At 42.0% G+C, this 67274-nt stretch overlaps 1 protein-coding gene across 1 annotated transcript; it reads right to left on the minus strand.

Annotated features, from left to right (window-relative positions):
* Positions 1–24162: 24162 nt before the first annotated feature.
* Positions 24163–60480, minus strand: LOC128979323 (chondroitin sulfate proteoglycan 4-like). Its single transcript, XM_054397539.1, has 10 exons — positions 60378–60480; positions 54375–54538; positions 50217–53783; positions 48932–49402; positions 47922–48098; positions 44186–44384; positions 35077–35208; positions 29350–29522; positions 26647–26830; positions 24163–26216 (listed from the first exon to the last, which is right to left on the minus strand). The coding sequence occupies exons 1-10, from the start codon at positions 60478–60480 to the stop codon at positions 24163–24165; spliced, it is 7224 nt and encodes a 2407-aa protein (XP_054253514.1).
* Between the last annotated feature and the right edge of the window lie 6794 nt (positions 60481–67274).

A 67274-nucleotide genomic window follows, 5' to 3' on the forward strand; every position in this document is an offset into this window, starting at 1 on the left:
TTGGAGCTAAGCTTAGTATTCAAGCTCAGTGGAAAAATTACAGCAATGCACATTTTCTGCCAATTTTAATATGAGCTTAGCAGCTTAACGTGGCATTTTCTACAGACTCTATATTTTTAGGGTGGAGGGATTGTTTTGTAGAGCAAGTCAGGCAAGTGGATTAGCTAAGCAGGGCTTCTCTGTCAGCAAAATAATTTTCTTTTACAGGGACTCTCCAGAGGACAACGCACTTAAATTCATGGGTTTGTGAATTGTTGTCTCTGTTGCTTTGCCATGGTCAGGACTACCTGCCTTGAGGATTACATGTATAGATTTAGACATATACATGGTGATCCAATAAATAAGATCCAAAAAAGACACAGATGATTGAAAATATAGAAGAACTATACAGGCTGGGACTGGAAATAGGCAAATCAGAAGAGATATTATAGTGATAAGGTTACGAATATCAGGAAGAGATTTAGGATTAGACTGTTTTCTTATATCTGATCAAAGTTCTTTTATGTAATTGAGTCACTCACGGTAGTAAATTACATATGGGGGAAAAATTTGCATGTGATTAAGAAACAAACAAAATCGTGGCAGAGAAAGCCACCATTTGTCACTGAATAAAAAAAAACACCTCTGTGACTGTAAAAATTCACAGATTCACAAAATTCCAGAATGATGGATATTAAGAGCATATGAACAAATATTTTATCTGCATCCTCTCCTCATTTATATTTTGAGTAGCTATCCAATATACCCACTGTGATGAGACCCCACCTGGAGTACTGTGTCCAGTTCTGGAGCCTCTATTACAAGAGGGATATGGACATGCTGGAACGTGTCCAGAGAAGGGCCACCAGGATGATCAGAGGGCTGGAGCACCTCTCCTGTGAGGAGAGACTGAAAGAGTTGGGGCTGTTCAGTCTGGAGAAGAGAAAGTTCTAAGGTGACCTTATTGTGGCCTTCCAGTATCTGAAGGGGACCTACAAGAAAGCTGCTGAGGGACTTTTTAGGCTATCAGGTAGTGACAGGACTAGGGGGAATGAAATAAAGCTGGAAGTGGGGAGATTGAGGCTGGATGTGAGAAAGAAGTTCTTCCCCATGAGAGTGGTGAGAGCCTGGAATGGGTTGTCCAGGGAGGTGGTTGAGGCCCCATCCCTGGAGGTGTTTAAGGCCAGGCTGGATGAGGCTCTGGCCAGCCTGATGTAGTGTGAGGTGTCCCTGCCCATGGCAGGGGGGTTGGAACTCGATGATCCTTGTGGTCCCTTCCAACCCTGACTGATTCTATGATTCTATGGTTGGCCACTGAAGGATGCAGAATAATGGGGTACTTGGACCCTTGCACCGGTATGGTGTTTGCTGCATACCTACCTTCTTAAACTGCTGCTGGAATTACCCTGCTCTTCATAGGTATGCATATCATTCATCCAGTGTGGAACAGGGCATCTTAACAAAGTGGTGCTGACGTGGCAGAATTAGCAGTATTTTTTTACGCCATCAGTTGGAACTACAAACTCACATGTGTTAAAACTGTCACCCAAGTGAGAATCTTCTAAAACATGCCATGTCTCTGCCATGTTTCACATCTTTCTAGAGATGAGTCTGTCTACTCAGAGGAATCAAGAAAGGCCTTGTGAATCTTGGAAGCAATGTGACTTCAGGGCAATATTTACATTCAAATGGTGCACTTTGCTCTGTCACTTTGTGTAATGGGTGAAAATCAGTATGTCACTTTGTCTTATTAAAGGCTAAGTGTAGAAAATGGACTAACTGGATTATTGGGCTCTAATGAAAATGGCTGCAGAAAAGCATAGATGCATAAAGATGCATGCAAAGATTTGAGACCACCCAAATGACAACTGAAAATACTTTTCTTTCTTCTGACATTCAGATCACGATCTGACTTTTTAATGTAGTGATAAAGCATATTCTTTACAGTATAGTTTTGGAAAGATAATTACTATTGGTTGGTTGTTTTCTAGAACGCCAAGGAAAACATACAACTTCTCCCAGTATCATTCAGTGTATGAATATTTCAGCCTTTCTGAATCAGCAGCTTAGCTTTACTGGTAACAGGTATGACACAGTAAGCACTCTACTCCTCATTTTAAGTAATTCAGACATTGTACCCTTGAGATGAAACAACAAAACTGATTTTAAAGCATTTTGCAGTGCTGTTTCCTGGTTTAAATTTATGATCTGTGGGATATTCCTATGAGATTCAACAACAGAAAAGCAAGTGAGGTGTCAGCAGGCTTGAATTTCATGAACTGAAGGTTCACAAGCTGCACTAGAAAAGACTTGGGGGGATCTGCAAATCAAAAAAATCAAGTAGAACCAGTTTTTGCCATTCCAGATACAACTTCTTTAATACTTCATTCTCCACCAAAGCAGCCCCAGTTGTATAAATGAGGCCAAGGAAGTGATTTATCAATTGTTTCAATACTACTGTAACTGAGGAGAAGCAGGAAAGGGTGTGCTGTATTTTGTTAAACATTACTCAGTATAGGCAACGGCACACGGAAATTGATGCCACCCCTACATTTTAGCTGTTAATGCATAAACCAGTACAAATGTTCATGACAGAATGTCTGGTGAGGAACTTTTGTGGTCTCTCACTTCTTTCTTTCGGTTTAGAACTTGGGATTTTTTTTGTTCACACTACCTCAAAATATAATAAAGAGAGAAAAGAAGAAAAATAAATCTGGGCAGCCAATATACTATAAAAGATCTTTTTTTCACACCTTGCAGGTACACAGGACCAAATTCTAGGTCATGTTAAATGTGAAGGCAGTTGAATTTAATGCAACTTTAAAAAAAATTACAGATTATCTTTATGCAGACAAATTTCTCATATCAAATAATTCCTCTAGCTCCATTAAATAATTTTTAAATTGATGAAACTTCTATGCTAGGATGCTCAGATATCTCTTCTAAGATCCTGATCAATCTAAAATTATGTGATCACTTGCAGTAATATTTTTCAATGTTTAAAACAAAATTCTGTCCCTACTTAAGGACAGCTTAGGCCAGTACGGAATCACAAACTGCACATATGTATATCAGGTTCTTTCCCCTAAAGGGAAAGAATCTGAATTCCCCAGGAAGTGAAGAACTGTCTTACGTTCTTAATTTTCAAATGTGGATCCTCCTCTGTATCACCAGAACTTCTCTATCATACTACAGATATACTTGCCATTCAGTTCAGTTGCCTGAAGCTAAAGGATCACCCTTTCTCTGTTTATTCAAGGGGTCACCCTATCCTCTCCTACTTGGGTAAAATCATAGTGGAAAAAAAAATTAATACTCTGTCTGACAGGATAAGGGGCTTGCTGAGTTTAGCACAGACAGCCACAGCAGCACTCGTGATATGTAGCAACTGATAGGATCAGACTCTCCTTTTTTTTTTTTAATGTCAGAAGACCAACCAACTCTGAGAATTACAACATTTCATTAAAAAATTTACCAGAGCTAAGCCATTAGACTAGTAAACAGTTCCTGTTTGCTGGCAAAGGATTCTTTTCAAACTTACTCAGCATTCTGTGTCAGATGATGAATGCCTATTGCTCATAATCTTAAATTCCTGTTTATTTGCAGCAAGTCAGCTGTTTTCTTCTTTTTGCTATGAAATCAGTTTCACAGGACTCAGTTTCCCTAGACATCATACTTCTCACAAAAAACAGGACGTAAGTCTCTTCTTTCTTCGTCAGTGCTGAGATCATGAAAACTGCTCTGATCACACATTTCTCTCCTGTTTCCTTCACACAGAATGTCTTTTAAAGCACATCTGACTACTAATGGCTTTCTTCAGAAATATAAAAAGTGTAAAAGCCATTCTTTTCTTGTCTTGCAGAAGACTTCAATGTGAAGGAAACTGGGAAGCCAAATGGTACTTGGGAACACAAATGTTTTTGAAAGGTCGAGTAGCAAAACTCATTAAAGTAAACTTCAGCTTTTTTTTTTCTCTGTATTTTTCTGGTATGAACAGTTTTTTTTTTTCTTTTTTCTTTTTTTTTTTTTTTAACAATGAACAGACTCCTGGCTTGTTGTTATACAAGGAAATCTCCCTGGGGCTTTGCAGACCCGCAGAAGATGGGGCTGTTATTCACGAGGATATAACAATACCAGGCCACTGGAATACACAGACACAAGCCACAAGGCACTGCTCTTCCTGTGTTGCAATCTCCTCCAGTAGAGTCTTCCAGTGCACAGGGAAAAATACCTCTTTTGAAAGAGGTTTAAGATTCTGAAGCTTATGTACTTACTTAAGCGTAGGTTTCAGGAACACAAATATTGCCAAAAAAGTTATGTGAAGTGGTCCTGTTTAATGCTGTACCAGCTGGGTACTGAGGGTGAGCATTTCACTGAAGTATGAGGCGTACAGCTTGTGCTGGGTGGAGCAGTGTTAAAAGTATTAAATAGTGCTGTGGGATGTGCCTGGGCACTGGCACTCAATACTGTTAGATCATTAGAATCATTCTCAGAAAGGTTTTGGTTTGAGACCTCCCAGATTTCCTAGACATGGTGATTTCCAGTTGTGATCATTATGTCTGGGAAGGCAAATGGGGTTAATAGGCTGTCAGCTCTTCTAAGAGGATTGGACTCTGCTAGAAGAAGATCTCTGTTATGCTCAATTTACTGTCATAGATGCACATGCCTGGCTGATCTTTTACCTCAATGACTAATGTATCACAGAATCACAGAATCAGCCAGGTTGGAAGAAACCTCCACAATCATCAAGTTCAACTGATCACCCAACCCTCACTAATCAACTAGACCATGGCACTAAGTGCCTCATCCACTCTTTTCTTAAACACCTTCAGGAACGCTGACCTCAGCACCTCCCTGGGCAGCCCATTCCAATGGGCAGTCACTCTTTCTGTGAAGAACTTCATTCTAAGATTAGGCCTAAACTTCCCCCTGCTCAGCTTGAGACTGTGTCCTCTTGTTCTCTTGCTGGTTGCCTGGGAGAAGAGACCAATCCCCACCTGGCTACAATCACCCTTCAAGTGGTTGTAGACAGCAATGAGGTCTCCCCTGAGCCTCCTTTTGTCCAGGCTAAACAACCCCAGCTCCCTCAGGCTCCCCTCACAGGCCTTGTGCTCCAGACCTCTCACCAGCCTCATTGCCCTTCTCTGGACACGCTCAAGTATCTCAATGTCCTTCTGAAACTGAGGGGCCCAAATCTGGACACAGTACTCAAGGAGTGGCCTAACCAGTGCTGAGTACAGGGACAGAATGACTTCCCTGCTCCTGCTGGCTACACTATTCCTGATCCAGGCCAGGATGCCATTGGCCTTCTTGGCCACCTGGGCACACTGCTGGCTCATGTTCAGCCAGCTGTCAATGAGTACCCCCAGGTCCCTTTCTGCCTGGCTGCTCTCCAGCCACTCTGTCCCCAGCCTGTAGTGCTGCATGGGGTTCTTGTGGCCAAAGTGTAGAACCCTGCACTTAGACTTGTTAAATCCCATGCTGTTGGACTCTGCCCATCTGTCCAGCCTGTCAAGGTCCCTCTGCAGAGCCCTCCTATCCTCCTACAGATCAACACCTGCTCCCAGCTTGGTGTCATCTGCAAACTTACTGATGATGGACTCAATCCCCTCATTCAGATCGTCAGCAAAGGTATTGAATAGGATGTGGCCCAACACTGATCCCTGGGGCACACCACTAGTGACTTGCTGCCAGCTGGCAGTGGCACCATTCACCACCACTCTCCGGGCTCAGCCCTCCAGCCAGTTCCTAACCCAGCACAGAGTGCTCCTGTCCAAGCCGTGGGCTGCCACCTTGGCCAGGAGTTTGCTGTGGGGGATGGTGTCAAAGGCCTTGCTGAAGTCCAGGTAGACTACATCCACAGCCTTCCCCACATCCACCAGGCTGTAGAAGGAGATCAGGTTGGTCAGGCAGGACCTGCCCCTCCTAAATCCATGTTGGCTAAGACTGACCCCTTGGCCATCCTGTAGGTGCTGTGTGATTGCACTCAAGATGACCTGTTCCACAGTCTTATCTGGCACTGAGGTCAGGCTGACAGGTCTGTAATTCTCTGGCTCCTCCTTCCAGCCCTCTTGTGGATGGGCATTACACTGGCCAGCTTCCATCATCTGGGACCTCACCAGTGATTCAGGACTGTTGAAAAATCATGGGGCATGGCTTGGCTAGCTCATCTGCCAGTTCTCTCATTACCCCAGGATGGATCCTATTTGGTTCCATAGACTTGTGGGGATCCAAGTGGCTCAGCAGGTCTCTTGCTGCTTCCTCCTGGATTACAGGGAGACTATACTGCTCCCTGACTTCATCTACCAGCTCAGGAGGTCAGTTATCCTGAAAACAACCTGTCTTACTATTGAAAATTGAGGCAAAGAAGGTGATAAGTACCTCTGCCTTTTCCTCATCTTTATTTACTATATTCCCCTCCATGTCCAATAAAGAGTGGAGGTTGTCCTTGCCCCTCCTTTTGCCATTTATATATTTATAAAAACATTTCTTATTGTCCTTCAAGAAGTGGTCAGTAATCGTGATCTTCATATTTTTGATGTAACTGTGATCTTCAGATTTTATGATTACAACAGCCGGTATCTACAAATGATACTATGGTCCCCAAATCTCCTTTGGAGGATGCACAAAACAGCAGGTTAGAACTCGTCACTGTAATGTCTTCCTGTCTGCAAGTCCCCTGTCTTAACACTGGGTTAAATTCAACTTTTCCACGTTTCTTCTGAGGTTAGCAAAAAGGTGTGAGGCCTCGTTTCTCCACTAGCACTTCACAGTGGAACATCAAATCTGATAACTGCACAGACAAGATTTGAGAGTCCCAGCACACAGCTTTCTGGACAGCTAAAACAGGAAAATGGAACTTGCTTTTGGAAAAAAAATGAAAGCACTGACAAGTTCTTGTGTTTTTGGAAAGAAAATTAAACCTCATTTTTCCAGGATGGGAAAAAAGAACAAATACCATCAACAGCAACTCAATTCAGAAGAGTCAGCAGGAGTTATTTCACGAGCAGGTTGCTTATATGGAATGAACCACTCCTACAAATATTGGTAGACAGTTGCTTTGGGGGTTTTTGTCTGTTTTAAATTTTGCTCTTCAAATGCAGTTGTAGCAAACACTCTTTTAACAACCTGTCTTTTGTGAGAATACAGCAAAGGGGTGCAACTCTCAGAAAATGTGAAAAACATGTAGACATTTTTAGTAATTGCATCATTTGCCTTATCAACAAAAATCCTATAGGAATATATAACTTTTAAAATAACAGAGAAGGACTACCTTATTCTTTGTGCACTTTGAGAGTGTTTTGTTGTTTTAGCACTAGGGCAATGATCTTTTCCTGATGTTTTCCACTCCTGGTTTTTTCTCCTGTGTTTCCCTGCCATTCTTTAGCCCTATGTCAGACCACAGAAAAAAAAAAATTAAACTGGAAAGGAGAGGTATCCATGGAACAAAAGGGAAAACAAAATAGAAAACAAACACTATGGTAGTGGAGAATGGAGACGATCTAAAACAGCAGATTCAGCTGTAATTTAATGCAGTGTGTAGCCTTATCTTTCCAGACTGCCCAACAAGGCACCACATTGCCCAACCTGTCACTTTTCAATGAAAGAGAAACCCACAACTGTTGCAATCAGGAAACGCTGACATAACAAAGTTACTAAGAAAACCTGTATGTTAGTCATTCTGCATGTTAGATACTCTGCAGGCAAGGCCACACAAGCTTTATTCACATTAATACCACTGCTTTTTTATCTTGACAGGGACTGTGACCATCAGGCAAAATATTGGGGTTTTCAGCCTGTGCACAAAATGAAAGAGCATTTTCCACAAACATGTTGAAAAGAGACATGTTTAGCCTGGGCATGGTCAAATCCTGTGAACACAGAATGGGTTTATTTTGCAACAAAGAAGGTAATTCAGAGACTTGCCAGGACAGCTTCAGACACATGTGGGCATCTTCCTCCTCCAGCTGCTATCATTACTAATGCTCATAGTATGAGCATACTAATGCTCATACTAATGCTAACATTTCTAATGCTCATGAAGAGACATTAATGCTATATTCAAGAATTCTCTCTTAACATTGAAAAATCTGACCAACTAACTCTCTGTAAGACTACCTTAAGACTACATCATACTTTGAAAAAGTCATTACTGGAAGTATCTGTAGCTGAGTGTATGAAAGATTGAGCCAGTTACATTCAATATAAAGGAAGTTACTACTAAAGGTGGGGCTCTGTGGAAGGAACCAAGGAAGTGAAAATCAGAATTAGCTGTATAATTTGAGCAGTACGAACAAAGCAAAGAGAGATGGAAAAAGGCACAAGCAGCTGTGGCCCTCATACAGTTGTGATATGAATGGGTTCTTCCCCCTGTGGTGGTAAAGGAGGGAGCGGGTGCCACTGTGGGCCATGGGAGCATCTTTCTACTGGAAGCTGTGTCAGTTTGCATGACAGGCTGTGAGAATCTGAGCTGCAAAGGAAGTAGAGCTGAGCCTGTACACCTACCTTTGCACCAGACTGCTAAATCCCTTGCAGGTTCCTTTGCTTTCAGACCGGTTCCTATTCTCATTCCCGCATTCCCTGTTAGCAGAAATTCCATGATCTCCCACTTTCCCAAAGCTAGAATAGACTGAATTGCATTGCTTTACTCAAAATAAAGAATTTTAAAAATCCTTTTAAAAACATGAATATACAAATCATTTCAGTGAGGATGAAGATTATTGCTCAGCCAAGAATTTGGGGCAAACAGAAGACAAGACGAAGCTATTTAACTAGCCATTGTTTTTTGATACCTTCGCAGGCCCTGAAGATGTGTGCAAAAGGTCCCCCCTATAGAACACTTCACTTAAAGACATTGACTAAGAAAGTGCCAGTTAGTATTAGAACCTAAGATTTCTAAAATCTTAGCTACCTATTATTATCTGTTTCCTCCTTCTCAGAGCAAGTGATCACAGAGGAACCACGGACTTAACACTTTTTGCAAATGATGGTAAAATTGTGGAAGTATTTGGGTTTATACTGAACTGATACATGAGGAGTGTATGGGCAAGTTTTGAGTTTCTTCCTTTGATGCTCCTGCATGCTGACAAGCTGGAATCCTTGAATTCTCTGCTCTCTTCATGGATACTAGAATACAAAATATCCCTTTTGTTTAAAAAGTTATTAGCACATCAACTTCAACTGAAGTAAGCATGAATGAAACAGAAACATATTTTTCTGTGAAAGCAGAAGGTAGGTTTCATGGCAGAGAGATCTCAGGCAGAACAAGTATGTCACTCATTATTCACTGTGAAGCTGAGAGGGGAAAGGCAGACGCCTTTGAAACTTGAAAGCTAAAGGTCACATTTAAAACATTTTCAAGTTATTAGTGAAATAAAAGTTCTTACACCTTTTATAACACCCCAAATATATAAATACTCTGCTTTGAATACTTACATCAAAATACACAGTTCTTGTCACTGTCAGTGTAATCCAAGTATTCCAGGGTGTTGAAAAACACACCGCTTGAAGCCATTTATCTAATTGAACTGCAAGCAGGATTCTGTTGGGATGGTATTACCATCTAATGACTCTAAAAAGCATAGAACTACTGAATTAACAAATCTAATTTAAATCCCACTCAGAGAAAAAGTAGAAAACCCACTACAAACATGTTCTTGCTTGAAATAATTTTTGTTGTTAATTTGTGATTTTAAAGCTAAAAGAATTTTCTAAAACCTTATTTCATTTATTTTGCTAACATGTCATGATTATTAAGATACATATTTTTATTCTGGGAAAGGCTCAACTTTATTACTTCTTAGGCTGCAATGTAACAGTATTCTTCCCCTGTTATTTCCCCTATTGCAATAATTTGTATTACTTCCACCCTAACCATTCAACTAGCATAATTCAAAACAGCAGTGTTGAAAGATAAGTGATCTTTTTTAAAGAGAAGCAGATTGGTATTATTTGTGTTTTATCTCATTGAATTTGACAACTTGCATTAATTTCCAGACTAAGAATCTCAGGATGGGCATACAGCACCCATTACTTGGGGCTTAGTATTAGAAATACAGCAATACTGAAAACTTGGTATTAAAGAGTCTCATAAAACATTTAAAAAAAACAAACCACCACAAATCAAACCAAACAAAAAAAAACCCAAAACCCAAAACACACATTAAAAAAAAACCAAACCCAAAAAACAAACAGCCACCCCATAAAGGGCAGAAAACAAACAAACAAAACCCTGCAAAACCAATAATTTTTTTTTTAAAAGGGAACTAGGAAAAAGAAGGAAAAAAAAGAAAAAAACACCAACCAGAAACCCTCCACATTTTAATGGTCTAAACAATGGAATTAAGTCTACTTCTTTTGGAAAGGTCATGTAGACCGCATATCTCACAAGGATTCTGTCCTCTTTAGCAATTACTCTGGTAATTTCCAATGACATGGACACCTCTTCTCTGGATACACCTTTCAGACTACCATCCTAATTTCATTGAGGGCACTAAACTGCAGACAGATGGTTGCTTATTATAAGAGCCTTAGGAATTTGAAACCAAAGTGAGAAATGACAAGTTCTTCTCTCCATTTTCCAAGTGTAAGTGGCATGCATACTGTAAAAAACCAAGACAGTACAGCTACAATATTTTCCTCCAGTCATAAACATTTTCTTTCCTTACTCTTTAAGGTAAGATAAGAAGTTTATTCACAACAAATAACAGTGCATTTTTTATTTGAAAAGGACTAATTTATTCTGTTTAGAAATGGAGAAGCACCTAAAGTGCCCCCATACTGGGCAATAAGAGAACTGCTGTGCTCTCAGAGCATGACAATGTGAGGACTGCTCTTGCTGGGCTTTGCACAGGTACCCAGCTGCAGTCAGGTGGTTACTTAATTCTTCCAATTAAAGTGTTCCTTAACAAAAGCCTAAGGATGTATAAAGCTCCTACTCTGATCTTTCCTTCCAACACTTTAATTCCTATCCCAAACCAAAGCCTCACTAGACTTTTAGAAAAACATCTATGTTAACACTGAAGCCAGCATTTAAAATCTCAGGCATTCCCAGCTGACTTCAAAATGCCTAGCAGAATAATTGCAGAATAGTCTGATTTAAAAACATGAAAAGCATGCTACAGTGCTTTTGTTATTCTAGGAGAACTTCAGGCATCAGCCTGTCTCTCAGAGCAAGGTGTTAGACAAGAGCCTAGTGATCATCCCACCACCTCAGAAGATCATGTGTTCAGGCAAGCAGTACTCACGACCCCTGGAGCAGGAGACTGGAGAATGTCAGGAGTAATTATAGGCCAGTAAGGAGAGAAGTACATATAGGCCATGTGCTGTACCCAGAAGAATGTGCTCAGAGAGCACAATAAGTCAGCCTGTTATTTTTCCCTTTCCCAAGGAGGTAAGATGAGTAGAATTCTTTTGCCTGGCTTATAGTGTTCTTTTTATTATCACCTCATTCTTTCACTGGGACATTTCTGCTTGACAAGGCAGTTCATAAATTGTCAGATTTAATTTAAGTGTATTTAAGCCTATTGATGCCTCTGGGTTACAATAAAAAGTTAAGACATATTTGCAGGCTTAATTTGAAGACTTACAAATAAACAAAAGCATGATAAAGCATGGTTTTGCAATGGCTAAGCTGTGCACTCCAAAATGTTTCCTACTTTAAAATGGGTTTGACTTCCTCAAATATTATTCCTCACCAAATCACTCTGGTTTAGATTCCTTTCCTACCTTATCTGCTCTTCTAAACATGGACATCAGCAGTGAAAAAAAATCTCCTTTTTGCTCCCATCACTGCATCGCTAAGATAATACTTCTTCCTTAAGCCACTAAGACCCAAGGATTATCCTCTTTCATCTAAAGCACTGGACTGCACATCAGGCTGAACTAGTTTTCTACTCTCATCTGTAGTAATCTGTAGTTCCTGTTCAGTGGCACTCCTCAGGGGAGTGAACTCCCCTTTGATTTACAGTCTAGGTATATGTGAATTCGGTTGGAGGTTTCTCAGAGTCCCATTACAATAGAAGCACAGCAAAGGAAAAAGGGAGTCAAAAGAAAAATAAATCAAGAAAAAGCCCAGTCACTAAGAGAACCACGAGGAAGAGGAGAAGAGAAACTGGGGGGGTGGGAATGTGGGGAGGGGGGATGTAATAGCATTTATCTTTGACAATCAGAGAACAAGTTATAAAACATAATTCCTCATTCTTCAGTTACCTATAAAACACCGTTTCACCAGATTGCTTACATACAACCCTTTCTAAGCATTTCAGCCTTGCGGTATATGCAGCACTGAGAGCTTTTTTGGACTCCAAAATCTTGTTCTTTCTTTCTAGCCTGATTTTCCAAGGCACAACCCCTGTGCATCTGTGCCATCTGCCTGTCTGCCTCCTGACTCCAGTTCCAGTGCAATGGCTGACTTGAGCCAGCCTCAAAAGTGGTGAGAAGCTCTCAAAAATGCTAACTTTCTACAAGCTCATTGAAAATTGGCAGCCAAAAAGAGGAAAGAAGCTGTATTTAGTATCTTGTGATGAATGAAAGACAGACTCAACTCATCATCTTCTCTATTTGGTGGCCATCTGGCCAGAGTGTAGGCACATCTTGTCTCGTTTGTCAGGACACATGTAGGTCTTAATCAGCCACAGGGTACACTAAAGCTTTCTGTGTAAGATACGTGGGAAGGAGTTGAAGGTGAACCTGACAAATAGTGGGACTAGAACATAAAAATGACACATTCAGAAGAAGCTAGACTTCTTTAATCTTGCTGCTCCTCATCTTCCATTCCTTTTAAAGAAATTACCACCTTGTTAATGAAGACAAGGAAAGGAAAAGCACAGTAACTTTTGGGCTCAGTGCTAGATGATCATTGGTTTTAGTTAGATATTTTACAACAATATGGGGTATTGTGGCATCTGTCCCAATGAATAGTCATCCTCTTACACCATCTTACCATATGTAAAAGATGACTGTGCACACTGCATGAAATATTTGAGCTGAAAAATTTTATATCAGCTTCCTATTTAATATCATTCTCATTTGGTGAGGGGCCTTTCTTTGTGCCTAGCAATACTGTCCCTAATCTATTTGCAGCTTAACCATATGCAACTGTTTGTATCGCCTTCTGATGAATACAGAACCAGTTTTTGAAATACCCTGACCTGAGAAACCTGATGGCAAATCATGAAGGATTTTGAAGATGAACACTGCACCCTTTTATTATTATTTCTACAATCTTAAAAGCAGCATTTAATGAAATGCAAGTTCTGCAGCAAGTTGGGCAGCGTTCTGTGAAGGCTGTCTCCTGCAGTTTTAGAAACAAGCCATAATACCTTCTCGTAAAGAGCATGGGCTCTAAGAGTGTGATTTTGTATTGTTGGAGAAAGAAGTTCTGCCATGGTAGATTCACATCTGCTGCCACCTGGGCTCTTTTATCAAATGTTAGAACCAGAAGAAGCTGGAAAAGCAACAGGGAAACGACTTGTCAAGAAAAAGTGGACATTGATGAGCAAACTTGTAAAAAAAGCCCTTTTGCAGATGGATTAGGAAAATGTGTCTGTTGGGTAACTGCTGTGTGACAACAAAATGCCAGAAAATGGGCTTTGCCTTAGAGTTGTCATTAAGGACATGGTATGATTTCTGTGGGACAGTTCATCTGAGAACTGAAAACAAAAAAAAAAAAAAAGCATTGTAATGCAACCTGTCATCTCAGGGAAGTTCCCTATAGAATAAAAACTAGGCAATGCCTTTGTCCTGAAGGATTGGAATGCTTAGACACCTTCACACCATGAGTTAGTAGCTTTGTATAAAAAAATTAAAAATAAAAATTGCAAGATAGTAGGTTGGACATATAAATGCATCCACACAGCACAAAAAGTATTCCTGGTATTTAGTGAAATGTGCCTGGAGCTGGCTGAGCATCCAGAAGTTCTGGAACACAAACAGGAGGTTGGTTCCCAGTCACAAGGACGATCTCTACTCAGCTCAGTCTCCCAGCACTCCTCTGTCAGTGGCTCAGGAAACAGCTAAACCAGCACAGATGTTTTCCCCAGAAAGCTGTTAATAGACTGCACTGGGTTGAAGAGACCTCCAGAGGTCATCTAGTTCAACCCCTTCAGCAGTAAAACAAGGATATTCTCAACTCGATCAGGTTGATAGAGCACCATTGAGCCTGACCTTGAATGTCTCCAGGAATGAGGCCTCCACCACCACCCTGGGCAACCACTTCCAGTGTTCCAATACCCTCATAGTAAAGAACTTCTTCCTAGTGTCCAATCTAAATCTGCCTTTCTCTAGTTTTAAAGCCATCATCCCTTGTCCTAAGTGCCTTTCAGGTACTGGAAGGCCACTACGAGGTCTTCCTAGAGCCTTCTCTTCTTCAGGCTGAGTAGTCCTAACTCTCCTGGCCTGTCTTCACAGGAGAAGTGCTCCAGCACCTCCTCATCTTCATCTTCATGGGCCTCCTCTGGATCAGCTCCATCAGATCCATGTGCTTCTTGTGTTAAGGGTCCCAGAGCCGGACACAGTAGTCCAGGTCAGGTCTCACCAGAGCAGCACTGTAGAGTGGTAGAATCACCACTCTTGATCTGCTGGCTGCACTTCTTTTGAAGCAGCCCCTCTGGGCTGCAAGTGCATGTTGTTGGCACGTAAGTTGCCTCACATCCAGATTTTCATCCACCAGTATTCCCAAATCCTTCTCTGCAGGGCTGCTCTCTATTGCATCATCCCCCAGCCTGTACTGATAAAGAGGATTGCCCTGACCCAGGTGCAGGACCTTGCACTTGGCCTTGTTGAACCTCAAGAGGTTCACATGGGCCCACTTCTCCAGCTTGTTCAGGTCCCTCTGGATTACATCCTGTCTGCCTGGCATATCAAAAGCATCATTCAGCTTGGTGTCATCCACAGACTTGCTGATGGTGTACTTCATCACACTGTCTACATCACTGACAGAGATATTACACAGCCCTGGATCCAGTACGGACCCCTGGATGACACCAAGTTAGGTGGGAGTGCTGACCTGTTGGAGGGTAGGAGGGACCTGGACAGGCTAGTTCAAAGGGCTGAGGCTTCAACAAGATCAAGTGCCAAGTCCTGCATTTGTGTCGCAACAACCCCATGCAACACTATAGGCTTGGTGTTGAGTGGCTGGAAAGCTACTCAGCCGAAAGGGACCTGGGGGTGCTGATAGACAGCTGGCTGAACATGGGACAGCAATGTGCCTGAGTGGTCACAAAGGCTCAATAGCATCCTGGCCTGCATCAGGAACAGTGTGACCAGCAGGACGAGAATGGTGATTGTCCCCCTGTACCTGGCACTGGTGAGGCCACATCTTGAGTGCTGTGTTCAGTTCTTGGTGCTGCAGTGCTGTAGCAAGTCCAGAGAAGGGCAATGAAGCTGCTGAAGGTTCTTGAGAACAATTCTTATGAGGATTAGCTGAGGGTGCTGGGCTTGTTTAGTCTGAAGAAAAGGAGGCAGAGGGGAGACCTTTATCACTCTCTACAACTATTCTTTCCACAAAGTTTCAGTGAAAGCCACTATTTTGTAGCTTTGCAGCAGCATGATAGCTTCCAGCCTGTTTGTTGCCCATGCCGTGTGGGTTCATGTAGAGGCACTTCAGCCAGGCTGTTGGCAGTGTCACCTTCTTAGACAAACACCCCTTAATTCCCTTAAGGATATTCACTGATATTTCCCTGTTGGCTCCTACTTCCTCAGGGCCCCGGCTCATCTCTGTAAGACTTTCACTGGGATGCAGTGTCCCCTGTGTGCCTCAGAAAAATGGGTTGAAGGCCCTTACTAGCACCCTATCCTTCTGACCCTAGTGTGTCATCCCACATCTTGTCACAGACAAGCCCGATACTATTATCCCACTCTCCACATCCAGTTTAAAGCCCTGTCAGTCATCCCCACAATCTCTTGAGCAAGACCTGTGAGAAAGGTATCACCCATTTGATACCAGCAATCTAGTATCACGTAGGCCATCCCACTGTCAAAAAAACCCCAGAAATGGTGATGGTAACACCGACCATGGAGCCATGTATTAACTGCTTGGATCCATCTGTTCCTTGGATCCATCAGTGCCATTGCCTGCAGCTGGAAGAAGAGAGTCAAAAATAACCTGTGCCCCAGATTCTTTTACCAACTCTCCGAAAGCCCTGAAGTCTCTTTTGATTGCTCTTGGACTACAAGTGGCAGCTTCTTCTACACCTGGATGGAAGATCAGTAATGGTTAATAGTCTGAGAACCACACCAAGCTAGGAAGCTCCCCAATGATGTCCTTAGTTTGGGCTCCAGGGAGACAGAATACCTCTCTGTAGAGAAGGATCTACCAGCATATTGGGCCTTCTGTTCCAGAAATTAGCATATCAAGAAAGACCTAATGAACCTAAGTCCTACAACCAGAAGCAACATAATTCAGGGAAGGAAAATGGTCAGCTTATCTCACTGAGAGTACTGCAGCATTCCTAGCAGCACACGGGATCTGGGATGGACAATATAGATTGACTAGGAGATGCTATGAACTAGGCAGTTGTTTTTCCCCTCTAGCTGCTTACTTTGTACTACATGTGATCTAACTTTAGTCCTTGAGCTGCTCTTCAACTGTATTTTTTGCAGGCTTGTGTAAATGAGATCAGTCCTCATGCCATTTTGATTTCTTTCAAGGACTGAGCTCCCATCCTTCTTCATCTGCATTAGCTACCTCAGGGCTCAAAACTGGGGCTACTGTTGCCTTACTTTTAAACACCTGCAGAGAACTAGATCTACCATTAATCATTAATGGTGATTACAATCACACAAAACCTTAGGCGAGTTAACTCTGGTTTTTTCTGCACTTTGACCAAGACATGAGAAATATTGCAGCTCTATTTTTAAGGCAATATTCACGCCAACAGGCTGTAACACCTGAGTTACACCCTAGGCAACTCAGCTCAGCCACTGTGTGATGGTTATATGAGGAAGGATTTTAGTGATGTGATCTGATGAATCCCCACAACTGGACTTCTTAAAAGCAGATGTGTTTGCAAGTCAGCATTCAAAATGTTCATGCCATAGGGAAGCTGTCTATGAGATCTCCTGCCCACTGCAGAGGGAAGCAGTAACTAAAGCAATCTAAGTTCCCATGTCTTCTTCTGCCAACTCTCCCCTCTAATAGGAAGAGAACTTGCTATCTTCAGTCTTGCTCTTCCCTTTGTCAGTGAGCTGAACTCCCCAGAAACTGTGGTGGTGGATCAAAGCCTGCTTTCCAGAGCCACAGCCCAGGTCTTCATCTGTGCCTTTCAAAGAAGCCCATGAGTTTGCTTCTAAAGACTTTCTGTTGTTTGCAGAAATTCCACCTAACTGGAGAACTTGTCTCTGTCCCATTCTCCCACTTTCCCCTGCTTTTCTAACCAACCTCTTCCTCAGCAGCCCCTGCCAGCAAAGTTGCTTTGCGAGTCTCACATCAACTTCCTACGTGCCTCCCCGTCACAGACTCAATTTCAGTTTCATGTATGCAAATATCTACTTGTATATGAAACATGAATTTTGGGTTCCTCCAATTACCTTTCATTCTCTTGAGAATTTAATCATCAGTGTGCTTTTATACACCATACACAGAATTTACTACAGCAGATTAAGTGTTGCAGTGTATTAACTGAAGCGAATTTCTGTGATCAGTCACACACCATAAAATGCACCAGTTTATTCCGATCTATTGCCAATTTTTCTTGCAGGAAGTTCTGACACTTGGTACCATCCCCTACCAATGCTCAGTCTGCTCAGTCTTCATTTTCCCCCAATACATTCAGGAGATCTGATGCTCCTCTCACTGTGACAGCATGCAAAGTTTTACTGCTAAAACCTCAGTCTGTGAACAACTTCATGTCTACGTAGCGGTTACCAGCACGTGAAAAGTATTACCACAAAAAAATAACCAAGAAGTAAGACTGGAAATTGGGAAACAATCATGTAAAGGGAGACTTTCACCATGCAGTCTGTCTACAAACAGATGTGAAACTATGGATTTCACCGTTGCGATGAAAGAACATTTTGTTCTGAGACTGCATTCAGGATATGCAAGCTCTGGCGGGAATTATTTAGCTTGAAAAAAGTAAAGATTAAATTAACAGAATTTCCATTGAATATGCCAGGACAATTTTAAACCCATTTAAAAATATTCACAGAATGCACTTTGACATAACATCACAAGGACTGGCTTGAAAGAAGTACTGCAAGTAGGATGGGGGCCTGTAGCTTAGGATATGTAAATTGATTCACCACTCAATGAGGCCTTGCAGGCAAGAACAGGCTACTGCAGCAAAAGCTGTAGCTAGGCCTTACTAATATTACTAATTGAGCCAGCAGTGTGCCCAGGTGGCCAAGAGAGCCAATGGCATCCTGGCCTGCATCAGGCATAGTGTGGCCAGCAGGAGCAGGGAGGTCGTTGTACCCCTGTACACAGCACTGGTTAGGCCACACCTTGAGTACTGTGTCCAGTTCTGGGCCCCTCAGTTTAGGAAAGATGTTGAATTGCTGGAGCATGTCCAGAGAAGGGCAACGAGGCTGGTGAGAGGCCTCGAGCACAAGCCCTATGAGGAGAAGCTGAGGGAGCTGGGGTTGTTTAGCCTGGAGAAGAGAAGGCTCAGGGGAGACCTCATTGCTGTCTACAACTACCTGAAGGGAGGTTGTAGCCAGGTGGGGGTTGGTCTCTTCTCCCAGGCAACCAGCACCAGAACAAGAGGACACAGTCTCAAGCTGCACCAGGGGAGGTTTAGGCTGGAGGTGAGGAGAAAGTTCTTCACAGAGAGAGTGGTTGGCCATTGGAATTGGCTGCCCAGGGAGGTGGTGGAGTCACCATCCCTGGAGGTGTTCAAGAGGGGATTGGACGTGGCACTTGGTGCCATGGTTTAGATAGGCATGAGGTGTAGGGTGACAGGTTGGACTCGATGATCCTTGAGGTCTCTTCCAACCTTCTTGATTCTTGATTCTTGATTTTAATAAAAGGAAAAGCAGAAAAGGTTTATGACCATTTCTGCCCTCATTTCTCCACAAATCAACCTCTTCTGAATTGTAGGAAGGCTGGGGGAGCGGGACACAGCTCTGCTGTCACAGATCTCTGCACTCAGCACACCAAGTCCTAGAGCAAGGGAAGGTGCACCCCTGGGGCAGCAGTATTTCTGATGTCTCAAGAAAAGAGGTCCTTACCTCAAGTTACAGGAACAACTATAAACTGGCTAAGCTGTGACTAACCACAAATGAGAATATTTGGTGTGATGCGGGACTGAGTGCAATTTTGATGAATAATGAAAGGTAACCTGATGAACTACAGAGATCAAAGAAAAGACTTTTTAAATGACAAAACAGCATTAATTTATTAACATTTAAGAATATTGTATTTTAAAATCTTGTAGTATGTGCAATTAAATAACAGAAAAACTTACTGAAATAAACCCAGTGTAGTCCTGTTTGAGCAAGTTCAAATCAGTGCATTTATTTTTGATGTCAAGATTCATGCAAATGCTGAACACGGTCAGGTAGATGCAGTATGTTAGAGGCCCAGAACCAAACACAGCACAACAGCCCCTCAGCTCATGTGCAATTTAAAACACAAGCATCAAAAAACTTGGAAGAATGCTATTACTTGCAACGGGATCCTGTTGTGTTTCTGCATTGATGGTAGTACTTTACAAGTCTTTAAAGAAAGCACAAAACCATGTGTGGAATATAAAGAAAAGAGTTTACTGATTTTATATATGTTTTCAAGGACTTTCACGCTGCAGTTTAGAACTCCATTTGTTACGAAAGGGAATCTTTCATAAACCCTATCTTCACTAAATAAAACACTCAGCTTCAAGATCAAGTGAAAGAACCAAAAAATTCAGACCAGGCCCTGGTCTTAAAACTATGTAAATTCCTTGGATAGCAAAAATAATCTGTAAGTACAAAATGTTTTTCTTACAGATTTTCTAGATTGATTATTATTTAAGAAACCCAAGACGAAATTCATGCCAGTGATTTACTGACATCTCAAAGCTGGAGTTCTAGCTAGGTTACCCAGGGAGGTGGTAGAGTCCCTGGAGATGTTCAAGAAACTTGTGGAGATGGCACTTCAGGTTGCGGCTTTATCATCATGGTGGTGCTAGGTCAATGATTGAACTCAATGATCTCAGATGTCTTTTCCAATCAAATAATTCTATGATTCTCAGCCAGTGACTTCAGCTCATTCAGAGCTGACTCCTCTCACCTGTATCCAGATGAACTGTGCTCTGCCACAGACTACTCTGTATTGCCCATAAGCACACATTAGAGTAATGTGATTTTTTTTTTTTTAAACTGGGGATTCAAGGTAGGATTTTAAAGCAAAATCCGTATGTAGCTATCAGTCACACTATTACCTCTGGCATGTTGCATGAAATCACATAATCTCTATCACAATACACTTACATTCATTTGAAGTTCTCATCAAAACATTCCATAATATAGCAGGCATTTTAGTACAGTTGCCTCACAGTAGCACTAAGGTAGAAAACAAAATGCTGGTACACTGAAAATTAGACATTTAGTCTGGGTTTGGGTTTTGGATGGGTTTTTTTTATAAAAAGACACACACACACAAAAATCAAACCAAGAAAAAAAAAAGTTTAAAAATTGAGCCCAGTGCTCAAAATACATTTCCTAATGCCTCATCTACTTTAAATGAATATGAGCTGTCAGTAAAAAGCATTTAGAAACAGAGAAAAACAGTTCAGCCCATTATGCTGAAGCCAAAAAAGCCAGCATAAATTCTACCACCTTTTCTCTGTTTTCCATGTATGATTTGTTCCTCAGACCATGCAAATGCTGAATCTCAAGAATGCCCACTTAGTTGTGGAGTTCTGACTGCACTGTGGGGTTTTTTTTACTCAGTTCCTGTTATGGTTAGGTCTCTTCTTTTACCACAGCCAGCACTAGAGCAGCCCTATCTTCCATCTCCACTGGACACTGAGCACTGCAGCTTTAGGCACACCTGCCTTCACAACACATCTAAGCAAATTTTCATTAAGCACACATTTCACTTCTGTATTTCTGCTCAGCCTGTCACAGGTGCACAGCACGGATTTTGTCACCAGACCTACAGCAGCTTTCTACACTGCAATATTTTAATCACAAACTGGAGGCTTATTGCTTGGGCTCCAAGTATGTATTGCAGTATGATGCCTCTTCTGGTGTTGACAGGAAAGTCTCAGTGAAACAGGTGTCTTTAAGAGTCAGGAAAGTGTTGGGATTGTAAGCCTTTATTCCTCCTGGAAGTGAAGCACTGGAAGAGGTGTAAAGGGATAAAGTTCCTGTTACTAGCTAGAAGGCATCAGATGTACCCTGTAGCTAACAGCTGAGATCTGGAGGAAACTGCTGTCTGCTTGGTATTAGCAAAAATGTCTCAGGAAATGGCGAGACATACAGCTGCCCATCCACAAAGGACACCGTGGTATCCCTGCAATGGCTGGCAGCACCAACTCTCTGGCCAAGAGTTTCTAAAAGCAGTCCCAAAGTTTTTTTTTTGTAAAGCAGATAAGGTTTACAATGCAGTCTGCAGCAGCTCACCTGAGATGCCTGAAGACCACAGCCATTTGCACTAACCACACTGCTTGAATTCATGGCAGCATCAGGAAAAAATGGTAGTGACAGAGAAATAAAAACTGGGTTCAAATACATTTTGAGCACATAAAGGGTTAATTACCTTTAGTCTCTAGTGCTCCAGTAACTTGACTAGCTAGAATGTGGCTTACCTCTTTCCAATGACATGGATAATTGTCTTGAAGTGGGCTCCGAAAAACACATTGCTTCAAAATGCACCACAATCACAACTGATCATGGCAGAGGCAGTAAAGATCACAGTCACAGAATCAATAAGGTTGGAAAAGACCTCAAGGATCATCAAAGTCCAACCTGTCACCCAGTACCTCATGACTACTAAACCACGTCACCAAGTGCCATGTCCAATCCCTGCTTGAACACCTCCAGGGATGGTGACTCCACCACCTCCCTGGGCAGCACATTCCAACGTCTAACTCTCTCCATGAAGAACTTTCTCCTCACCTCAAGCCTAAACTTGCCCTGGAGCAGCTTGAGACTGTGACCTCTTGTTCGGCTGCTGGCTGCCTGGGAGAAGAGACCAACCCCCTCCTGGCTACAACCTCCCTTCAGGATGGAGAGGTGAAGTTCCTCCCCTGCCTCCAGCTTCATGGGCTGCAAGGAGATGAAGAGCATCCAGCACCCATGAGATGACATCCCAAGGGCTCATGGCATGAAACACCTCAGTGCTCCAAGTGTGACTCCACCAGGGCTTTCACGTGCCAGCCCCACACCACTGCTGCCCCAGCCCCCCTTAGGCTTCTGCAGATGCACCAAATCCTCACCCAAAGCAGCACTCTGGCAGGCCAAGGCCATCTGCCCTGACTCCAGAGGCACTCCCTGCTCCTCCCACCACAGGGGACAGCACTGCAGCCTCATCCTGGCAGGGCTGAGCGTTGGCACAGAATCACACAGTGTTAGGGGTTGGAAGGGACCTTGAAAGATCATCCAGTCCAAGCCCTCTGCCAGGAGTGCCAGGACCTCCCTTCAATGAGGTCACCCCTGAGCCTCCTCTTCTCCAGGCTAAAGATGAAAAAGATTGCTCCCAATGCTCATGTGTTTAGTTCATGGAACGCAGCAGCAAGCAGAGATGCAGTCTGGCTCTCCTCATGAACAAGAATTTCCATTAATTGAAATATATAAACAACAGAAACACAGCTAATCAACAACAACAGAAAATTATCCAAAACAAAGTTCTGTGAAATGAACAGCACCAAGGATATTGAGGCACATAGGTCCGCTCTACAAAAGAGAAAACTTCAGCACCTAAGCTCAAACAGTGTCAAGTGAGTGCTGAACTGCATCCTGATACTGCTTTATAGAGAAGCTAACAGGAAGCTGTAACTATTCAAAAGTACAAAAATAGATGAGAAGTTCAGCAGTTAAGTAAAAAACTAGTTATGATTAGTTAGCATTATTAGACTAGTTAGCACCATTCTCTTGAAGTCAGTTCACTGTTTAAGTCAACAAGAATTTTGCTGCTGACCTCAGTGGAAGACGAACTTTTCCCAGAGACTGTGTATCATTATTGATCTTGAATTTCAAAAAATATTCCCTTTGCCATGATATTATTGCACATTTTACCACTAGTACAAAATTAGAGTAGATAGCACCTGCCATAGTAAGGCACATGTTCAGTGTTCTGGGAGGTGAGGGGCAAATTGTGAAACTTCAGAAGAGGATACATACTTCCTTGCAGGATTGCTTCTGTCAGTAGCTCCACAACACATGATAGTACATACACAGCAGAGAATTTGATTCTATTTGAATGCCAGACTCCAAAACGAGTTATTTGCTTCACAGAAGGTGATTATTAGCCCTTTGTCAGGAGCAGGAAATTTCGATAGGCACTTCCAGACATAACCTAAGCCTAAAGATAATTCAGCAGACAGACAAACTGGCAGCTGCAGAATTTTTGCCATGTGGATTAAAGGTCCTGCATGCAGTCTACAGACACTGAATGCTAGAGTTCAGTACCAAATGAGGAAAAATAACAACAACATTCTTGCAGTGAGAATATTTTACCAGAATCCTTATATACTCTCACTGCTGTGCTACTGTTGTCAAGGTGAAGTCTAGATTTCTTGTTCAGTGACCCAGATGAACACCTGTCAAAATAATCACAGCTTTGTTTCTTTACTACTGGTTTCTGAACAGCCTTCAGGTCAAGGTAACACTGTTTAGACTAGTACCTTGGCAATTACAGGAAAGTTCTTTAAAGACAACTGGTGGTTCAGGACCTTTACAGCAAACTTAGTTCTTCTGAAAAAGTAATTTTATTAAAAATATATAATCCATGACAGAACATTCTAATTTACCTCTGTCATGGGAAATAAAAAATACGGCATACACGGGGTGCACTCAAAATTTATGGGGCCATATTCTGCACTAAATTAGATGGGAATTTTGCTGAAGTGCTAATTGTAACTCTTATTTTATGGCCACTGTAATCAGTAAGATTTATATTATTTCACATTGTTTCAGGTATTTGGATTTCACCTAACAAACAGTGTATCATTTGACCTATAATACATTAAGTCTGATAAAGAACAATGTATACTCTCTTTTCCATAATACATCAACTAGCATGACCAAAACTGGCCATAACTATACCCAATACTGATTGCGCTTCAAAGTTGGGTTTGTTTTTCGACAGTATTGGATTATTTCAGGATCAAGGTTTAACCAGCTGTTCTGCAGAGACTGTTCCACAGATGGAGAAACAACTGCAGGAAGCAGTTGCTCATGTCCTGCTACCACATATGTTGAGGCTGTATTTCCCTCAAGCCCCTTCAGGAGAGGAGTCACTGTAACACTGGGTACAGTCAAGCGCCGTTCCAGACATGGATTTGGACTGCTAAGGACTGCATCTCTTTGACTTTTGACAAACGGTTTTGTCTTCTCTTTCCTGCAACACATCAGCAAAACACATACAGAAATGACAACAACAGTGAGTAGCACAGATACCAAGACCAGGGGAATAATGATATACCAAGGGCTGTCCCTTTTTCCTGACTTCTCTCTGGGACTCCTAGCATTAACCTGGGTTGTGGTCTTAGTCCCCAGGGAGCCACTTGTTCCCATTGCTAGACTTCGCAAAGGACCTTCCTCTTGTAGATTTCCCCAGTGATTCTGCCCTCGCCACATGGTTGGTTCAGTCTTCTGTTGTGCTGCTATAGGCTCTTCATTTTGAGAGGAGGTTGGTGCCTCGTTCTTTGAGGTAGCGCAGACGTTTGAATTGGTTGTGCTGGTTATGGAAGGCACTTCGGTTGTAAAACCCTGCGCAGGTGGAGGACTGTACGGCACAATGGAATACTGAAAGGAGCCGACTGCAGGCTGCACAGCATCTGCCCTGAGTACAAAGGTGAATGAGTCATTTAACAGATCAATGCCTGTCATATTTGTATCTATGTCCAGAAGCACAACACCACTATCAATGTCAGCTTGGGTGAATGTCTGAATATCTTCAAACACTGCATCGTTCATGAACATTTTCTTCATAATTCTTCCATGAGATGGAGGCACTATAACTTCAAATTTAGGATTACTATTTGTCAAATTGGCTAGTTCAGAAGCATCCAGGTCACTGCTTCTGAATTTATAAACTGCTTGATTTGAAATCTGCATGTCAGGTGCAACTTGCACTAAAGGCTTCACTGTGATGTTCAGCACCTGTCCTGTTAGATTGCCTTCTCCAGTGAAAAGCATAAACTCCAGTACCTCTTCAGACGCAGTGAGATTTGTCAGGTGGTAAGACAATCTTCTTGAGTACAAATCTGCCTGCTCAAATTTAGTAACCTTCTGATTTCCAATCATCAGGTGCCCATATTTGAGTGGCTGGGTTATTTCATATGTGATATTAGTGCTTTTTCCATTTGTGACAGCTGAAAGCTGCATGTTAGTAATAGTGACAGATGTCTGGCCCTGTGGAAGTGTAACACTGGTAAGGTTGACCAGAACAAGAGTGATGGGTACGACTTCAACACTGAATAGTCTGTATAAAGGGCGATGTTTACCATCAGTCACACTGAAATAAAACACTCCAGAAGATGAACTTCCATCCTGTACAAACCAAACTTTACCACTGTCAACATCAGCTTGTGTGAAATCCTTTATAGAGACACTGATATTGCTTTTCATTGCTAAATAACCATTATTGGGATTGCTAATAATGGTGTATTTGAGCTCAGCTGGAGTGTTATCTAGATCTTCAACTTTCAGATTCTCTGACTGCAGCACTGACACATCTCCTTGCAGGACTTTCAAGTGCAGCCTTTTAGTCTTCAATTCTGGAGCTTGATCATTTACTGGAACAACAGTTATATTAAAAACTTCCTCTAAAACTTCACTATGGGGCTTTGTTGCAGACTTGCTCTTTAGGTTTAACCACACAGCAAAAGTGAAATTGTCATTAAGCGATTCAGAATTATCATGCAGGTACACAATTCCAAATTTGTTCAGTACATACTGCGAGAAGTTAGGCTTTTCTTTGGTAACATTTCTTTCTCCAACAATAATCATGCCATGTTGGGGTAAAGATACAACTTGATACCAGACTTCATACATGGAACGCTGTATCTCAGGTAGCTTACCCAATAGATTTGAAGCATCCAAATTTGTTTTGTTGATGAATACTCTACCTCCCTCCTGAACTACAGCACCTAGCAGAAAGGAAAATACAATCTTAGTAATTGACTATTTTCTAGTCGCAATATTCTATATTGCCCTTATTTTAAAAATAACAGTCACATAGAAGAGACAAGATTTTCTACTGATGCACAAATTAAGATTAAAGAAATGTTGCTATCTCAAAGCTCTCAAGGGCATTTTCACCTGCCATGGTGAAATAGAGCATGGGCAAATAGAGAATACCCACTACAGCAGTGAGAAGGATCAAACATAGGTAGTTAATCTCATTCCTAAAATGCCATGATGCAGTTTTCCAAGCCACTATGTACACTACACTCTGTGACAAAAGTATTCTGGTCTTCAGACAGTGCAAAGAAAGCAGCCTTTGTTTTTTGATATTCGTTCAATGGAACCCTAACAGATTCCAAACAACCTGGAGCCCAAACAGCTCAGACTGTTTACCTGTATTTGCAAGAAGATGACTGTTCTGATCATGCCTGGTAATTTCATACGAAATGACAATGCGGAACACCTGGAGGTCCAGAGCTGACGGTGGAGAGGAGACAGTAAAGGTAAAGAAATCTTCTGCACTCCAGACATCTGTCTCGGATTCTAAGTGTTCATAAATGACGACACCTTCATCTACCTGTTTCAAGTACAGAAAAGCCATAGGTATAAGGAGAGAATAATTTTAAATCCTGAATCATAAGAAGAGAAAAAAAAATCTTAAGAACATTGTTTAAGACATGCCTTTGTACCTTATCTATGCACAGTGTATATAGAATCACAGAACCATAGAACTATTTAGATCAGAAAAGACCTGTAAGATTGTCAAGTCCAACTGCTAACTCAGCACTGTCAAGTAACCCAAATCACTTCCCTGAGTACCCTATTCCAATGCTTCACAACCTTTTTGGTGAATAAATTTCTCATAATGCCCAGTCACAGAATCACGGAATTAACCAAGTTGGAAAAGACCTTTGAGATCGTCAAGTCCAACCTATCACCCAACACCATCTAATCAACTAAACCATGGCACTAAGTGCCTCATCCAGTCTTATTTTAAACACTTCCCGGGACAGTGACTCCACCACCTCCCTGGGCAGCCCATTCCAATGGCCAATCACTCTTTCTGTGAAGAATTTTTCTTCCTAACATCCAGCCTAAACCTCCCCTGGCGCATCTTGAGACTGTGTCCTCTCGTTCTGCCACTGATTGCCTTTGAGGTATTTGCAGAGAGTGTAAGAGGGCAGGAAGGTCTCCCCTGAGCCTCCCCTTCTCCAGACTAACTCAGTTGCCTCAGACATTCCTCATAAGGCTTGTGCTCTTGACCCTTCACCATCCTTTGCAGCCCTTCTTCAGACCCAGTCCAGCACTCTAGTATCTTCCTTGTAATGAGAGGCCCAAAACTGAACACAGTACTCAAAGTGCAGTGTCATTAGTGCAAAGTACAAGGGGATGGTCACTTCCCTAATCCTACTAGTCACACTATTTCTAATACAAGCCAGGATGTTACTGACGTTCTTGACCACCTAAACACAGTCCTGCGTCATATTCAGAGGGCTGTTGATCAATACCCACAGATCCTTTCATGCCAGGCAGCTTTCCAGCCACTCTTCTCCAAACCTTTAGCATACCATGAGGTTGCTGTGACCCAAGCACATGACCTGACACCTGATCTTGTCATATTTTATACAACTTGCCTTATCCCATCAACCTAGCTTGTATGTAACTTGTACTGAGATTACCTAGCATTTCTCTTTTTCTTAAGATAGAGTCTGTGTTGCCAGACAAAATTAGTTGAAGGCAGGTAAAACATTACTAAGCATGAATGCTTACTAAAGGCCTTATGTGAAGAACAGCACAATACTGATGAATGGGAGCTCAGCTGGACTGTACCTTTAGTGAACTGGAGTACTGTATGTCTAGGGTCCTTTCTTTGTAAGGACAGCAGTGGGGCTGGACTCACTGTCCTAATAAAGCGTATGAAAAACTGGAAGCTTGAAAAGGGCTTTGAAGCAGGTATTCATTCCATAGTGAATAGCAAAAGATTCTTGTAAGAGACTACAGAAATCAGAAGGAGGTGCAATGATCATTGAAATATACTCGCATTTAAAACTGAAGAACTTAATGAAAATTACTAAATTCCAGAAAAACAGGGATTCCTTCTCCTTTATCTGCCTTCACTGATCCTGGAAACCATCATACTCAATGTCATTGAACAGCTGATCTCCCTCATAATCTAAGACAAAACTATTGCAACAAGACCAATAACATAATGGGATTAGAATGCATTTTTAAGAGAAAACATTCTTTGTTCATCCTGATTTATAAAGTTCAATTGGAGGTTCACTCCTCCACAGTCCTTGGTGAGGTTGTTTCAAAATTTTATGATAACTAATAAAAATGTCAACCTTTCTTCAAGGTTTTATTGGTCAAGTTTCAACATCTGGTCAGTAGATTGTGTCTTTCCATTATATGTATGAAATCAAACAGCCACTTTCAAAATCTGTAAACACAGATGAAGACCAAATCATCTCTTCAAACTTCCTCCAGTAAAGTCAGAAGATTGAACTCTATATACCCCACTTAGATTTTCTGAGAATAGTTAACTGCACACAGAACACACAGTTATATTCAGATTCTGCACACAGACATAAGTAATTTATTTTCAGTTGCAAAACATTTTCCATCAAGTTACATAAGTTGCCACATTTTAGTCATTTAAGTACGAGATCTCTAGCAAAGTTAAAATATATAAAACACTTGATATCACAGCCAATCAAGTCAATAAAAATCCTCCTGGGGACACCTATGAGGACTGTGTACAGATCCTTGGACTCTTCATAGAGCAAAAGGCTACTCCTCCTGCTAAAAATTAAAAAGCTTCCAGCCTCAGACTGCTGGTTAATGGCACTGGGATAACTCTTCTTGAAAACTACCGTTACAAGTGAAACAGTGGAAACTGAGAGGAATAAAGGCTCCTCCTGCATTCATTACTAGATGCCAGATAATTAATGACATAGCAAATCTGGATGATTGCACTGATGGGTCATACATGCCTGGTTACTCAACAGATGTAAATGCATCAGACAAAGAACAACTAAGATGCCCTGTGAAATAAAAATCTAACCCTGAACTAGTTATTATAAAGTAAATGCTTACCATGGACTGTGTAAAACTGAGGATTTCCTGAGTGGTATTACCAGAATTTACTCTGATCAGTCTTCCAAGTTTTGGAGAAGTTACAACAATAAAAGTTATAGTTCTGTTTCCTGCATTGTTTATATCATTGGTTACAGCTTTCAGATCATGTCGGGAAATAGCTTTCCTGGAACCTAAAAAAATTTAAATTATAAGTAACATAGATTTGCAACAGCATTTTTTCCCAAAGGATGAGTTTTGTAGGCATAACTGATTATCTCATCTAGATATTTTACTTAGCCTTTTGATATAAAGTCAGCAGGCTTACTCTTTCTCTACTTGAAAAAGCTGTGGAAGACTTGTAATCAAAAAGTGCATCGGTAAGGTGTACCTTTGTTTCATAAACAAAAAACCTGCAGTTCTCTTCAGTACATGTAAATGCTAAACTCTAGCTTCTCCAAAAAAGCAACCCGAAGTGAGGAATATAGCATGCATAAAAAGCCCTGTTCCTGTATCTGAAACTGGATTGAAATTCCAGTTGGAGTCACCAAGTATTCCCCGTTGCCCACAGAAGGCAGGATGATTTGGCAGGGAAAAGCCTTAACACAGCAAAGTCTCAAGTGAACACACAAACCAAAATTGATTACTACCAGAAGTTTGAACTACACTTTATCAATACAAAAGATTATGTCCATTAAATTGAATTAAAAAAACCCAAATACCGAATTAAACAAATTAGGAAGAACATCACACAAGAGAGAAAAACAAACAAACAAACCCAACAGCCTGAACTGAAATAATGTCTTATTACAATGGATGGAGACTAAGGGGTAACATAAACATAGCACTACACTAAAACAATACTTTCTGGCTAAAGTATTATAAAGAGCTTTCTGGCATTTAGTCAAACCAAGACAATTTTTGACATAGCTGTGACAAAACCAAACCAAGTAATTTCCCAAAAAGAAAAAAGTTTCATTTGGCTTCTTTTTGATGCACTGTTTCTTGATACACATTTAGCAAACTAAATGTCATGTTTAAAGATACTTCTGAAAAAGCAAGATTTTCCCACTGTCCTAGTCACCCTGCCCCTATTTTTATGTTTTCTTCTTTTTTTCTTGAGCTACAAGCTTTATGGGTATCAATATATCATTTCAGCAGTATACATCCTTGAAATCCTAATTATCGAACCATCTTCAATAAAGCATAATGTTTATATAGGAATAGCATACAATAATGTGTTCCTGCTATAATATTCAGAAATAAAAATATGGTAGGCAAATTGAAGAATGAGGATGTTTTGCAGGCCATTAGTAACATAAAAAAAATGCCTCATTACATGTAATTGTGCCCTAGTTCAAAACACACCTACTTTGAAATAGAGATTTTATAATAACATCTTCACCTATCCCTGTTTTCCCCTTTTATCCTTCCCATGTCCTTTCTGTGTCCACTCTGCTGTAAAAAGTGAAGCAGTCCCTGAGGTCTCGAAAAATTGTCCTACACCATATCTAATTCAAGAAGTCTTCCTCTATTTTTTTTCACCTTTTCTGCTTGGTAGGCAGAGAGGGAAGCATGAACTTCCATTGTGTCAGATGTGGTTAGGAATGTGCAGCTGAGGGCAGCAGTTAATCAGGCCATGTGTAGCTGCAGTTACTTCTCAGTAATTCCTACTTATGCAAATTAGGCCTTATTGCCTTATCAGGGTAAGACAGAATAACTCTGAAACACAGTAATGCTGTAGTGATGGAAGCCAACATTCCGACTTTTCATAGCCATGCCAGGTCATCACATCACCACCATCACAATGCAAGGACATGGGGAGAGAGGAGGTGTGCCACAAAGGCCCTGGTTTTCCTTATGTGTCTTACCTTGCTCACTGCACAGCACAGGTTGAAATACAGCCTGCAGCTACAGACAAAGTCTGTCAAGTTTTATTCTAAAATATGATTGTCCCCCAAACATAATCACCTCCTTTGCTCACTTCTGTCCTCAGACTTGAGAATCTTTTCCAGCATCAGCAGTAGTTCTGCTGATGACACAAAGGTTATGACTTACGGATGTTGTCTATCTGGACTTCTGCAAGGCCTTTGACATGGTCCCCCTCAGCACCCTACTTGCCAAGTTGGAGAGATATGGATTTGATGGGTGGACTGTTGAGTGGATAGGGAATTGGCTGGATGGATGCATCCAGAGCATAGTGGTCAATGGCTCGAAGTCCAGATGGAGATCAGGGACAAGCAGTGTCTATGATTTTCCAGCCAACAGACTGGATAAAGGAAAGGGAAGTGGTAACATCGCTTGTTCCCAGACATGGGAGCAGAGAGGTTGCAAAACCAATCCCACCCAAACACACAGGAAAGGAACAGAGATAGAGGAGGAAGACACACAACAAAGATGTGTGAACAAGAGTAGGGCCAATTCCTACAAGTAGAATGCAACACCCTAAGGCCACCATCAATACTTAATCATTTTGGTATCCACTTTTTACTGCCTACATTTAAAGATCTAGAAATTGCTTTGGCATGAGCATTCTGCCTATCACAGCTGAACAGTTACAAGTCATGTCTTCTACCGACTGCTTATAGACAGCTCTGTTTCTGAGTACCTACAAGCCAGGCTGCATCTCTCTCAAAGAGCAACTCAGGTCATTCCTTCTTTGAGCAATTGCCTCCCTGAAGGAGAGCAAATCCTCACAGTGTATGCATCTAGCATATATAAGAAAAAAATGCAGGTATCTAACAGTCAGTTTACAGACTGCACTGTATAAAACAAGCTTCTTTGAATAGAAAAAAAAAAAAACATACATTGTGTAAATAAATCTGGTATATCCAAAACAAAAGACAACAGTAGTACATGCTCTCATGAAATTGCAGAGCAGTATGTTTGAGGGAATAGTTTATACCCAGTTATGAAGACATGGCAAAACCTTCAAGATAGATTACATTTTTACTCCCCTAGAGAGAAGATTCTTTAGGCTGTCTCAAAATTAACTTTTCTTGCAGTGCTATAAAATACAATAGGACACCAGCTATTGGTTTTATTTGTTCTAGCACCATCATTGCTATAACAGTCATTTCATGATCATAGAATCAGTCAGGGTTGGAAGGGACCCCAAGGATCATCTAGTTCCAACCCCCCCTGCCATGGGCAGGGACACCTCACACTAGATCTGGTTGCTCAGACCCACATCCAGCCTGGCCTTAAACACCTCCAGGGATGGGACTTCAACCACCTCCCTGGACAACCCATTCCAGGCTCTCACTACTCTCATGGGGAAGAACTTCTTCCTGATGACCAGCCTGAATCTCCTCACTTCCAGCTTTATTCCATTCCCCCTAGTCCTATCACTACCTGATAGCCTAAAAAGTCCCTCCCCAGCTTTCTTGTAGGTCCCCTTCAGATACTGGAAGGCCACAGTAAGGTCACCTCAGAGCCTTCTCCTCTCCAGACTGAACAGCCCCAACTCTTTCAGTCTGTCCTCACAGGAGAGGTGCTACACCCCTCTGATCATCCTGTTGGCCCTTCTCTGGACATGTTCCAGCATGTCCACATCCCTCTTGTAATAGGGGCTCCAGAACTGAATGCAGTACTCCAGATGGGGTCTCACCAGAGCGGAGGAGAGGGGGAGAATCACCTCCCTTGACCTGCTGGCCACACTTCTCTTGATGCAGCCCAGGATCTGGTTGGCTTTCTGGGCTGAAAGTGCACACTGGTGGCTCATGTTGAGCTTCTCGTCCACCAGCACCCCCAAGTCCCTCTCCTCAGGGCTGCTTTCCAGCCAGTCACTGCCCAGCCTGGATTTGTGCTTGGGATTGCCTCGACCCAGATGCAGGACCCTGCACTTGGTCTTGTTGAACCTCATGAGGTTGGCTTGTGCCCATCTCTCCAGCCTGTCAAGGTCCCTCTGGATGCCATCCCTTCCCTCCAGCATGTCTGCTGCACCACACAGCTTGGTGTCATCAGCAAACGTGCTGAGGGTGCACTCAATGCCACTGTCCATGTCACCGACAAAGATGTTGAACAAGACTGGTCCCAGGACTGATCCCTGAGGGACTCTGCTTGTCACTGGCCTCCACTGGGACATGGAGCCATTGACAGCCACTCTTTGGGTGCAGCCATCAAGCCAGTTCTTTATCCATCTCGTGGTCCACCCATCAAACCCATGTGTCACCAGTTTGGAGACCAGGATGTGGTGTGGGACAGTGTCAAAGGCTTTGCTCAGGTCCAGGTAAATGACATCAGTTGCTCTCCCCTCATCTTTTAATGTTGTCACCTGTTCATAGAAGGCCACCAGGTTTGTCAGGCAGGAGTAAACACAGTTGAATGAGTAAACACAGTTGATGAGTAAACACAGTTGAAACCCATAAAGCTCCAGCAGATCTTTTAAAAAGTAACATAAAATGACTAAGTGAAAAAGCCTCCTGGCTACCTAGTTTTTAACATCAAAAGGAAATTTTGCCAATTCAAATTAAGTAAGAATTCAGGAAAAAGCCTGTCAGCTTAGATTAATACAACTTGCAGCGCTGAGAGTAATATTGCACTTTGCAAGCTCGAAAACTGACTGAGCCTAGAAACTTTGCCTTCTGTGGAAGCATCAGGCATAATTTTCTTACAATTATCTTTGGCTTAAGACAATTCCTGTAAATCCATGTGCCTGAGGCAACCTTACACACCAAAATCACAGGTTAATAAGCTTTGTAAATGGATTTATGTGAATCCCATTTATATTGACTGAATTAGCAGATCACGCTGCTACAATCTCATTTTTTGTTGCCTGTGTTTAAGTGGCTTTTGTTGCAAGCTTTTGATTGTGCAGCTTATATTAAGAAACTAACCTGCTCCTCTTCTGTATCAAATCACAGTACACAATATCACAGTATATCAGAGGTTGGAAGGGACCCCAAGAGATCATCAGGTCCAACCCCTCTGCCAAAGCAGGATCACCTAGCATAGTCCGCACATATAGTTTCACCAGTTCTCAATCTCTCTCTGGCTGTACAGATTATTTCAGAGAAAAATAATATTAGCACCAACAAAAGTGTGGTGTAAAGCATTAGTGAGAGAGACTAATCTTCATTCCTCCTTTAATCCTGCAATCAATGTTCAATTACTAACTTCATGAGAAATTACTTTTGCCAATGTAAAGCAGTAAATGCCTTTAGTGAGACCTTCTTACATACCAACTCCTGCAGAAATAGGGTGTAATTAAAAAAATACTCAGCTGCTGATGCAACTAGTTCCAAATCCACAAATACGAATCAAAGTTTTCAGCCAGTCTGATTCATCACTAAGTTTGTGCTGCTCTCCTTAACTCAGTTCTACCAGAAGAAAGCAAACTAACAAGCCAGTGAGTTTACGAGTGCTATTGAGAATACCACAGACACAAGCTTCACTCTACACTTACCAGGCAAAATCACAACCAGCTAAAACATCCCTAAGTATATGAATATAATATACAGCTTTTAAACAAATCTGAATGGGGACTGTTCAGATCTTAGGCAGAGAATGTTACTGTCACACTGTGTTTACATATTTCATCTCTAATTTCCTTGACTACAAGCACATGCGCATATCAAAAGCTAAAGACTAAAACAAAGCAGTATGTTGTTTGAAAAAACATCACTGTTCTTTGAAAAATCAGACAGCTAGCTGTCTGTACCTGGGAACATCTATCTGACAAATAACTGTATTCTACAATTTTTTCAAGTGGAAGTTATAAAATTATTATAATCTTTAAAAACAGACCTGGAAAGACTCTGAGTCCTTTGTTCACTTCAAGGCCAATGACTAGCAACTGAGCTGTGATGCTAAAAATCTGCCAAGGTGCAAAGTTCAAACCATCTGTTACCTGAAAGTTGAATCCTCCAGACATTGCTCCTGCAAAAAAGGAAACCATAAATTTATTCTTGTATTATTCTGTTTGTCATCCAAAACATACAAACATAAACTGGACACCTTTTGCTCTTGGCTATAGTGAAATATATCCAAAGTTATCCTGAAGCAGTTTTTGATCAGCATCTTTGTATCCTAATTAGAAGGAAATAAATTAATAATGCAAAGAACACCTTCCCAAGGAAGAGCTACTTGGCTGCTGTTTACACTGAAGGTCAGACATCCCTTAGATGTAAAGCAGAAGAGTGCCTCTTCCTTCCTTTCTTCACTAACCCCACTGGAGCTGCAACCAAGTTAAACTTGGGGAGACAATGACTCTCAGATTTCCTACTCCTTTGATATCTTAGGATAGACCAAAGCAGACATATTTTGGCAAAGAAGTAATTTGTGGTGAAAAAGAACCAGAATGTTCTTTCATTTCCATTTCCATTTAAAGGACTGAATCTACCGTCAGGTTGTTTCCATTGCCACCGCTCTGCTTCAGTTGTTGTCACAGTTGAAACTATTTCAGAGATTATGTGTACTCATAATAAATGCACATTTTTTCTTTAATCTTAGGACCTGTATGTACTTTGGCAAAAGCAGTAGCAAAATACCACCAGGAGTCTGAGTGGACTCCTGTATAAATACATCTCTCAGAATTGACTTACTGCTTTAAGTAAGGACTCCCCAGATTGTTTAATTAGGAAGAAAAAGTGGAAATCTGAAACTGCTGCAAACAGTTAGCATTGCTCTTCTACTTCCTTTGCCAAGAGATATCGATACACAAATATATATCCTAAAAGTGAGAGGGTGCCATGTACATCCATGTAAAGATCAGCGCTTCTCGCCCAACTATAAATTAATGTATCAGAAGAATCAAATGTGGGTTCTGAGATTACAGTTAACAACTCCACAAGGCAGCACTCTTACAGGCAGCCAGGCACTGAAACAGCTCTGGAAGATCAGGTCATATTGATTTTATTTTTACAGTTTTTATTCTCTGAAGTTTTCCCTTGACAAAAACGCAAAAGTAGTTGTGTGTTTAAAAGGGCACTGAGGAGTCTACTACTTGCCTTGAGTTGGAAAAAAAAGGCTTAGCCCCATTTGCTTTTTTGCATAATGCAGTCAAGTGCCTGATAGACAAAGACATTCTGTCACTAGCAGGGCCAAGAACAGAACTGAATCCTGAAGTGATGCTTGAGTGGAGCATGTATTATTTTATCGTAATTAATTTCTAAGGGCATGTCTGATCAGAGGTGATAAAATAGACACCCGTAAGAGGTGATAAAACAGACACCTGTAAAAACTGCACTTAAAAGACACTTAAAACATTATAACTAATTCAGCACTGTCCTAAGGAATTGTCAGGGTATAAGGCAGACCTCATACTGCAAAAGCAGGATAGGAGCACCCTGGAGTGAAGCAGGAAGGGAATTCTCAAGCTGAAAGAGAAACACAGAAAAGGAAAGCTATGTTCTGCTTCTAAGCTTATGCTGATGACAGAACAATCAGGGATTATAGAGGAAACAGAAAATTTTAGAGAAAAACATGAAAATAAAGAGAGAGATTTGCAACTCACAGCACAGAGTAAGTAGCATAATGTAACTCACAAGACTATGAACTGCAATGCAACTGCATCAGCACCAGCTAGCTCCATGCTGTGCCATGGTCTCTAGAAGAGAAAAGGGGGTTCCTGGAGACAGAGGGACCAAGAGAGGGATGGGGAAAGAGGAGACCCGACCCAACTCAGCATCTCTCCAAGGGTGCCTGAGAGGGCGACATGGCTGGGGGCATTCTCAGAGAAGCCACGGGAGATTTAAACCCAGCGAAACCAGAAGAGGCTCCCAGGCAGCGAGCTGTGAGGTAGCAGCCTTCTTGCTTGTTGGAACCCAGCCAGTGGGGCGTGAGAGGGAGGTGCAAGGTCAGACAGCTGGGAGCGCCTGGCCATTGGTACAGGCAGGCTAACAGGCACAGGGAGAGCAAATAAAGACTGAGTGTGCCCCAGGGGCTCCTTTTGAATTAGATCAGTAGCTGCCACGAGCGGGGTGTGTGGGCAGGACACAAGATGAAGCGCTTTACTGAAGGCATGATGGTGGCTACTCAGAGGAGGAAGACTGTGCTCTCTGTACCCACCAAAATGGATATTGATATCCAGGCCATAGATTGTGAGGAATGCCACAGCCTTTCACAGGCAGCAGGGGGCAGCACTGACTATGGTTGTGTGCGGTGTGAGCAGGTTTTTGACCTGCTCAGCCAGGTGGCACAGCTTCAGGATGAAGTGATGGAACTCAGGGAAGAAGTGAGTAGGTTGAGAAACATCAGAGAGAGTGAGAGGGAAATTGATTACTTCCACAAATGATCTCTACAAAAACAGAAGAGGAGTTAGCTCTTAGTGGAGAGGACTTGATATCCTCTCATCAGCAAGTCCCCCAGCCTTCCTGTAGTAACTCACGTATGTAGGGTCAATGGTAACATGTTGCTACCCAACAAAACAAATGATACAAATGGAGCAAATGTGCTCCTTTAAGAAGCACACCAGCTACAGTGCCCTTGCAGAACAGGCATGAGGCTCTGCAGGAGGAAGTCAGTTGTGAGCAAGGACAAGGGCTCAAAAAGGCCAGAAGTGCCACCAAGGCCAACTCGCCTCAGGCCACCATAAAAACTGACCCTGAAAAGAAAAAGCAAAGGGTTATTGTTGTAGGGTACTCCCTGCTGAGGGAAGTGGAGGGCCTGACATGCAGACCGAACCCACTTCATAGAGAGGTTCCCTTGTGCCTGGGTAAAGGATGTCGTAGGTAAACTTCCCACCCTTGTGAGTCCTTCAGACTATTACCCACTTCTGGTTTTTCAGGTGGGTAGCGATGATGCAGCAAGAAGAGGCTCACAATCAATTAAAAGAGACTTCAGGACCTTGGGGCAACTGCTATAGAGATCAGGAGCTCAAGTTGTATTCTCCTCCATCCTTCTGACATTGGCAATGGATAAGGGAACATTTAGGAAGAGCCAACAGGTCAATTCATGGCTCTGGGACTGGTATCATCTGCAGGGGTTTGGACTTTATGATCACAACTCGGTTTACAGGGCACCAGAGCTGCAAGCAACCAACAGGGTGCAGCTGTTCCAGAGGGGGAAAAGGATTCTAGGGCAGGAGTTGGCAGGACTCATTGATAGGGCTTTAAACTAGATTTGAAGGGGGAAGGAGTTACTAATCTCTTGCTTGCCTGTGACAAACAATGGGCAGCTCACCAGAGGCAGAGGGATGGAGTCCTAGCAAGGACTCTCAACTTGCTGCCCTGAGGCAAGCCAAGGACGAAGCACTGGGACACCCCAAGGGAATCAAGGGGAATTCATCTAAGAGGGTGACAAGGCCAGCCCAGCTGAAGTGCCTCTATGCAAACCACACAGCTTGGGCAACAAACAGGATGAGTTAAGGGTCACTGTGCTGCTGGGATGCCATGACATAGTGGCTATTACTGAAACTTGGGGGGATGATTCCCATGACTGGAATGTAGGGATAGATGGGTACAAGCTCTTTAGGAAGGATAGGCAGGGGAGGAGAGGAGGAGGTGTTGCTCTTTATATCAGTGACCAGTAGGAATCAGTGGAGCTCAACCTGGGGAAGGATGAAGAGCTGGTTGAGACCATATGGGTTAAGATTAAAGGGAAGACAGGGGAAGGTGATGTTACCATAGGGGTCTGCTACAGACCACCTGGCCAGGAGAACCAACTAGATGGGGCCCTCCACAGGCAAACAGAAGTGGCTTCCAGGTCACAAGCCCTGGTCCTCATGGGGGATTTCCACCACCCTGACATCTGCTCGAAGGACAACACAGGAAGGCACAAGCAATCCAGGAAATTGCATAGATGACAACTTCCTCCTCCAAATGGTAGAGGACCCAACAAGAAAAGGTGCTATGCTGGACCTTGTTCTCACTAATAGGAAAGGGCTGGTAACCAGGCTAAGGGATAATCTTGGCTGCAGTGACCATGAAGCAATAGAATTTAAGATCCCCAGGGCAATGAAGACATATCCCAAGCTTACAACCCTGGACTTTAGCCATGCAGACTTTGATCACCTCTGGGATCTGGGAGCCAAAGTATCACGGGACAAAGCCCCAGAAGAAAGAGGGGCCCAGGGGACCAGGACAGCTAGTCAGTGTTCAAGGATCACCTTCTCTGTGTCCAGGAGCAAAGTATACTGACAAAGAAGGCAGCAAAGAATGCTAGGAGACCTGCCTGGATGAACAAGGAGCTCCTGTCACACAAAAGAAACTCTTCAAGGAGTGGAAGACAGGACAGCTAGAATGGGGGGCATATAAGGAAGCTGCACAAGCAGCAAGAGACGTGGTTAGAAAAGCTAAAGCTCAGCTAGAATTAAATCTAGCCAGGGAGATCAAAGGGAACAGTAAAAAATTCTATAGGTATATTAATGGTAAACAGAAGAATAGGGAAGGTGTGGGCCCTCTCAGAAAGGAAACAGCTGAACTGGTGACAAATGACATGGAGAAGGCTGAGGTTCTCAATGAATTCTTTACCTCAGTCTTCACTGGGAAGGGCTTCAACCACACTCCTGGCATAACAGAAGATAATGGCAGGGACTGGAAGAAGGAACTGCCCATTGTGAGTGAAGATCAGGTTTGTGACCATCTGAAGAACCTGAAAGTCCATGGGACTCAATGAGGTACACCCATCGATGCTGAGGGAACTGGCAGATGAGGTTGCTAAACCCCTCTCTATTACATTCCAAGAGTTATGGCAGTCCAGGGAACTCCCCACTAACTGGAAAAGGGGAAACATAACCCTTATTGTCAAAAAGGGAAAGAAGAATGACACAGAGAACTGTAGGCCAGTCAGTCTCACCTCTGTGCCCAATGAGATCATGGAGCAGATCCTCCTGGAGACACTGCTAAGACAGAAGAATAATGAGGAGGTGACTGGGTACAATCAATACAGCTTCACCAAGGGCAAATCGTGCTTGACAAACCTGGTGGCCTTCTATGACAAGGTCACAACATTAATAGATAAAGGCCAAGCAACTGACATCATTTACCTGGAACTGAGCAAAGCCTTCAACAGTCCCACATGACATCCTGGTCTCCAGACTGGTAAAGTATGGGTTTGAGGGATGGACCATTCAGTGGATAAAAAACTGGCTTGACAGCCTGTTAGATACTCAGCCACAACAAAGAATACAGCCAAGGGAACAGGCTTGATTCACTTAGCCTGCTTAATAGCAGTGCAAATGTCACAGTTATGTATGACTTGCATGATAGTGTCCATGGAAATGACCATTATCCACCCCTTCTAAATAATTCCATTGATTGCTAATACTATCCATCTAATCTAAAATGAACTGCAATGATTATGTACAAAATACACAATATTTACAGTATTGATAGGTATTCACAACTTATAAACAGCACCAGAACCCCCCTGGACAAAATCAGGGGAGCTACTAATAGCTTCCCACTGTCCCTACCTACTATCCAATGAAACCACATCCAAGTGAATGGGTTTGATTCACTTAGCCTGAAGAAAGCCAGAGCTACCATTTGAAACCAAAAAGAGAGAGAGAAAGTTAGTCGAAACCAACTTTGTTAGTAGTCTATCCAATGGGATTGTTTAAAATTTTAAATTATTTTTATTTTTACGTCCAATGGTGATTTATTTATTACATCCTACCACTTTCTGTCCAAGATGGTAGAAAATTTTTCAAGACACAGCCTGAAACTACCACACAGCCACACCCAAAGAGCAGCTGTCAATGGGTCCACGTCCAGTGACAAGTGGAGCCCTTCAAAGACCAGTACTGGGACCAGTCCTGTTTAACGTCTTTGCTGGCGACATGGACAGTGGCATTGAGTGCACCCTCAGCAGGTTCACCAATGACACGAAGCTGTGTGGTGCAGCAGACACACTGGAGGGAAGGGATGGCATCCAGAGGGACCTTGACAGGCTGGAGAGGTGGGCACAAGCCAACCTCGTTAATCACAGAATCAACCAGGTTGGAAGAGACCTCCAAGACCATCAAGTCTAACCAATCACCCAACCTTACCTAATCAACTAGACCATGGCACTAAGTGCCTCATCCACTCTTTTCTTAAACACCTCCAGGGACGCTGACCCCACCACCTCCCTGGGCAGCCCATTCCAATGGGTAATCACTCTTTCTGTGAAGAATTTTTTTCAAAGATCAAGCCTAAACTTCCCCTTGCACAGCTTGAGACTGTGTCCTCTTGTTCTGTTGCTGCCTGCCCAGGAGAAGAGACCAATCCCCACCTGGCTACAACCTCCCTTCAGGTAGTTGTAGGCAGCAATAAGGTCATCTCTGAGCCTCCTGTTCTTTAGGCTAAACAACCCCAGCTCCCTCAGCCTCTCCTCATAGGGTTTGTGCTCCAGACAAGTGTAAGGTCTTGCATCAGGGTTGGGGAAATCCCAAGCTCTAATATAGGCTGGGCAGTGGCTACCTTGAAAGCAGCCCTGAAGAAAAGGACTTGGGGGTGCTGGTGGACAAGAAGCTCAACATGAGCTGTCAATGTGCACTTGCAGCCCAGAAAGCCAACCAGATCCTGGGCTGCATCAAGAGAAGTGTGGCCAGCAGGTCAAGGGAGGTGATTCTCCCCCTCTCCTCTGCTCTGGTGAGACCCCACCTGGGTCTGGGATGGTACTTGCATCCAGTTCTAGAGCCCCTATTACCAGAAGGATCTGGATGTAATGGAACATGTCCAGAGAAGGGCCATGAGGATGATCAGAGGGCTGAAGCATCTCTCCTATGGAGACAGACTGAGAGAGTTGGGACTATGCAGTCTGCAGAGAAGGCTCCAAGGAGACCTTATTGTGGCCTTCCAGTATCTGAAGGGAGCCTACAAGAAAACTGCTGAGGGACTTTTTAGGATGTCACATATTTACAGGACAAGGGGGAATGGAACAAAACTAGAAATGGGTAGATTTAGATTGGATGTTAGGAAGAAATTCTTCAGCATGAGGGTGGTGAGACACTGGAACAGGTTGCCCAGGGAGGTGGTAGAAGTCCCATCCCTGGAGGTTTTTAAGGCCAGGCTGGATGTGGCTCTGAGCAACCAGATCTAGTGTGAGTTGTCCCTGCTCCTGGCAGAGAGATTGGAACTAGATGATCCTTGAGGTCCCTTCCAACCCTGACAACTCTTATAATTCTATGAAAGGTATGTTTCATGAGGACTAATGTTAGAGGCATAAAAGCAAAAAAATGGTAGTACTTTTTTGGCAGTACACAAGACCCTGAAGATGAAGTGTCACTGCCATGTAGCAAATGGAGTGGAGCCACAAGGAGCAACAAGTGCCTCAGTCAAAAAGACTCTGCTTTTTTGTCTTGGAAAAGGCTAGAGTAGGAAGAGTAGATGGTAGGCTGAGTAGGATATGAAATGAAGGCACCTATCAGGAGGAACCAAACATGGTACCACATGCTAGAATACTGAAAATGAGAGACAGGGCAGCTGAAAAGGGGTGAAAAGCTGAATGTCAGCAACCACGTAAAGGAAAGTCCCAGCACAAGCCTAGGAGCATTTGAGAGTAAGAACCACACTTCCAGCAACAATGAAAGATGAAGGAGGAAAGAAAATGACAGGCTGAGAAAGGAAAAGACTTAAAACGTCCATAGTACTTTCTGAAATGCTGGCAGTCATCAGGTGGTGCAGATGGCAGACCCAGAGCTTGCTGCAAGAACTGACACACGACGTGGGCAATCTTACATTTCAAATTCACTGTACAACCCACACACCCACTCACTGGAAAATAAAAATTTATGTTCTTTTTACTTTTATTAATCAAGATTCACTTCCTAAAATTACAGATGTGCATTTGCTCTTTCTGGAACACAAAGTGGATTCATTTTCTCACACTAAGTCTACTACTATCCTAGCATTATAGGGGTTTTTACATGTCAAAGTCGCCCTTGAAATAATTTAGTCAACTTGGTGCACTTCTGCCACGCTCTTGACCTTTCATTTCCTGACCAAATTATTTGAGCAGAGTATCTACAGTTTACGAGCAGCTGCCTGTAATTTCCAGCAAGGCACACACACTCTGCAAGACTGCGTCAGAAGTCAGAGCACTTTAAGCTGCACCAAGCCTCATGAATCATAAAATGGCTTAGGTTGGAAGGGTTCTTAGAGATCTGGAGTGACTGCTGCACCCAGCGGAGCACTAGAACTAAGTCCAGCCTGCCTCAGGGCTGGCAAGAGAGTGCTCTATCTTTTCTATCGCCTTTCCGCAAACTAATTTATTCCTTCTTTAGTATCTCGTTTCAGCTTGACGTAACATGGTAATGGAGCAGGAGAAGGAGCTATTGCCCTGTAAAAGCCCCACTTTTTCCTCTGGTTGTAACCCCACTGGAAAGTCCATTCCTGTGGCTTTCCAGCATTGTCATTCAAGGATGCTCAAAGATGCCCTGATTTCCTTTTTTATTGCCCACTATCTCTCTGTACAGCAGCACAAATAACCCCATCTCTAGCTCTGGGTATTGGCAGAGAAGAATCAATGGTTCTGAATTCTTTTGCAGCCTGAAAGGGAAGTTGTCATCAGCCAGATGACTCATAAGTTCATTGCCCTGGAACAAAACTACACTGTGGCAGGTATCTGAGAGACTGCTGGTCCATGAAAAACTCTGGACTGCAGCAAGACAGAAATGTTTCATGAGATTCTCAATGACAATGTCAAAAAAAAAAGGATTTCGTATTTCTGAAAGCTGTGTGGCAATGTTGCTCTACTGAAACCTGAATGCAGGAAGAAGGCTGCTACTAAATGAGTCACTACAAAACCAAAATTTCGTGGTGAGTACACATTTGAGTAGTCATCAGACCCTTTCCTGTTCAGTTTGTGATATCATGTATCACATAACCAGTGCTCTGAGATTTCTGTGACATTATGAATAGATTAGAGATGCAAATACATGGAATAGGGACAGTATTTTGGTAACAGAGGTGATATTTTTGAAAGCACATACCATTGTGTACAAATACCAGCTGCCCTTCAATTATATCAGCCTGGGTAAAATTAAGGATGCTCTTGTTGGGAGAAGACTTCAGAGCCAAGTGCCCATTGCTAGGTGGACTAATGGAATACATCAGTTTTGATGGTGAGGAGTCCTTGTCTTCTGCACAGAGGTCATCAATAGTTATTTCTGTAACTGAACTCATCCAGACCTAGAAAAGTAAAACTAAAATTTAAAAACAAACAAAGAAAATGCATACAAAATAAAACCAAGTGGAAAATAATCTAAAAAAGGAAAATAATTAATGGAGATACGTGCTGTGCAACATTAGAAGTTATGACAGGTTCCCCTGCTGTCCCTCTAAATATCTGATGACAGAGTGGAATAGTTAGTGTTGGCAAATGGTTTTCAAAAAAAACAAGACTACAAAATAATATAAGCAAATACACCCTACACCAGCTTGAGTTTTACATAGTTGCAGCATGAGTGATCTATTTGCCAGACACTGTCCAAACTCTTGCATACATAACAAAATTGTGTTATGATAACTGAGTCAAGAAGCTACCTTCCAACATATACATGTGAATATTAGTGTCATGTGCTACACAGCAGGCAAGACATTCAACATACTCAACTTTCACCAGCAGAGAAGAAAAAAAAGTCAGGGGACAGCACAATCTCTAATACAATTGAAACTCCAAATACTCTACAACTGACTTATTTTTTATATCAGGGATCAAGTCCTCTTTGAAGAGCATCATGAAAATCGTCTTTAACTTCCAAGATGCAGCACTACACTAATCTTGCAGGTGCCTAACACATTCCACAGGCATGATCAAAAAAAAAAAGGCTCATGACCATGCCCAATGGGAAAGAATTAATTCTGCTCTACTTATAGCATTCAGCTTATCAGTATGCCCTTGCATGCTACATATCCTATCAGACACTCTATTCATAGACATTTTAATACTGTGTGAGTGCTTTAAATACATTAAAAAAAAAGAGGTCAAAAGGTTAAAATAAATAAATAAATAAATCTGTTTGAATTTGGGTTTTGGGATTTTGGCCTTTTTAAAAGAAGTCTAATTCTAGGAAAATGCAGCCCTCTTGTGGCAATAGGACAATACAGTCATTTCAGATCATCACACACATACTTCAAAATATACATAAACACAGAAAATAAGGGTGATGTTCTTGAAAAAAATCCTATTTTCTTTCCCCATCCCCATCTCCGAAAAAATATTACCAAAGAACCTGTGGAAATTCTAGAAAATTATACCTAAAATGCTGTACAGTTTCTAAATAAGCATAGGCCTGATGCAGTTACTCTTCTAATAGGATCACTGTAGATGCAAGGGTTACTAGCATACATTTCAGAAGCTCTCAGGACAGTAAAACTTTCTGTATGCCATGCATTATGCTAATGGCCATACTTCAGCATTTCTCAACCAAAAAAAAAAAAAGCCTAACCAATAAAACAAACAAAAAACCCTACTGATCTCTAAAAACTTCGCTTATTTGCACTTTCTAGAGCACAATCAGAGACAGCTCCCAAAACATTTGTTTTTTTGTCTTCCTGAAAACCTCCTCCATGGTATTCAAAATCTTGATGGTGTTCATAACCTTGCTATCAACATACAAGCCTGTCTAAAGAAGGAATGTTATGGATGCCTCAGAAGTGAGGGAGATAGAGCTGAAGGACTCATTCAGCAAGTGTGCACATGCCCAACAATTTCTTGTACTTGGCCAGAAGCCACACGACAAAAGCCAAAATAAAGTCTCATATATCCATGTCAACATCACTGGCTACATAACACAGTTCTTCACAAAAGCTGTTTCTCAAAAGCAGATATGCAAAAGTAGATATGCTAATCTGCTTCTAGCTGTTCAATGGTTCTAAGTTTTCCTACTGAGATGCACAAAATTTCTGAGGTGCTATAGGTCAGACAACTTAAATGGTTGTACTCACTCATGACAAATATAAAGGTTATTTCTCAGCAATAGCTCATGCACAACCAGCAAAACCACAGGCATAAAGGCAGCATCCTGTTCTGAGTATGCATACTGCCTCCCCAGCAGACAAGATCAACTTGGCTAGGTTAAGTTCTATTATCATTGGTCCTGGGAACTCTAAACTTTAACAGGTATTTTTAGAAAAATCCATATACCACACTGCAGCACACTCCATGGCCTCAGTTCTGTTAAGCAACTGCAGTTCAGTGTCAGCAATGCACCAGAAGGGAGACAGAAAAACCTCTTACTGGACATATACTGCTTGTCTGTGACTAGACAGACTTAGCTGCGTGCTGTGCTGATGTCCGTAGTGTACCACTTTAACCAGGGAAGGCTTTACTCTGTACCATCCAAACACTTGTGATGTGAGTCTGCCCTTCTGCCAGCAGTCTCTGTACAGGGGAGGGAGTTGTGCATCATGGGTATCTGCAGATTATTATGGATTACCCGCTGTCACAGCAAAGCTGCACAATAGTATTACTATTGCAGTTTCTAAAGCATGTCTTTTCTCATGTGACCAACTTTACAGTAATCCATCCTCCCTCTGCAACATACAATTAAATATGTAAAATTAAATGCATGCTGTAGGCGTCACCAAATTTTAAACTGCATCACACAGCACTGGGGATGATGCAGCCTCAAAATAACCCCTTAGCCTCTTTCAATCTATTCCTAAATATCTTCTATCTTAATACCTCTCAGTTGATTTATTGTGAACCAGACGAACTAGGTTCATTACCTGACCCACATTAATTTCATTCTGATTTTCAGAGTCACCTAATTGGTTTTCACCCATCAGACCTCAGTTTGGAAGCCTTTACACATAGAGACTTTTTGGTTTACATGGGCTCAGTGTCAGTAAAAATTAATTCTGGTTACCTACTGCTACTGAAGATTCAAAGGTTAAAAAGCCAGCTATAGTTATTAAGAGGTAGCATCAATCATAATTTAAAAATTTTATTCTGGAGGGAAGCAGATATAGAAATAAGTCCATTTTTTAGCTCAATATCACATAGCAGTAGCTTCATTGCCATCACTAATATTTTGATAACTTATAACATCTTAGATTTTCACATGTTGCATTATGCTATTCTTATCAGGAACTTTTGAAGACAGAAACATTCCTCTCTCTTTTGTAACTGAAATCCCACACACATAGTTAATTCTCTAATGAAGTGCCAGCAAGAATGTTCTCTTTTCTCCTGTCCTAGCCCACTGGGAATTCAGAGAGAAGCAGCCAGCAGAATGCACCTTAGCAGGCCTTAACAGCAAGAGGCACAGGGTCTGAAGTCCACACAAAGACAATGGTGAGAAGATGACACCCTAATCATCACTACTCTTGGTACTTTCCTAAGCTGTGCTGTTCATTGACAGCCTTCAAGATGCCCTAGCAAACAACACAACAACACAGCAACGATCCAGGTGCAAGTTATTCCATCCCACAAGCCCTACATTAGTGAAGAGACTTCATTTACTCTTAAGATTAAAAGAAAGCTCTGACAGTCTTCTAGATGAACTTTACACCAGCAGAAAATTTTCATGATAACTAGAACCTTTCCAAGTGCACATTACATGTGTACTGCCTCACCTCATTAACATCAATTTATTTAAATCACAGAACCACCATTTATTGATTATTCCAATAGATACAAACCTAAAACTCTGTTAATGAAGAAGCATTAAATAGTACCAAGTTAGAAATAATTTTAAAATATCAAAATGTTGACAAACATACCCGAAGAATTTTGTTAACTTTTATAACAGGAGTTTCATCATTTATTGCAGTAACTGTAATAAATACAGTACGGGGCAAGCTTTGTTTCCACAGTTCTGTGTTGTTTACTATCACAGTAAAATTGTCCATCAGTTCCTCACTGCCATCATGAACATAGTAGATTAATTCTTGTTCCACCTGAAAAATATAACAGCCTGAAAAATTAAAAAGGCTAAAAGAAGATGAATGCCATATTAAAAAAAAAATAAGCAAACTGCTCTAGTCACTCCCCTCCGTATTTATAGCCTTAGATTTTTATGACTTGTAAGACTTTATTTATGCTTATATCTGATCTCTACCTCTGTATTTTTTCTGTTGACAATAGCAAACTTTACATTCCTCTAGACAGAACATCTTAACTAGTCAGCCTTGGCATTCTCTGTTCCTACTGAAGGGAATACAAAAAATCCAATCCCACTATACTTGCCACTATGTTTCCTGGAACCTATAAACGAAATGCAGTGTTAGCAGATGATGAATTATGATACAGTTTTGCTTCTTAAAGTCTGAAAATTAGCTTATCATGCGTATTTTGGCTGTCAATGAGCAAGGACATGACTTCAAAAAATGTATTTTTTTCTGCCTTTCTCCTTGTTCAATCCACACACCATTTCTTCTGCTCTTTTCAAATGTACTCACAGTTGCCTGCCTTAGGTTTCAAGCGTATCAACAACTCTGCCTGAGTGTGAGTGGTCCACCAGTCTACTGTGATAATAGCACAATAGTGGTTGTGATCTCTGGTCTTTCTCATCAGTAGCACACAAGGAAGCAACATGGCTCACAACAACAATGTGCCTGACATCCCTTCCAAGCCCAAATGACCAGCTTGCAATGGCAGAACAACCTTTGGTACATAGCCAGAATAAAGCCCAAACTCGCACATCTCAAAACCTCCCACCAAATCATGTCATAACTTTTAGCAATAGAAAGAATTAATAGTGACTACAGCAAAGCAGATCCAAACGTAGTACCTGTTTTCTGGTAAATGTGGTAAGTGTTATTCCAGGAGCATGAGAGTTTTCAATATATCCATGTTTTGGCTGCTCAGTCAAAATAAATTCACAGCTGAGTCCTGCAAAGTGTCTGCTAGAAATTTTTAGATAGTCTTCCATCAGGGCTTTTGAATGCCCTTCAATTACTGTGAAGTTCTGTACTTCCAGTGGAATCATTCTGGGGATGATGTCTACAGAGATCTCTATTCCACTCACTGTTTGGACACCATTGGTCACATCCAGAGAAAAGCGGTCTTCTAGCTGGTCAGAAACTGTCTGCACATACTGAACTTTGCCCTCATCAACATCTTGCTGTGTGAAGCTCAAAACTGGCCTTTGGTCAGCACCAAGATCACTGTGTTCTGAGGAAAACTTCCGAATGTATCCATGTACTGGAAGCTGTTGCACTGTGAATACAATCTCAGACGGAGAACTGTTGCCATGAACAACCTTAAATTTAAAAATACACCCCAACTGTTAAGCAGGAACGGGAGAAATTCTGTCATTCTCTTCTGAGTTTTTCACTTTTAACCCTGGGATTGTTTACCTAATTAACCAGTATTCTTCAAATTACATGGTTCCTGTTACAATACAACACTTTAAGTAGGCATGAGTTAAATAAACAAGGCAATGGAGTATTCTGTAACCCCAAATACATTTTGTGGATTTTGAAAAGGCACACACTGTGGAATTAACTAGCAGCGTAATAGCTGGAGGGCCCTGCCTGAATAAGGATTTCAGCAGCACAGCAAAGTACTGCCACAATCCCCTGGCTGTGGTTATTTAAAGGCTACACACTAACATTTGGAAGGGTTTAACTGAAGAGAAAGAACCTCAGGTTTGTGACGGCAGTTTTAAAGAGTCTGGATGCTATCCTCAGACAGTGCTAACTGGGGTAGTTCCAAACTGAATGAGACAAAACCCTTTTCTCCATGCCAGTTGCCACCAGCTCCACTAAAAATGATCCAAGAACTGTTACAAATAAAACAAATTCACAAGTGCAGCAGCTCCAAGTCTTACCTTTTTCAAGCACCAATATGTAAGAGAGTCAAACACTGTGGGCAGCCTTTTTCCTTTAACATAACCATTTTTCCTTTCTAGAAATGGAAACCAACTAGTGTCAGTTTCTTCAGAATAAAGCATCCAGAAAGCAGTTGTGTTAGTGCAAACCAAAAGAAAACAAACAAACTAAAGACCCTGCAACAGATGAAGCAGTGAAGAAAACTTGCTGCAAGATCAGAAATGGACAACACAGTTAACTTACTTGCAGTTTTCCTTTACTGATTTTAACTGGTTTTCCTTCTTCAACGAGGAGACGGTTTTTGTTTGCAATCCTTGGTGGCCACTGATGACTTTCCAAATATATGCGAACATGCACTCCAGCATCTAGATGGGTATCTCTAGCATGGACCGTGAAGTTAAACATGTCAATAAGGTTGCTGCTGTCATCGTGCTTGTAGGTCACATACGCCTTTATCAAATCAAGTTGAGTAAAATAATCCATTGGTAGATTATTTACATATATTTTTCCATATTTAGGGAAAGAGACTATCTCATATGTAAGCTCATTGTCATTTCTGATATCTTGGTTTGTAACAGCACTTAGGTTAGCAGTTCTAACAATTTCCTCTTTCCCTTTTTGAATCAACAGGACTGTATTATTTGCCAGCCTAACATAAGGATCAGTAGCATTAACTTCTAGAAGCAAAGAGGTATAGTGCTTGCCATCTGTCACAAACAGCACAAAACGCCCAAAATCTGCACCATGGTGTATAAACAGAACTTGCTTTTGTTCCAGGTCTGCTTGTTTGAATTGGTAGACTCTGTGCAAAGTATCATTTGCTAGTACCAAGTCCCCATTAGAAATGCCACGTCTAGTATACAGCAACTGTCCATCATCAAAATCAGAATCAGGATCATGACAGCAAAGATCTGCCAAAGTTAATAATCGTTGCCCATTTCTCACTACATTAAATATCTTATCAACTACACGTATTGGTTTCTCATCATTCTTCAGCTGGACAGAAATGTTGAATCTAATTTCTACTGACAAAGGTTCTAATTCTGGGTCAAAGTTTGTCTGCATTCCTGTGTCTTCACTGGAAGCTCTGGCAAGAAATCCATCAAATGCAGTTTCAGAGTCATCATGTACATACATAAGGCGCTTATCAGTTATATCTTTGTTACTGAAAGTGGTGATACTGTCATTACTCTCAAATGAGCCTGAAAATGTAATGAGTTTTAATTTCCCATGCTTAGGAAACTGTGTAATTTTATATTGGAAAGTTTTATTATCTGGTGTTTGCACAAACAAGTTTTTGCTTGTAATTAACTCTCCTTCACCTTCAGTAACAGTAAGGCCATTGTTAGTCAAAATAACATTTCCAAAATCTGATTTGATGTAGACTTCAAAGTCATATAAATGTGATATCAGATACTTTGTAGAAATGAGGAATCTAAATGAATCATGGTTGTCTTCATGGTATCTGTTGATTAATTCATAAGCTACTTTTTTATCACTAATATCCTTCTGGCTAAAGACTGATTCTTTCTTCAAAGGCTGGTCATTAAGCAATATCTGTCCATTCTTTGGTAGGGACAGCAATTTAAAATTAAGCTCATCTTCAGGTATTTCTAGATCCACAATCACAGCAAAAAGATTGTCTGAATTCAAGTACTTCTTTTTTGATTTTTCAAGTTCTAGAGGAGTGTACTTCAATAAACTGTACCTCAACCATTTCACCTTGATAGGAAATGTGTACTCTTCAGTGATTCTGTTTCCTACACTAACTTTGAATTTAAATTGGTCAGTAATATTTTCCAACTGAATTTCTTTAAAAGTGCTACAGTATCTCACACGGCTACGTTGAACAGAGCGGTAAGAAAAAGAGTTAACTTGCTTCCATTCCCCCTTTGAATGTTGCCTTTGGATCTCTCCAAACTGGGGTGGCTCTGTGATCTCATAACGTATCTCCAGCTCCTGGAGGCTAGTATTTGTTTCAACTGCCAGATGCATAGGTGTTATAAGAGCTGTAACACCTTGGAGCAATTTTATTCCTGAGTTGACAACTCTGTAATCCAAAGAAACTGCCATGACACGTAACACAACAGTGCTGCTCACCTTCTCACCATCACTTGCCCTCAGAACAATCCTTGAGTTCTTGACACCTGTGTGCACAAAGAAAATAGCACCTTCTCTTAAGTCCTCATTAGAAAAAGTAGTAACAGCTTTTCCAGGATGCTTTGAATTTTCTAAAAATCCTGCGTCTTCATTCAGACTTCCAAGTACTGAAAGACTGAGGTTCACAGGATCTGTATCCTTATCTAGCACTTTTATTAGATCACTAGTCAAACATTTCTTTGAGTTTTCTAAAAGAAACAGCACGTTACCCTCAGGAAGTGTGATCTCAGGTGCATCATTTACTGGAGTGACATTAATACTAAACACATGTTGTTCATTTCCTTGTAAATATGGAAGCACTATCTTCTCACTGCTGGTAGAAATGGAGAAATTAAAATAATCATAAGTGTCCTCAGAACCATCATGGACATAAAGAATCTTCCTTTGCCATAAGTCCTGCATAGTAAATGTATTTACCTCCTGTGCTGGTTCAACATCTAGTTTCAAGTATCCATGAGAAGGCGGTTCCTTTATTTCAAAAAGAATTTGTGATTGATGAATCTCTAATTTCTGAAACTCTAAGCTGACTTTAATATGTTTAGATTCCAGTGAAGCTTGTTCTCCCTCTAGTACAATCAAGTTACTTAGAACTAAAAAATGGCTTCCATCTTCCTTGTCCAGAGAGACATAGCTTTCAGGGGAAATGGTAAATGTTGGGGCTGCTTTCACAGCAGGGTTCTTTACAGCCATCTCTAAAGAAAGATTTGTATTAAAAACACTCTGTGTTTCACAACCAGCTGAAATATCCTTTGTTACCAGAACATCCTTCAGTGATTTCTTTTCTGAATTGACTTTCAAGTCTCTTAAGCAACCTTTGAAGGACCCTCCTTTGGCATGCTTCCCAGACTCTGAGATTAGGTCTAGCTTAATCACTTCTGATCGTGTGCTGTCATCCACACCACCTACAAAGAGAGATCCCTTCAGAAGCAGCAGCTTACTGTGGTGAGGCAACGATTTTTTCATAGTTTCTTCATCCAATGTCAGCTGCAAATATTCTGCAGTGTATTTCAGATGGATGTAGTGCCAATGACTGTCATTGACTGACCTATGAGAGGAAAGCTGGGTTCTGCTCTTACGTTTTCCAACATAGACTGTAATTAATCCATCTTCCATTTCCATTGCAATGAAGTCTCCTGCTTGCCCAGGATGGTATAGCAGCAAGCCATGTGCAGCTGAAGTTTGGAATGTACACTCCAAGATTCCCTCATTATCAATATTCCATGATGGGAAAGAAATATAGGATCTTGAACTGAAGAAACTAATGGCTTTATCTTCACCTGCAAAGAATTCATCACTGCATCCCACTGAAACTTCGTGGACATTTTTAAGGCCAGGAGAAGTTCTCAGAGGCATCAGAATGTCTAGCTGATTGAACAACACATCGTCAATACATCCTCGGAAACTGGGCAGTGCTCCAACAAAGTAGGGAGCATCAAGTTTACTTGTTCCACCTATGTAGAATCCATAATCAACATCTAATTCATAGAGAATTCCAGGCATTTTTGTACTAGATCTATCACGTTTATCAATTACCAATGTCACATTATCATGTTCATGATATAGTTCAACCAGGTGCCAAGCTAAATCATTCAGCTGAGATCTTTGTTGAGAATGCAGTACTCGTTCCTCCACGCCAAAGTTAATTCTCAGCTGAAAGAGACAGATTGAAACTATCAAATCCAAAGTGGGATTTTCACAATCATATATTAATATATAGTTAATGCATTAATTTTAATAAATTTCCATGTTAAGCACATAATTTACAAGATACAATTGAAAAAATAAAATCCCACTAAAATTTTCTGTAAGGTTATTTGCCACCTGATTTAATAATTGCTGAAGAAGGGGAATGCACACCTTTGCAGTTCAGCTAGGCCAAACAACTCCTGAGAACCCAGGTGACCATGATCTTTCAAGAACTTACCTTACCAAAAAACTATTATTTGGATCCAAACATTTCACATTATGCTAACATCATCAAATCTGAAATGCTGCCTTTACTGAATTTCAAGCCTCAACACAAAGATATTTAAGAACTAGAGATCTGAAATGCTTTAAAGGTCAATTCTAATAACTGTCATTGTAAGAAAGAAATAATATCTTTTGAAATTATCAAGTATATGATTTGATTTTCCCATTTTTTAAACATAAACTTCAAGAGTTGCTGAAGAAAACAGCTTAAAGAACAATGCTAAAAAATACAGACTATACATATCTTTTCAGTTACAGTTAAAACCATACCTGTAGAATTCCTGAACGTAGCTCCATTAAACAGTAATCCTTCTTCCCAGCTGCAAGAAAAAGCAGTCCATGAGCCTTGCTTGTTCGAAACCGCAACTGTAGCGATGTCTGAGAGGATGATTCTGCCATGTTCAACTCAACATAGCTATGACCATAAAATGATACTGGAGAAAAAGAATAAAGTAAACCAAACAAAAATTAGTCACAGGAAAAAAAATCTTAGCTCCAGCTATATATATATGTATATGAAATAACTTGTAATAACTCTCTATATACTTATTTATGTATGAATTAAATTAGATCTCAGATATCAAATGCATCAGTCCAAGCATCTAGGTAAGTGCCCAATGGCCACACCTGTATGGACAATCAGAGAATACAGCCTGGTATTTCAGCTCCAACAGTGATGACAAGGAATCGTAAGAACTGTGCAATCACAGTTATTACTATCCTTCAAACACTCTTCCAATTATTTTTTTGTTTCTGGTATTTTTCACAGGCTTGTGACAGTTAGTCTATCTTTAACTGCCAAAGGATTTCTCTCTGAAGGACTCCTCTAGCTCTTTGAAACGTCTTCATCTTCAGCATGCTCTTACCCATTCATCAGAGACATCTGCTGTCATCTCTGATGAGATCCATAGGTCTCCCACCATCCGCATGACTTTTTTGTATGTTCTCACCCATCTTTCTTCCAGGCTGAAGTGCCCTCTTTTTTCCCATATGCAGCCTCCAGCCACCCTTGCTGCCACTGGCCAGTCACTCAGCTCGGTGCAGGCCTCCTCCCCTCTTTGTCCTCTCTTCTCTGCCTTAAAGAATGGTGACTTTCTCACCTGACAACCCGCTGCTTTTACCATCCCTGTTATTACTATACTGAACAGCAAGCACCCCAGGACCAAAACCTCAAAAACTCTGCTGGTAACTTCCCTCAGGTGCAAAACAAACAAACAAATACATAAATTTACCCCTGATCCTTATCTTTTAATCCATTACTTAATAAAAAAACCTCTACACTCTGTTCCAGTGGCTGTTCAAAAGCCTTTGATGTTCACCAAAACCCTTCTGAGAATCTAAATCTCAGCCACTTTTCCCAGCTCCATCAGGAAAGATGAGATTTGTAAAGCAGAACCAATCTTTAAAGAAGTCCTACTGTCTCTTCTCAAGTTGATCCTACTTACATCTGCATCATTTATCCTTTATTACAGTATCCATAAACGTGAACGGTATGGATGACAGCCTTACAGTCCCCTGGTTATTCTAGTTTTAAACATTGTCATAAAATTTGCCATCCACTAGGCTTCAGGATTGCTGGCAGTTTAAAGCATGAGCTTAAAAACTACTGCAAAGTAGTAAGAAGTTTCACCCCTTTCATTCACCCCCCAGAAAAACGGCGTTTGAGAACCTTCCCAATTAGCAGTAAATGCCACTTCATTTAGCTTCTCTGCAGTAGCCATGCCCTTTCTGAGTGCTTCTTTTATACTGATAACTTAATCAACTGCCTCTGCAGGGGGTTTGTTCTTGACCTATTTAAGAAGGATTTGGTAAAAGCCTTGATTCCTTCAGCTAGCTGATCCTTGACCTTCTTTTTTTTTTTTTTTCCCCAGGCCTATTTTCTATTCCATCTGCCAGGGTTTACAATGCTTTCAGCTGTGTTTGGGCACAACTCTTTAAATAGTGACACCAGTGAAATATTTATTTTGCAGATTTTAGGTTCACTCTGAGACAACTTTCTCATTCTAACATTCTTTTTAAAATGAATCATAACTCAAAAGGACTTTTGAGGTTTAATTGTTCCTGTGCCTCTGCTTAATCTAACACACTCTGGTGGCTCTTACAAAGTCTGGCTGCACATTATAAAATAACAAATAAAAGCTCTCATTAAACAGCTGTTTCAGGAAACAACCATTAATAGTATCTAAAAATTTTCTGTAGTATACATCAAAATTCTAAATGGCTTTCCCAAGAATAGTATTTAACTCCACAGCCAAAAGCCACGTAATAGTGTGTTATATTAAGTACCTGTAGCAACACAGGACAAGATTTTTAGATTATGAAAGTACAAACAGTTCTTGCAAGTAGTCAGTCACCACTCTGCACAGAAAAAAAGCTTTCTCCTCAGCAGTTTACTTTTAGTAGCAAAGCAGCTTTGAACAAATAGCTCTAATATACTTTACAGGCCTTTCATAAAACCTATGCAGTAAAAGAACCAATACCATTTGTTGTACATAGTAATATTAATTATTGTGGAGTTAATGAAGATAGACACCCCTTTTAAAGCAACTACTGGAATAACAGGAATAGAGACAAGCCTCCAACACAGGGACTAAATTTTACTAATAAACCAGGAAACGTGTTAAATCATTGTAATTTTTGTATTATGGTAAATTTGTATTAGGACTGTCACTGTCTACCTACTGTATGGACTACAGATTGTCCCTACTTAGAGAGCATTGGACTCAATAACACAGGTAAGATAGATGAGTCACCTGACTTGCACCTCAGCAAATGACGCACAGAGATATTTTTTCCTGGAGATCAGAGGAAGTATATTCTAGATGTTTGAAACAACCTCTCTTAACCAAAAATTACTCCATTGCCTTTAGCCATTGTAGTAATACCAGAATATTAGTATAATGGTACAAGAAAGTTTCACCATGAGCAGACAAAGCCTCCTCCTGACCCTACTGAGACTCCAAGAAGCAAGTCACATTCTGTTCAAATCTCCATTCACCCCTACATAATTAGCAAGTAAAAGATTTCATTATAATTTTACCAGTGAAGCTCCTCAGAAATTACCAAATTAACTCCAAGTCTTTAACAGATGTTAATGCCCTGAAAGTTTCCTTATGATCACTTAAGACAGCCCCCAAATGTATTTGGTGGTTTTCTGAATCAAAACTAATGACTGCTGAGAGAACTTGAAGATAACTTTTAAAGACATCATATTTTCATTAGACTCAAATATGTGGGGAAAAACATAGGATTTTGAAGAAGTGATTGAGCAGAAAGATAAATTCATCCATGGATTACTAAATGCAATTTAGAATAACTAGAAACAAAGTTGCAGAGTCAGTATTTTGAGGTGTGCCACTAGAAAAGTTTGGTATTTATACTGTATAGGAATTTCCTGGAAATTAAAAAAGAAAAGTAGGTTAAAGCTTTTGCCTTCCACAAAAGCAATCCATCACTGAAGGTGGGGCAGGAATCTCAACATCAGCCTAGGAACTGATCCAGCACTAAATAAGATCTTGGGCCAAGACCACCTACAGGGCCTTGGTGTGAGTTCTGCTGCAGTACCTACCAAACTAAGAAGCATATTATTATAGTATAGGAATCAAGTTCCTCTAGAGCAGACACTTTTAGAATTACTTCCAGCTGAAACCATGTTCAAGACCTCAAAATGAATCTGGTGTCACAGCTTTTGAAGACGGGGGTATTTTGTCTTGGACCATTTGATGTTAGTCATACCATTATCCAAACTAAGTTGCGTTCACCAAACAGCACCAGTCTTGAAGCTACCTTGCTGCTGGAATCGATAAATTCTGCAGACCACACAGTGCAATCTGAAGTGTCTGGACAGACAACCTATTCTGCAACAGCTCTGTGCTTCACAGGGAAAAAGACAGGTGGAAGCAGCTGAGAGTTAGTCAGGTCTACTTCAGCTATAATATCCCTTCATGGATCTGGACAGGGACATACAACATCTCAAAAACATAGCAGAATAATCATTTGGCATGCCAACCTAAAGATGTATTTGACCTGAATTACTGGCTCATTTATGGTCCCCATCTCTCTCCCTTCTCCCTTAGAGCCAGTGCTCAACACTGACAAGAAATACCACATTTGGGCCAAAAGCCCTCCCTAATATTTTCACTGTAACTGATAAAATTCACACAGGAAGTGTAAGTTCTGAGAATTTTAAGTAACTTTACTTAATCTGACCAGCATTGTCCACATCTTTCTTAAAAGAAATCATGAGAAAACAGGCCAGGCACAGCAAATGCCTTCATAACCACAGAGCATTTTGTGCTTCATTCATCATCTAGTGGTGGCATTACACTAGCATTTTACCTTTTTGTTCATTTTTCATTCTCATTCAACACACTGCTACAGCTTGAGTATTTTTCCTGTTGGTTTCAGTACTCAAAGGACAAGGTAATGAAAGCCTTGACTCTTCTCAATTGCTAAAACTAATAACTAAACATATTGAGAAGAAACCAAACTTGGCCTCACTACACACTCATCACAAGCTGCATGCACCCATCCAGTAACAAACACAAGACTAAAAAGCTAACTGAAAGAATAATTTTTAATTTCACCACCACTACCACATTTTTTCTGTTATTGTTTCTCATTTCAGACTAGATTATGTATCTTCTCTGTAATGCAAAGTGATCATAAGGAAGAATCATGATCCTGGAATCACAATTCCACATCCACTTCTTTACTGGAGTAATTTAATGCAGACTTAAAGTCTGCTCAACTCCTTTTGGTCTCCACTGTGGACATGAAAGAGCCAAAGCACCACGTATCTTAGTCCTTTCCTTCTTGAGATCCTTTTTACGTCTTCTTCCCAAAGAAAGCCAGATGGAAAGGCTTGTTCTACTGTGCCTGAATCAGTAACCCAGAAATACTTTAATATTTATGTAATCCATAAAGGTTCATGTCAGAGAAAAATGAGGGATGCTTTATGATATCCCTTCCCTGCCCTTAATATCCACCCTTTTACATAAAAAAAACCCACCAAAACAATTCTGGACAGTATTTTTGTTTTCAACATGTTCAGGAGGGCCCTGTTGAAGGTAATGCTTTGGCCAGAAGTCTATAGTGTAAGGAAAAACAACATAGATAACACTTACAGGTATATTCCAAGAATGGCTTAGGTTGGAAGGGACCTCAGAGATCATCTATGCCAACGTCCCCACCATGGGCAGGGACACCTCTCAACTAGACTCCACTGCTCAAGGTCTCATCCAGCCTGGCCTTCAGCACCCCCAGGGAGGAGGCATCCACAACCTCCCTGGGCAGCCTATTCCAGAATCCTCATATTGAAGAATCCCTCATATTGAAGAACCTCTTCATAACATCCAGTCTAACCCTACTCTGCCTCAGCTTCAAACCAATTCATAGAGTCATAGAATTGTTAGGGTTGGAAGGCATCTCAAGGATCATCTAGTTCCAACCCCTCTGCCAGGAGCAGGGACAACTCACACTAGATCTGGTTGCTCAAAGCCACATCCAGCCTGGCCTTAAAAACCTCCAGGGATGGGACTTCTACCACCTCCCTGGGCAACCTGTTCCAGTGTCTCACCACCCTCATGCTGAAGAATTTCTTCCTAACATCCAATCTGAATCTACCCATTTCCAGTTTTGTTCCATTCCCCCTAGTCCTGTCACTACATGACATCCTAAAAAGTCCCTCAGCAGCTTTCTTGTAGGCCCCCTTCAGATACTGGAAGGCCACCATAAGGTTTCCTTGGAGCCTTCTCTCCAGACTGCATAGTCCCAACTCTCTCAGTCTGTCTTCATAGGAGTGGTGCTCCAGCCTTCTAATCATCCTTCTCTGGACATGTTCCAGCATGTCCAGATCCTTCCTGTAATAGGGGCTCCAGAACTGGATGCAGTACTCCAGGTGTGTTCTCACCAGAGCAGAGACGGGGAGAATCACCTCCCTTGACCTGCTGGCCACACTTCTCTTGATGCAGCCCAGGATCTGGTTGGCTTTCTGGGCTGCAAGTGCACATTGACAGCTCATGTTGAGCTTCTCATCCACCAGCACCCCCAAGTCCCTCTCCTCAGGGCTGCTCTCCAGCTAGTCACTGCCTAGCCTGTATTTGTGCTTGGGATTGCCTTGACCCAGATTCAGGACCTTGCACTTGGTCTTGTTGAACCTCATGAGGCTGTCATGGACCTACCTCTCCAGCCTGCCAAGGTCCCTCTGGATGCCAACCCTTCCCTCCAGCATGTCTGCTGCACCACACAGCTTGGTGTCATCAGCAAACTTGCTGAGGGTGCAATCAGTGCTACTATCCATGTTGCCAACAAAGATCTTGAAGGAGACTGGTTCCAGGACTGATCCCTGAGGGACTCCACTGTCACTGGCCTCCATGGGGACATGGACCCTTTGACAGCCACTCTTTGGGTGCAGCCATCAAGCCAGTTCTGTATTCACTGCATGGTCCATCCATCAAACCCATACTTTGGTTTGGAGATCAGGATATCGTGCGGGACAATGTCAAAGGCTTTGCTGAGGTCCAGGTAAATGATGTCAGTTGCTTGGCCTTCATCTAGTAATGTTGTGACCTCGTCACAGAAGGCCACCAGGTTTGTCAGGCAGGATTTGCCCTTGGTCAACCAGGGCTGATTGTACCGACCAAATCACCTCTTCACTATTCTTCTGCCTCAGCAGTGCCTCTAGGAGGATCTGCTCCATGATCTTACCAGGCACAGAGGTGAGACTGACTGGCCTATAGTTCCCTGGGTCATCCCTCTTTCCTTTTTTGAAAATGGGGATTATGTTTCCCCTTTTCCAGTCAGTGGGGACTTCCCCAGGCTGCCATGACTTTTGGAATATAAGGATTGAGCCATGCATCTTCTGTTTTCAATGCTACAATAAATGTCATAATTAAGCCACAATATTACTGGTGATTAAACTGTTCCTATGTAGCCTGCTAATTTGCTGTGAAAACAGTAAAATGAGATGCGTTCCACTTAAACAGAGGAAAACTTCACAGATTCATAGAACAGTTTGGGAGTTGCCTTTAAAGACCATCCAGTTCCGACCTCTCTGCCAAGGCCAGGGACACCTTCCACTAGACCAGACTGTGAAGGTGTCATCCAGCCTGGCCTTCAACATCTCCAGGGAGGGGGCATCCATGACCTCCCTGGGCAACAGGTTTCAATGTCTCACCACCCTCACTATAAAGATTTTCTTCCTAATATCTAGTCTAAATCTATCCTCCTCAAGCTTCAATCAATTCCCTCTTGCTCTATCACAACAAACCCTTGTCAAAAGTCCCTTCTCAGCTTTCTGGTAAGTCCTTTTCAGGTACTGGAAGGCCCCTATAAGGTCTCCCCAGAGCCTCTTCTCCAGGCTGAACAGCCTGTCCCCACAGCGAAGATGCTCCAGCCCTCTATCACCATTGTGGCCCTCCTCTCAACCTGCTCCCACGTTTCAATAGCCTCATTATGCTGGAGGAACAAGAACTTGATGCGGAACTCCAGGCGGGGTCTCATGAAAGCAGAGTAGAGGGGCAGAATCACCTCCCTTGTCCGGCTGGTCACACTTCTTTTGATGCTGCCAAGGACACAGTTGCCCTGCTGCCATATTGCTGGCTCATATTGAGTTGTCAACTGACACCCCCAAGTCCTTCTCCTCAAGACTGCTGTCACGCCAATCCTGGCCCACCCTATATTTGTGCATGGGATTGCCCCAACCCAGATGTAAGACCTTGCAACTGGCCCTGTTGAATTTCATGAGGTTGGCATGGGCCCACCTCTCAAGCCTGTCCAATTTCCTCTGAATGCTATCCCTTTCCTCCAGCATGTCAACTAGACCACACAGGTTGGTGTCACCTGCAAACTTTTTGAGGGTGCACTCAATGCCACTGTCCATGTCACTGACAAAGATGTTACACAACACTGGCCCCAGTACTGACCCCTGAGGGATGCCACTCATCACTGGTCTCCATTTGGACATTGAGCTGTTGACTGCAACTCTCTGAGTGCAGCCAGAAAAGCAATTTCTCATACAGCAAGTGGTCTACCTCTCAAGTCCATGCTTTTCCAATTTGGTGAACAGGTGTCATGCAGGATAGTGTCAAATGATTTACTGAAGTCCAGGTAGATGCCACCAGTTGCTCTTCCCTTATTCACTAATGCTGTAGCTACATCCATAGAAAGCCACCAAATTTGTCAGGCATAATCTGCCCTTGGTGAAGCCATGTTGGTTACCACTAATCATATTTATTTTCCACATGCCTTAGCAAAGCCTTCAGGACAATCTGCTCCATGACCTTGACAGGCACAAAGGCAAGACTAGCAGACCTATGGTTTCCGGGGACTTCCCTTTTTTGCCTTTTTGAAGATGTTATGTTTCCCCTTTTCCAGTCAGCAAGGACTTTACCACATGCCATGACTTTTCAAATATGACAGACAGTGGTGCAACTTCATCTGCCAGTTCCCTCAGGACATGTGTGTGATTCTAGTCAGGCCCCACGAACTTGTGCACCTTCAGATTCTTGAGATGGTCTCAAACCTGATCTTTGCTTATAGTGGGCAAATCTTCCTTTTCCCTACCTTTGTTTTCTGGAGCTTGGGCAATGCAGCTACAGCCCTTGCCCAAAAAACACTGAGGCAAAGCAGTCCCTGAGCACCTCAGCCTGACTGGATGATCTTTGAGGTCTCCTCCAACCAGATGTATTCTGTGATCATGTGAGTTTGTATCCCACATGACCAAGTCTCCATTTGTTTTATGGATAGGCTCCACATCTTCCCTAGCCTTCTTTTTGTCGCTGATGTACCTGAAGAAATTTTTATTCCCTTTTATTCCTTAGCCAAGTTTAATTCTATAAGCACTTTTCTATAAGCACACTGATCCCTGGCTGTTCAGACAACATATTGGTAGTTCTCCCACATGGCCCATTCTTGCTTCCATTGCTTACAGACTCTTTTTTGTCCAGGTAAGTCCAGGAGCACATTTTTCATCCATGCTGGCTTCCTGACACTCTTGGCTGCCTTCTTCCTTCTTGGAATACACTGATCCTGGGCTTGTTTAGTGACCAGGTTTCTTGGGCCCCTGTTCCCATGGGCTTTATCCCATGACACTCTACCAAGCAGATCCCTGACAAGGATGAAGTCTGCTGTCTTGAAATCCACAGTATTGAGCTTGCTTCACACCCTCTTCAATGGCTTCAAGATCTTAAATGCCACCCAACAGCCAAGGCTGCTCTTAAGTTTCAGATCACTCACAAGCCCTTCCCTGTTGGTGAGGACAAGGTCCAGCTTAGTACCTTTTCTTGTGGGTTTCATTAGCACTTGGAGGAGGAAATTGTCATCAGTGTACTCGAGGAACCTCTTAGATTGCTGGTGCTCTGCTGTGTTGTCCTTCCAACAGATCTCTCTGTGGCTGAAATCTCCCATGAGAACCAGGGCTTGTGAACAAGCAGCTGCTCCTGTTTACAGAGGGCCTCATACACTTAGTCTTCTTGGCAATGTGACTTCTAACAGAGCCCTGCTTTGATGTCGGCTTCCCTTTCCTTCCCTTAAATCCTCACCCATCAGCTCTCTGTTACCTCTTCATCTATCCCAAGGTGGAGATCCACGGACTCCAGTTGATCTTTGACAAGGGCAACACTCCCCCACCTCTCTCCTGCCTGTCTTTCCTGAAGAGCTTATACCCATGAAATCCTATGCTCCATTCATAAGAGCCATCCCGCCATGGGAAGTCACTTCTGTGCCACAGTAACACCACAGCTAAGACCACAGTTCAGTGGTATCTCTAACAATGAGCTCTATAGGCTAGCTGTACAGAAAGGAATTTAAAAGTCGAAGGAAAAAAATTGCATTCACTGCTTTTGAACTTGCTATCTCAACATCTACTATTATCCTGTGGTGTACTGGTATCTAGGAGCTCCACATACAGAGAAAGTCCTTATCTGTTTGATGGTTGATGCACATTCCTCCCAAGATACTCCAACTACACAATATCCCTTCAAGAAAATGAACGCACTTCTCCTTCCATGTGAAAAAACATAAAGCCAAAATAAAGATTAATTCATCTGTCCTAAAAGCACAGTCAAAGTACAACAAACACACAGAACACCATTTGTGACTGGTGAGGTACTGGCTTCAACAACACGTGTTTTAGTTGTTTGAATTAGTAAGCTTCTCATTGTCCAGCTGAGATTACCACCTTGAAAATTTATTCCCAGCAGCTCACTCACAAAGGTACAACAGGAATAGAAATCAGCTAGCGCAGATGACAGCGGCTTTCTATCTGTCTGTTGACAAACTCAGTATTCTCTACTATTTTGGATGCTCATATAGAAGATTTGCCTAGGAGTGCAGCCCATTTCTCCCTGTGGCTGATGAAAAAGGTGTGTCCTCTCCTCTGTAGAGCAGACAAAGGCCATAAAGAAACCAAAGTGGTATAACTTTGTCCATCCTGTCCGGTTTTGTCCCATCATTCTCAAAACAGAATAGCTTGATCTTGTACTGAAACATTTCTTTCATACTACCATGTTTCTTATGGTGCCTCAGTGAGAAGCAATGGGATTGTGCAATCTAGATATAAAGGCAAGTTTCCACACAGTAAAAATATTTTCAATATTTTTATATAAAAATATTTCCATATTTTTATATATTCAAATATAAAAGTACAGCTTAAAGCCTCATTAAGGCTCCACATGCACTAAATGTTAGGCAGACAATGAAAGAGAAAATAATACCAACTGCACATAAGGGATGCAGGAAAAATAGTTGAAAAGGAAGATGCCAGATTCACTAGGAATGCCCTTTAAGGCTACTGTAGCCATTATTCAATAGTGAACTAACACACTTGATTCACACTTTGTCAGTGAAGCATTTACAGTGAGATTTTGGGAGTAAATTAAACACTAGTTAGAGTCTGCATGCAAGCCTCTTACATTCACCTAAAACATACACAGTGAAGAACATCCTTGTGCAGCCACTGCAGTTGCTTTGCATGCTAGACAAGATGATATTTAAAGGTATCTTCCAATCCAAAATGTTCTATGATTTCCAAATAAAAGATAATCCTGTAGTTAAAACACCGAACATCAAGTGAACAGAGCTGACATTAATTACTGGTTCTACAACAGAAACAAACTAAATTGTTGGGGAAACTATTTCAGTTCAGTGCCTTCAAGAAGCTGTTAGTGCTTTTTCTTTCTTCCAGCCTTCAACTGGTCTTCCACTTCACTCAATGATTTTTTTGGGAGTAGGAACTCTCTCTCTCTTTGGGTACTGCTACAACTGTAGCAGCAACTTGAGTAAGACAGGAGAGCTGGAATTTAACAAGCTCACCTGGTCTTGATGCCAGTCCACACGGCTCAGCAAAGCTCAGCTTGAAGGCAGCTCAGCCAGAGCATTCTCCATTGCTGCACCTAGGTTACCATCAGCAGCAGTAGGCTGCATTGCTGATAGCCCATCTTTAAGTTCGGAAATGCATCCTCTAGCTCTTGCTTTGCCTTGCACTGCCTGCAATGCCAGGGGGAGAGGACTCTACAGAAACAGCAAGGCGTAAAATAGTTTGCCAGCTTCACCTATTCAAAATAGTACTGGTTCTCCTAACATTACTGACAGCAAAATCAATGACAAAACCTTTTGTCATGATACTTAAGACAACAATACTATTACCAGAGAAATTTCAGTGGCAATCAGATCTCCCTGACATCTTTGACAGTGCTGAGACATCTCTACAAGCAATTTTTAAAAAACCCTCCCACTCCAGATGCAGGCTTTTTGCTCACCAGGTGAGATCATTTAGAGTTCCACACACTAAAATTCTCTCATGGAACAAGACAGACTGGTTTCCTTTATAATATTTGAAATTCATACTTTTAAGAAAAACTAGTAATTCAGCCCCCATTTATCTCTAAAGAATGAAAAATATTTTTTAAAGTCACAATCAAATATTAGTTCATGTCTAGCTAGTTTCTCACCTATGAAACCAGCAACCATACAATCACAGAAACTGAGAAGGCAGTCGACATTACTAAAGAAAGGGAATTACAGCAATCAGTTTTGTCACATGGGAGTGCAAAGAGTACAAAAACATACTTCTGTAACTGCCTGTTGGTCCACTATTTTTAAAAGTAATTATTTTTAAAAATAATAAACCTGAATACCAGTCATTGATGCTATCATTTACTTGAAAATATACCACAAGAAGAAAAATACATTTCCAGCTGGTTTTTGGCTGTTTCAGTAGTTTTACTGACTGACCAAGACTTATACCTTAACGTGTCTATCACCATCAGTCCGAGCTGCAGGCCCTGAAAAGCCACACGTAAGACAGCTCGATCTGAATGACAAAAAATATAACTGCAGTTGCCAGCCGATACTTAACATTGGGACTAGTTCACAGGCATGCCGAAGCACATGAAGAAATCACATTCTTGCATGTGCCTTAGATATTTTCTCACATTATAGCTCTGATTGCTAAACAAACAAAAAACCAAGCAAACAAAGAAACAAAATCACAAAGATTTTCATCCATCTCCTTTGGGTTTTATCAGGAGGTCTGGTTATACCAAGTGCCAGCACCTCCGGCGCAGGAGGGGAACGCGAGCTCCAAAGTTTGCTGACAGTCTCGGCCTTCACGTGAAAAGAAAGGGGACGCCTAGGTTTCACAAAAATCCCTGCTGTGCCAGTCCCTGTGAGGCCGCCTTCTGCAAAGCCAGCCGAGATCGGAGCAGCACCAGCAGCCGAGCAGCCCGCCAGCCCCCGGGCTCCGCCGCGCAGCCCGCCGGCTCCCGCCCCTCAGCGAGGGGCTGGCCGTGGCTGCTGCCGGGCTGCCGACTAGGCCCTCTGCCGGCCTAAACCGATCCGACACCCTCCGACAGCGCTGCTCTCTTTCTCGGGGCAACCGGCGACAACCGCGCTTCAGTGCTCAGGGGAGCCTTACTGCTGCCCCACTGCGAGAGGCCCGGCTCGAGGTCCTTCTCCCACGGCACCGGGGCTGCTGGTCCCCCAAAGCCAGGTCAAGCCTTCCCTACCCTGGCGCGGGTGCCGCCCGGCCCCGCTGGCCAGCGGCGCCTTCCGCCATGGCGGGGCCCCGCCGGCAGCCCTACCTGCAAGAGCCGGCCAGCTGGCGGCCAGCAGCAGCGCCAGCAGCAGCAGGGCGGCGGGCACGTTAGCCCCTCGCCTGCCCGCCATGCC

Source organism: Indicator indicator, chromosome Z, assembly GCF_027791375.1.
Source record: "Indicator indicator isolate 239-I01 chromosome Z, UM_Iind_1.1, whole genome shotgun sequence".
NCBI lineage: Eukaryota > Metazoa > Chordata > Aves > Piciformes > Indicatoridae > Indicator > Indicator indicator.

Excerpts from the sequence above, each read along its gene's own strand:
- LOC128979323 (XM_054397539.1), bottom strand. The coding sequence starts at position 60,480 with ATGGAGGCCAGTGACAGTGGAGTCCCTCAGGGATCAGTCCTGGAACCA. Across the intron at positions 49,403-50,216 it reads TCAGTAAAGGAAAACTGCAA|GTTGTTCATGGCAACAGTTC; the intron begins GTAAGTTAACTG and ends TTTAAATTTAAG. Across the intron at positions 44,385-47,921 it reads AAGTTAACAAAATTCTTCGG|GTCTGGATGAGTTCAGTTAC; the intron begins GTATGTTTGTCA and ends TTACTTTTCTAG.